This window comes from Triticum aestivum, chromosome 4D, assembly GCF_018294505.1.
Source record: "Triticum aestivum cultivar Chinese Spring chromosome 4D, IWGSC CS RefSeq v2.1, whole genome shotgun sequence".
Taxonomy (NCBI): domain Eukaryota; kingdom Viridiplantae; phylum Streptophyta; class Magnoliopsida; order Poales; family Poaceae; genus Triticum; species Triticum aestivum.
This window is the reverse complement of record NC_057805.1, coordinates 130,163,268-130,235,356: the sequence shown is the minus strand read 5'-3', so window position 1 is coordinate 130,235,356 and position 72,089 is coordinate 130,163,268.

Sequence of the window (72,089 nt, the reverse complement as noted above, 5' to 3'; positions counted from 1 at the left end):
AGTGAGGTTACCAATAATGTTGGAGACGAAAGAGGGGATGCCTTCTGGGGCATCCCCAAGCTTAGTTGCTTGGATCTTACTTGAATATTACCTTGGGGTGCCTTGGGAATCCCCAAGCATAGGGTCTTTAAACTCCTTATTCTCCTCATATCAACATCTCACCCAAAACTTGAAAACTTCAATCACACAAAACTTAATGGAACTTCATGAGATAGGTTAGTATGATAAAGAACAAACCATTTCACTTTGGTACTGTCAAAGACAAGATTCATAATTGTTCACAAACAATGTCTACTGTATCATATCATTTCCACAATTTATGTTGAGCAATATTAGCCATAGAAACTAGGAAACAAGCAAACTATGCATTGAAAACAGAATATGTAAAAAACAGAACAGTCAGTAGTAATCTGTACTCCAACAATACTTCTGCTACTCCAAAAATTCTGAAAAATTAGTAAAACGTAGGTAATTTGTATATATATCACCCGTAAAAAAATCAGATCAAAAGCACGTTCCAGTGAATTTTCAAAATTCCTGGACTGAGTGAAAAAGTTTCTGTTTTTGGACAGAATCAATTCAACTATCATCCACGCTAACCCAAAGGCTTTACTTGGCACTTTATTGAAACAAAAGCAATAAAACATGATTACTATAGTAGCATAATCATGTGACCGCACAAAAATAGTAGGTAAAAGTGTAGGGTTGTCTCCCAACAAGCGCTTTTCTGTAATGCCTTTTAGCTAGGCATGATGAGTTCAATGATGCTCGCATAAAAGATAAGGATTGAAACATAACAAGAGCATCATGAAGCATAAGTTCCTCTCTCATAATAATTTTCTGTAGCATCATGAATAGATTCAACAATATAACCATCACATATAGCATTCTTTTCATGATCCAAAAGCATAGAAAATTTACTACTCTCCATATAAGCAATTTTATTCTCATTCACAATAGTGGGAGTATCATATGAAACTCGAATACTAAAGATTGTTTCCTCATTAAAAGAGTAATGTTCAGTAAAAGGATATTCAAAATTATGACAATAATTATCACGACTTTTTATAACATAAGTATCATCACAATAATCATCATAAGTAGCAACTTTGTTCTCATCATAGATAGGAGGCATGCAATCATCATAGAAAATTTGATCATTCGATGTAGGGGGGACTAAAAAGATCATATTCATTAAGCATGTCATCCCCAAGCTTAGGACAAACATTAATTGCAGCAAATAAATTATCAAACATGTCATTCATGTCAAACATAGCATCCCCAAGCTTGTGGCTTGGCATATCATAAGCATAATCATTCTCATCATTAATAGTATGAATAGCACCAACGGTATAACAATTGCTATCATCATAATTTCCCAAGTTGGTGCCAAAAATATTTTCAAGATTATAAGAAGTATCATTATCTTCCCAATAATAATCATCACAACAAGCAATAGGCATAACAAAATCATCATCAATAGTGCTCTCAGACATTGTGCCATAAGACATAGAAGCAATATCATCATCAAGTGCATCATCTTCCACAATTATTTTTGATTCATTTTCATGAGGCACAACAATAATAGGAGCAACATTATTTGGGAGATATACCTTTTTACCTCTATTCTTTCTTCTTTTCCTTTTCTTCTTCACCACCTCACGTATGGGTTTAATCAATTTTTTCGAGCTTCTTGTTGAAGAGATTGATTGGATAGGAAGCTCCTCCTCGTTACCTGATTCATCATAATAAACACTAGGAGGGTATTGGGAAATATTTTCCCTTTCATTAGTACTCTCTTCATATCCTTTTTGTTTTCTGGTCTTTAGATAGTTGGGAATATAAGGATTCTCAATGCAATTTACCGCACAAAACATATAAATTTCCTCTAGATCAAAATCAAGAAATCTCTCGAGATTACATTTTGGAATACCCTCAATTATATGTTTCATTTCTTCATACCCCAAAAGAAGACTAAGCTCTTTATGATGCTCAAGGGTAATCAAGTTATCACAATTTTTGGACACGATTTGATCATGAAACAATTTGCATTGGAGATTTAAACGACCACATTCATTGCAAAGTTCACAAGGATGGCGAAAAAAAATTAAATCTTTCAGCACAATCATCTAGCCTCTCTTGCAACTTTTTCGTTTTTAAATATTTATGCTTCTTACAAAATCTATCTTCCCTTTTTGGTGTGCATTTGCACTCCCAATTCACTCCGCAAAAATTGACATTCTTATAGGAGACATCATTATCATGACTAATGCAATCATCATTAACATCATGGATATTCAAAGAATTCAAACTAGCAATATTGCAATCATGCCCATCAACCAACGTTTTTGCGCCATAAATTTTGTTGAATTCCTTTTCTAGCAATTGAGCACAACTATTGGAATCCTTATTCTCAAGATAGACATTATAAAGATAAAGAACAACCCGAGGTAACCCAATCTCCATTTTTTTGTAGTTTTCTTTTATAAAACCAAACTAGTGATAAAGCAAGAAACTAAAAGATTCAATTGCAAGATGTAAAGATATACCTTCATGCACTCACCTCCACGGCAACGGCGCCAGAAAAGAGCTTCATGTCTACTAAGCAACTTTATTCTTGTAGACTCATGTTGGGCCTCCAAGCACAAAGTTTTGTAGGATAGTAGCAATTTTCCCTCAAGTGGATGACCTAAGGTTTATCAATCCGTGCGAGGTATAGGATGAAGATGGTCTCTCTCAAGCAACCCTGCAACCAAATAACAAAGAGTCTCTTTTGTCCCCAACACACCAAATACAATGGTAATTTGTATACGTGCACTAGTTCGGCGAAGAGATGGTGATACAAGTGTAATATGGATAGTAGAAGTTGATTTTTGTAATAAGAACAATAAAAAATAGCAAGGTAGCAATTGATAAAACGGAGCACAAATGGTATTGCAATTCTTGAAAAAGAGGCCTAGGGTTCGTACTTTCACTAGTGCAATCTGTCAACAATGCTAATATAATTGCATCATATAACCATCCCTCAATGTGCGATGAAGAATCATTCCAAAGTTCTTATCTAGCGGAGAACATAAGAAGAAATTGTTTCTAGCTATTCTTTCTGATCGATCTATCCAAGAGTTCATACTAAAATAACACCAAGTTATTCTTTCCGGTCGATTTATCAAGAGTTCGTACTAAAATAACACTAAGTTATTCTTTTCGATCGATCTATCAAGAGTTCGTACTAAAATAACACCAAAGAAAATTTAGATTGATAATACTCAATCTGACACAAAGAACCTAAAAGAGTGCCCCAAGATTTCTACCGGAGAAACAAAAGACGAGAACGTGCATCAACCCCTATGCGTAGATTACCCCAATGTCACCTCGGGAATCCGCTAGTTGAGTGAGTGCCAAAACATATATCAAGTGAATCAAAATAATACCCCATTGTCACCACAGGTATTCATATGCAAGACATAAATCAAGTGCTCTCAAATCCATAAAAGTATTCAATCCGATAAAACAAAATCTCAAAGGGAAAACTCAATTCATCACAACAAGATAGAGAGGGGAAAACACCATATGATCCAACTATATTAACAAAGCCCCTGATACATCAAGAACATGAGAGAGGGAGAGATTAAACACATAGCTACTGGTACAAACCCTCAGCCCCGAGGGTGGACTACTCCCTCCTCATCATGGTGGCCGCCGGGATGATGGAGATGGCCACCGGTGATGATTCCCCCCTCCGCCAGGGTGCCAAAAAGGGGTCTAGATTGGTTTCTCGTGGCTATAAAGGCTTGCAGTGGCGGAACTTCTAGTCTAGGGTCTCCGCAAGGGTTTTTGGAATATTTAGGAATTTATAGGGCGAATAGGGGGTACGGGAGGCCACTGAGGTGGGCACAACCCACCGGGGCACATCTGGGGGCCCAGACACGCCCTGGTGGGTTGTGCCCCCTCGGGGCACCCCCCAAGTGCTGCTCTGGACCATTGGATGTCTTCTGGTCCATAAAAAATCCACAAAAAGTTTCACGGTGTTTGGACTCCGTTTGATATTGATTTCCTGCGATGTAAAAAACAAGCAAAAAACAACAACTGCACTGGGCCAAAGAAGTACTAGAGGGGTGCCCCGAGGGGGGCACAACCCACCTGGGTGCGCCTGGGGGCCCAGGCACGCCCTGGTGGGTTGTGCCCACCTCGGTGGCCTCCCGCACCGCCTCTTTGCTCTATAAATGCCCTAATATTCCAGAAACCCTAGGGGAGTCGACGAAAATTAATTCCAGCAGCCGCAAGTTCCAGAACCACCAGATCCAATATAGACACCATCACGGAGGGGTCATCATCCTCATTGTTGCCTCTTCGATGATGCGTGAGTAGTTCATTGTAGACCTATGGGTCCGTAGTTAGTAGCTAGATGGCTTCCTCTCTCTCTCTCTCTTTTGATTCTCAATACAATGGTCTCTTGGAGATCTATTTGATGTAACTCTTTTTGCGGTATGTTTGTTGGGATCCGATGAACTTTGAGTTTATGATCAGATCTATGTTTTTATCCATGAAAGTTATTTGAGTCTTTTGATCTCTTATATGCATGATTACTTATAGCCTCATATTTCTTCTTCGAATATTTGGTTTAGTTAGGCCAACTAGATCGATTTTTCTTGCCATGGGAAGAGGTGCTTTGTGATGGGTTCGATCTTACGGTGCTTGATCCCAATAATAGAAACGACACGTATCACTACTGGAATCTGGTATTTGCCGTCTGCCAACTCTTTGCCGTCCGCCAGCGGATGGCAAAGAGCCTCTTTGCTGTCCGCTTCCACAAAGCGGACGACAAAGAATGGGTAGAAGGCAAAAGGTCTATTTCCCGTCCGCTTCTTCTTCGCCGTCCGCTGGCTGACGGCAACGAGCTAGAAGGCAGACGACAAAAGGCCAGGTGGGCCCCACAGGGCACGGCGATGAGGATAACAAGATGAGGTCTATTTGTACATAAATAGATCTTGTCTACATCATGTCCTCGTTCTTATTGCATTACTCCGCTTGTCCATGAACTTAATACACGAGATGCATGTTGGACAGCGGTCGATGTGTGGAGTAATAGTAGTAGATGTAGGCAGGAGTCGGTCTACTAATCTTGGACGTGATGCCTATATAATGATCATTGCCTGGATATCGTCATGATTATTTGAAGTTATATCAATTTCCTAACAGTAATTTGTTTACCCACCGTATGCTATTTTTCTCGAGAGAAGCCACTAGTGAAATCTACGGCCCCCGGGTCTCTTCTTTATCATATTTGCCTTCAAGATCTATTTTTATTCGCTTTTATTTTCAGATCTATATTTCCAAAAACCCCAAAATACCTTGTTGCACTTTATTTTAATTCACTTTTATTCGATATCTATTTGTCCAATTTATCATATTTTTATCCCGTCAACTTGGCAATTTCTGGCACCGTTACCCGAAAGGGATTGACAACCCCTTTAACACGTCGGGTTGCAAGTATTTATTCTTTGTGTGCAGGTACTGTTTACAAAGTGTTGTGTGATTCTCCTACTGGTTCGATAACCTTGGTCTCATCACTGAGGGAAATACCTACCGTCGTTGTGCTGCATCATCCCTTCCTCTTTGAGAACTTAGTTTATTAGTTTTCAAGAAAGTTTATGATCTATGCTTTAATGTGTGAATATCTTGTTACTTGATCATGAAAAGCTTTATGATATGAGCCACTGTTATGATATATAATGATGCTACACAAACTTGCGCACTTGATAGTATCCCACATCAAAAATTCTGTTTTTATCATTTACCTACTCGAGAACAACCAAGGTAATATTCTTGTATGTCTTGCATGTGCTTATTCTGTTTTTATTCTGTTTTTGTCCTTGAATATTACCTTGGGACATCACAGAATATTACTCTTGCATAAAAGTAAAAGATAGGCCCTTCAAAGAGGGAAGCAGGCAATTGCAGAGGTGCCAGAGCTCGAAGCTTTTAAAACAGAGATGAAAATAATTTTGAGAGGTATGCTTTCATTGTCAACATAATAGCCAAGCGTTCCCAATATCTTCTATACTAGATACATTATAGGCGGCTCCCAAACAAAAAGGTAAAGATTTTACTCCCCATCCACCAACAATCACATTCCACGGTTGGTCCGAAACAACGGGTACCGTCAAACTATCAACAATCCTGGGGGAGTTTTGTTTAATTTATTTGTGATTTTGTTTTTAATCTTTTGATCATAGGACTGGGCATCCTAATTACTAGCCATTTTCTCGTGAATGATGAGCGGAGTCCACTCATCTTGAGAATAACCCACCTAGCATGGAAGATACTGACAGCCCCTAGTCACTACAAGAGCGATTCGGACATACAAAAAAGATTATTATTTGAAGGTTTAGAGGTTGGAACATGCAAATTTACTTGGAACGACAGGTAAATAGCACATATAGGTAGATATGTTGGACACTCATGGAAGAAACTTGGTTCAAGGAATTTGGATGCACAAGCAGTATTCCCGCTTAGTACAGAAATTTAGGCTAGCAAAAGATTCTAAATAGCAAGCACCACATATTGGAGAATCCATAACAATATAACTTCTATACAAATATACCCAAACATAACTCATTATGTTGCCTTCCTTGTTCAACTTAAACTAATTTGCTCAAGTTCGAAAATAATTAATGGGGCTCACAATCATAGAAGATGTCCAAGATAGTATATTTATATGTGAAATCTCTCTTCCTTCAATATTCTTTCATGAATTGTTCAAGTGACCAATACTATGTTTGCCAACTTTCAATAAATTTACCACCTCTATTTATATGTGAAGTCATTACTCCCCATGGGATAAGCATATGAAACATATATAATTTCAGATTTATGATATTCAATTCATTCAACCATTTACTCATGGGATACATAAGTGAAGCACAATTCGTAGTCAAATAATTATGTAGCTATGTGAAGACTCTCTCTCATTTAAAAATTCAGATCTTAATATTTTATTCAAACAACAAGCAAAAAAAATAAAATGACATTGCAAGGGTAGCACATATCATGTGAAGAAAACCACTTGAATATACCAAGGCACCCCAAGGTAATATTCAAGGACAAAAACAAAATAAAACGGCATTGCAAGGGTAGCACATATCATCTGAAGAAAACCACTTTAATATACCAAGGCACCCCAAGGTAATATTCATGTATGTCTTGCATGTGCTTATCTGTGGTGACAATGGGATATTCACGTGATCTACTTGATGTATGTTTTGGTGATCAACTTGCGGGTTCAGTGACCTTGTGAGCTTATGCATAGGGGTTGGCACACATTTTCGTCCTGACTCTCCGCTAGAAACTTTGGGGCACTCTTTGAAGTTCTTTGTGTTGGTTCGAATAGATGAATCTGAGATTGTGTGATGCATATCAGATAATCAAACCCGCGGATACTTGTGGTGACATTGGAGTATCTAGGTGACATTATGGTTTTAGTTGATGTGTGTCTTAAGGTGTTATTTTAGTATGAACTCTAGGGCTGTTTGTGACACTTATAGGAATAGCCCAATAGATCCATCAGAAAGAATAACTTTGAGGTGGTTTCGTACCCTACAATAATCTCTTCGTTTGTTCTTCGCTATTAGTGACTTTGGACTGACTCTTTGTTGAACGTTGAGGCATTGTTATATGATCCAATTATTTTATCATTCTTGAGAGAACTTGCACTAGTGAAAGTATGAACCCTAGGCCTTGTTTCCTAGCATTGCAATACCGTTTTCTTTCACTTTTGTTACTTGCTACCTTGGTGTTTTATAATTTCAGATTACAAAAACATATATCTACTATCGATATTGCACTTGTATCACCATCTCTTCGCCGAACTAGTGCACCTATACAATTTACCATTGTATTGGGTGTGTTGGGGACACAAGAGACTCTTTGTTATTTGGTTTCAAGGATGTTTGAGAGAGACCATCTTCATCCTACGCGTCCCACGGATTGATAAACCTTAGGTCATCCACTTGAGGGAAATTTTCTCTGTCCTACAAACCTCTGCACTTGGAGGCCCAACAACGTCTACAAGAAGAAGGTTGCGTAGTAGACATCACACTTGGCCTTGTGTACTTTATTTTTGTTGGCTTCATGTGCAATTCTTGCTCGTCTTGTGCTTTGATAACCCACAAGTATAGGGGATTGCAACAGTTTTCGAGGGTAGAGTATTCAACGGTGGCAAAGATTTTAGTAACAAAGTAATATGGAAGTAACGGTAACGGTGGCAAATGTAGCAGTAGCAGTTTTGTACTGACTGTAACAGCAGTAGCAACAAAAGTAACTTAGCAAAGATCAATATATGAAAATCTCGTAGGAAACGGATCAACAATGATAATTGTGTTGGATGATATTCATCATGTAGTAGTCATAACCTAGGGTGACACAGAACTAGCTCCAACTCATCAATATAATGTAGGCATGTATTCCGTATATAGTCATACGTTCTTATGGAAAAGAACTTGCATGACATATTTTGTCCTACCCTCCCATGGCAGTGGGGTCTTAATGGAAACTAAGGGATATTAAGGCCGTCTTTTAATAGAGAACCGGACCAAAGCATTAGCACTTAGTGAATACATGAACTCCTCAAACTACGGTAATCACCGGAAAGAATCCCAATTATTGTCACCTTGGGGTATGTGGATCATAACTCGTAATAGGTGTGTACAACTTGCAAGATAGGATCAAGAACACAAATATATTCATGAAAACATAATAGGTTCAGATCTGAAAGCATGGCACTCGGGCCCTAGTGACAAGCATTAAGCATAGCGAAGTCGTAGGAACATCAATCTTAGAACATAGTGGATACTAGGGATCAAACCCTAACAAAACTAACTCGATTACATGATAAATATCATCCAGCCCATCACCGTCCAGCAAGCCTATGATGGAATTACTCACGCACGATGGTGAGCATAATAAAATTGGTGATGAAGGAAGGTTGGTGATGATGATGGATGGCGACAAATCCCCCTCTCCGGAGTCCCGAACGGACACCAGATCAGCCCTTCCGATGAAGAACAGGAGGTGGTGGCAGCTCCGTGATACGTCCATTTTGCATCATGTTTTCTACTGTCATTTATATTGTTTTATGTATAATAATGCTTTTTGGAGTAATTCTAATGCCTCTTCTCTCATAATATGCAAGGTCCATACAAAGAGGGAGAATACCGGCAGCTGGAAATCTGGACCTGAAAAAGCTACGTCAGGCTACCTATTCTGCACAACTCCAAATGAGATGAAACTTCACAGAGAATTTTTATGGAATATAAAAGAATTATTGGAGCAAATAAGTACCGGAGGGGGCCCACCAGGTGGGCAAAACCCACCTGGGCTCGCCAGGGAGCCTAGGCGCGCCCTGGTGGGTTGTGCCCTCCTCGGCCCACCTCTGATGCCCCTCTTCTGGTATATAAGTCATTTTGACCTAGAAAAAATAAGGAGAGGAATTTTGGGATGAAGCGCCGCCGTCTCGAGGTGGAACTTGGGCAGGAGCACTTTTGCCCTTTGGCGGAGCGATTTCGTGTGGGGAACTTCCCTCCTGGAGGGGGAAATCATCGTCATCATCATCACCAACAACTCTCCCATCTTGGGGAGGGCATTCTCCTTCAACATCTTCAACAGCACCAACTCCTCTCAAACCCTAGTTCATCTCTTGTGTTCAATCTTTGTACCGGGACTATAGATTGTTGCTTGTAGGTGACTAGTAGTGTTGATTACATCTTGTAGTTGATTACTATATGGTTTATTTGGTGGAAGATTATATGTTCAGATCCATTATTCTATTTAATACCCCTCTGATCTTGAGCATGATTATCATTTGTGAGTAGTTACTTTTGTTCTTGAGGTCACGGGAAAAATATTGTTGCAAGTTATCATTGAACTTGATATGTGTTCGAATAGTTTCGAGGAGAGCCGAGAGGACACGTTCAAGGAGTAGTGTAAAGTAGCAGACAGAGGGGCGCTCCCGCTTAGGCATTAGGCTCCTGGCTTTTTTTTCTGACAACTCAAAGCCGCTGCACCGACAGATAAGATGCCGTGGATCTTATGTGGCGCTAAAACTTCATGTCGTATGTAGAGCGCCCAAGCGTTTGGCCAGCTCAGTTCTATTATCCATCGGTCCAATGCACTGGCTCATCTCATGGAGGGAAAAAGCAAATGTAGTTAGTCAAATTCCTATGTTATACTATTCCATTCTCGATGATGAATCGATTTGATAGATCAGATATTGTTATTCCAAATATTGATCCGATTCAGTATCATCAGAATGACAAAAGGCAACCCTTGCATTTCGTTCTTTTGTTCTTTACTCTATTTTTGCTTTGGCACTCACTTCCTTTGGAATAAGGGCATTTTTCTTCTCTACTCGTTCCATTGACCATCAAACAGTTTCTTAATTATGTTATGTCAAATGATGGAAAAAAGGAAGGAGTAATCAAAAAAGACTAGAACTACCCGATCCGTTGAAATACGATACAAAGGAAACAGACTTCAATCCCTCATTCTTATTGTTTGTTCTTCTGATCCCCTTGTTTTTCACTCGCTTAATTAAAATAAATGAAAGCAATATTGTTGTCCTATTACTCTTTTTTCCTTGTGGAGCTTTGGAAAGGAGAGAATTTGAATAAAGTAACTCTCGGAAACTCTTATTGGACGAGAGCGTCTCACACTTCTTTTGTCACTGGCACACACACTCTCGTGGGTCTATCACTGAGAAATCCCTTTTCGCCGGGCGGCAGGAGTCCTCTGGCCTAGTCCTGAAACTCTTCCCGCAGCCTTCCTTGCCCTTATTGCCCGACATACCTCGGAAGGCATACCCTGGAACCAATTCATTCATCTACCCTCTTCGCGCTAAAGCTTTGCCTTACTTTGCTTGCTGGCTCTAAGCCCACCTCCTTTACTACACTACACCCTCTCACCGCCCCTATTCAGCCCGAAAGGCTTCTAACTTCCCCGATTTTGATGGTCTGTATGTTGTGATTCCCTTAGTGGTGTCATGTGAACGTCGACTACATGACACTTCACCATATTTGGGCCTAAGGGAATGCATTGTGGAGTAGTTATTAGATGATGGGTTGCGAGAGTGACAGAAGATTAAATCCTAGTTTATGCGCTATTCCGTAAGGGACTGATTTGGATCCAGAAGTTTAATGCTATGGTTAGATTTACTCTTAATACTTTTCTCGTAGCGGATGCTTGCGAGAGGGTTAATCGTAAGTAGGAGGCTTGTTGAAGTAAGAAGAACACCTAAGCTCCAGTCCACCTACATATCAAGTTATCAAAGTAGCAAACAGAAATCAAACCAACATGATGAAAGTGACTAGATGAAATTCCCGTGTATCCTCAAGAACTATTTGCTTATCATAAGAGACCGTTTTGGCTTGTCCTTTGCCTCAAAAGGATTGGGCTACCTTGATGCACTTTAGTTACCATCACTGTTACTTGCTCGTTACAAATTATCTTGCTATCAAACTACTCGTTACTTATAATTTCAGTGCTTGCACAGAGTACCTTGCTAAAAACAAATTTTCATTTCCTTCTGCTCCTCGTTGGGTTCGACACTCTTACTTATCGAAAGGAATACGATTGATCCCCTATACTTGTGGGTCATCAAGGCTCTTTTCTGGTGCCATTGCCGGGGAGTGAAGCGCTCTTGGCAAGTGGAAATCGGTAAGGAAAACTTAGTACTACGTGCTGAAATTTATTGTCACTTGTTACTATGGAGAACAATCCTTTGAGGGGTTTGTTTGGGGTATCTTCACCTTGACTGGAACCACAATTAGTTGCCCCTCAACCTACTGCACCTACTGAAAATATTCATTATGAAATTTCTTCGGTTATGATAGAACAACTGCTAGCTAATCCTTATGCAGGAGGCGGAACCGAACATCCTGATATGCACTTGATATATGTGGATGAAATTTGTGGATTATTTAAGCTTGCAGGTTTACCCAAAGATGAAGCTACGAAGAAATTTATCCCTTTATCTTTGAAGGGAAAAGCATTGGCATGGTATAGGCTATGCGATGATATTAGATCTTGGAATTGGAATCGATTGAAATTGGAATTTGACCAAAAAATATTCCTATGCATCTAGTTCATCGTGATCAGAATTATATATATAATTTTTGGCCTCGTGAAGGATAAAGTATCGCTCTAGCTTGGGGGTGGCTTAAGGCAATGTTATATTCATGCCCCAATCATGAACTCTCGAGAGAAATTATTATTCAGAATTTTTATGCCCGGCTTTCTCATGATGATCGATCCATGCTTGATACTTCTTGTACTGGTTCCTTTATGAAGAAGACTATTGATTTCCGATGGGATCTTTTAGAAATAATTAAACAAAACTCTAAATATTGGGAACTCGGCGAAGGTAAATAGTCAGGTATTAAGCTTAAGTATGATTGTGTTAAATCTTTTATGAATACCGATGCTTTTCAAAAGTTTAGCACTAAATATGGACTTGACTCTGAGATAGTAGCCTCTTTCTATGAATCATTTGCTACTCATGTTGATCTCCCCAAGGAGAAGTGGTTTAAATATCACCCACCTATTAAAGAAGAAATTAAAGAACCAGTAATTGCTAAAGATGAAACTATTATTTATAATGTCGATCCAGTTGTTCCTACTGCTTATATTGAAAAACCACCTTTCCCTGTTAGGATAAAGGAACATGCTAAAGTTTCAAATGTGGTCAACAAAAGTTATATTAGAACTTCCAAACCTGCTGGACAAATCAAAGTAGAACCTAGTGTTGCTATGGTTAAAGATCTCCTGGTTGAAAATATAGATGGGCATGTTATTTACTTATGTGATGAAGCTGCTAGAATTGCCAAACCCGATGAAAATGATAAACATAGACATGTTATTGGCATGCCTATTGTCTCAGTTAAATTAGGAGATCACTATTATCATGGTTTATGCGGCATAGGTGCTAACGTGGGTGCTATTCATTTTACCTTATATCAAGAAATTATGAATGATATAGCACCCGCTGAAATAGAACATGGATGTTACTATTAAGTTTGCTAATAGACACCATCACACCACTTGGGATTGTTAGAGATGTTGAAGTCTTGTGTGGAAAAATAAAATACCCTACTAATTTTCTTATTCTTGGTTCCCCACAAGATAACTTTTGTCCCATTATCTTTGGTAGACCTTTCTTGAACACTGTCAATGCTAAAATAGATTGTGAGAAACAAACTGTCGGCGTTAGTTTTGGTGATGAGTCTCATGAGTTTAATATTTCTAAGTTTAGTAGAAAACATCATAAGAAAGAATTGTCTAGTAAGGATGAAATAATTGGTCTCACTTCTATTGTCGTACCTCCTACAGATCCACTAGAACAATATTTGCTAGACCATGAAAATGATATGCATCTGCATGAAAGAAATGAAATAGATAAAATTTTCTTTAAACACAATTTGCCTATTGAAACTCTAGGAGGTCCTCCTCCACCTAAGGGTGATCCTGTGTTTGAATTAAAACAATTACCAGGCACTTTGAAATATGCTTATCTTGATGAGAAAAAGATATATCCTGTTGTTATTAGTGCTAAGCTTTCAAAACATGAAGAGGAAAGATTATTGAAGGTTCTGAAGAAGCACCACGCTCCTATTGGATATACTCTTGATGATTTTAAGGGCATTAGTCCCACTCTCTATCAGCATACAATTAATATGGAACCTGATGCTAAACCCATTGTTGATCACCAATGATGTTTATATTCTAAAATGAAAGAAGTGGTAAGAACTGAAATATTGAAGCTTCTGGAAGCAGGTATAATCTATCCTATAGCTGACAGTAGATGGGCAAGTCCTATTCATTGTGTCCCTAAGAAGGGAGGTATTACTGTTGTTCCTAATGATAAAAATGAACTCATTCCACAAAGAATTGTTACTGGTTACAGAATGGTAATTGATTTTAGAAAATTAAATAAAGCAACTGGAAAAGATCATTACCCTCTACCTTTTATTGATCAAATGCTAGAAAGACTATCAAAGCACACACACTTTTGTTTCCTTGATGGATATTCCGGCTTCTCTCAAATACCTGTTTCACAACCTGATCAAGAGAAAACCCCTTTACTTGTCCTTTTGGAACTTATGCTTATTGACGTATGCCTTTTGGTTTATGTAATGTGATATGTCTCCAACGTATCTATCATTTTTGATTGTTCCATGCTATTATATTATCTGTTTGGGATGTTTTATATGCATTAATATGCTATTTTATATTATTTTTGGGACTAACCTATTAACCTAGAGCTAGTGCTAGTTCCTGTTTTTCCCTGTTTTTGAGTTTCGCAGAAAAGGAATACCAAACGGACTCCAAACAGACTAAAACCTTCGCGATGATTTTTCTGGGACCAGAAGACAACCATGAGACTAGGAGATGAAGTCGGAGGAGCCACGAGGCGGCCACAAGGACGGAGGGCGCGCCCAGGGGGGTAGGGAGCTCCCCCCACCCTTGTGGGCCCCTTGTGCACCTCCTGACCTAATTTCTGCACCTATAAATATCCCCAAACCAACAGAGGCATCGACGAAAACACTTTTCCACCACCGCAACCTTCTGTACCCTTGAGATCCCATCTAGGGACCTTTTTTGGCACCCTGCCGGAGGGGGATTCGATCACGGAGGGCTTCTACATCAACTCTATTGCCCTTCCGATGAAGCGTGAGTAGTTTATCTCAGACCTATGGGTCCATAGCTAGTAGCTAGATGGCGTCTTCTCTCTCTTTGATTCTCAATACCATGTTCTCCTCGATGTTCTTGGAGATCTATTCGATGTAATACGTTTTTGCGGTGTGTTTGCCGAGATCCGATGAATTGTGGATTTATGATCAGCTTATCTATGAATATTATTTGAATCTTCTCTGAATTCTTATATGCATGAATTGATATCTTTGTAATTCATTTCGAACTATCAGTTTGGTTTGGCCAACTAGATTAGTTTTTCTTGCAATGGTAGAAGCACTTAGCTCTGGTTCAATCTTGCGGTGTCCTTTCCCAGTGATAGTAGGGGCAGCAAGGCACGTATTGTATTGTTGCCATTGAGGATAAAAAGATGGGGTTTTCATCATATTGCTTGAGTTAATTCCTCTACATCATGTCATCTTGCTTAATGCGTTACTCCGTTGTTTATGAACTTAATACTCTAGATGCATGCTGGATTGCGGTCGATGTGTGGAGTAATAGTAGTAGATGCAGAATCGTTTTGGTCTACTTGACACGGACGTGATGCCTATATTCATGATCATTGCCTTAGATATCGTCATAACTTTGCGCGTTTCTATCAATTGATCGGCAGTAATTTGTTCACCCACTGTAATATTTTCTATCTTGAGAGAAGCCTCTAGTGAAACCTATGCCCCCTAGGTCTATTTTCCATCATATAAGTTTTCGATCTATAATATTAGTTTCCGATTTTCTCTTTTTGCAATCTTTTGCTTTCCGATCTATAAACCAAAAATACCAAAAATATTTACTTTACCGTTTATCTATCTCTATTAGATCTCACTTTTGCAAGTAACCGTGAAGGGATTGACAACCCCTTTATCGCGTTGGGTGCAAGTTGTTTGATTGTTTGTGCAGGTATTCGGTGACTTGTGCGTTGTCTCCTACTGGATTGATACCGTGGTTCTCAAACTGAGGGAAGTACTTATCTCTAGTTTGCTGGATCACCCTTTCCTCTTCAAGGGAAAAACCAACGCAAGCTCAAGAAGTAGCATAATGCACCTGCTACTTTTCAAAGATGTATGACTGCTATATTCTCTGATTTTTGTGAAAAGATTGTTGAGGTTTTCATGGATGATTTTTCCATTTACAGAACTTCTTTTGATGATTGCTTAAGCAACCTTGATCGAGTTTTGCAGAGATGCGAGCAGACTAATCTTGTTTTGAATTGGGAGAAGTGCCACTTTATGGTTAATGAAGGTATTGTCTTGGGACATAAAATTTCCGAACGAGGTATTAAGGTGGATAAAGCTAAAGTTGATGCAATTGAGAAAATGCCATGTCCTAAAGATATCAAAGGTATTCGTAGTTTCGTAGGTCATGATGGTTTCTATAGGAGATTTATTAAAGACTTCTCTAAAATTTCTAGGCCTCTTACAAATGTTTTACAAAAGGGTGCTCCATTTGTTTTTGATGATGACTGTGTAGAAGCCTTTGAAACACTTAAGAAAGCCTTGATTTCCGCACCTATTGTTCAACCACCTGATTGGAACTTGCCTTTTGAAATCATGTGTGATGCTAGTGATTAGGATGTTGCTGCTATTCTAGGAAAAAGAGTTGATAAGAAATTAAATGTTATCCATTATGCTAGTAAAACTCTAGACAGTGCCCAAAGAAATTATGCTACTACTGAGAAAGAATTTTTAGCAGTGGTGTTTGCTTGTGATAACTTTAGATCTTACATTGTTGATTCTAAAGTGACTGTTCACACCGATCATGCTACTATAAAATATCTTATGGAAAATAAAGATCCTAAACCTAGACTCTTTAGGTGGGTTCTTCTGCTACAAGAATTTGACTTACATATCACTGATAGAAAAGGAGCTGAGAACCCCGTGGCTGATAACTTGTCTAGGGTTAGAAAATATTCTTGATGACCCACAACCTATTAATGAAAGTTCCTGATGAACAATTAGCTGCAATAAATGTTTCTCATAACACTCCTTGGTTTGCTGACTATATGCTAATTACATACCACCTAGTTTCACTTACCAACAAAAGAAAAAAATTCTTTGATGATTTAAGACATTACTTTCAGGATGACCCACATCTTTATAAAGAAGGAGTAGATGGTATTATTAGGAGTTGTGTACCTGAGCATGAACAAGGATAAATCCTACGGAAATGTCACTCCGAAGCTTATGGAGGACATCTTGTGGGAGATAGAACTACTCACAACGTACTACAATCTGGTTTTTATTGGCCTACTCTCTTCAAGGATGCGAGTAAGTTTGTTTTTATCTTGTGATGAATGTCAAAGAATTGGAAATATTGGTAAGCGTCAAGAAACGCCTATGAATTATTCACTTGCTGTTGAACCATTTGATGTTTGGGGATTTGATCATGGGACCTTTTCCTTCTTCTAATGGGTATACTCATATTTTGGTTGCTGTTGATTATGTCACTAAGTGGGTAGAAGCTATTCCAACAACTAGTGTTGACCACAACACCTCTATTAATATGTTTAAGGAAGTAATTTCCCCAAGGTTTGGAGTCCCTATATATTTAATGACTGATGGTGGTTCACATTTTATTCATGGTGCTTTTCGTTAAATGGTTGCTAAGTGTGATGTTAACCATAGAATTGCATCACCCTATCATCCTCAATCTAGTGGTCAAGTTGAACTTAGTAATAGAGAAATAAAGTTAATTTTACAAAAAAACTGTTAATAGGTCCTGAAAGAATTGGTCTAAGAAATTAGATGATGCACTTTGGGCTTATAGAACAGCGTATAAAAATCCTATGGGTATGTCTTCTTATAAAATGGTTTATGGAAAGGCTTGTCATTTGCCTCTTGAGTTAGAACATAAAGCTTATTGGGCAATTAAAGAACTCAACTATGATTTCAAACTTGCCGATGAAAAGAGGTTATTTGATATTAGCTCACTAGATGAATGGAGAACCCAAGCTTATGAAAATGCCAAGTTATTTAAAGAAAAAGTTAAAATATGGCATGATAAGAGATTCCAAAAGTGTCAGTTTAAAGTTGGAGAATATGTTCGTTTGTACAACTCTCGTTTTCGATTCTTTGCAGGAAAACCCCTCTCCAAATGGGAAGGACCCTATGTTATCGAGGAGGTTTATCGGTCTAGAGCTATCAAAATAAATAATGCCGAGGGTACTAACCCGAAGGTTGTCAATGGGCAAAGAATAAAACATTATATCTCAGGTACGGCCATTAATTTTGAAAGCAATATTATCCAAACTATGACACCGGAAGAACACATAAAAGAAACCTTCTAGAACACTCTAGAATTGTGAAAAGGGGGAGGTACGTGATACGGTAAGTAAACGGAGTCCGAAAAATCTGCAAAAATATTTTATGTCCGTTTTGGAATATCACAAAAATTAGGAAAATAAGAAACTAGCAGGAATAGAACCCTGGTGGGCACAAGACACCAGGGCGTGCCAGGCCCCCCGGGCGCGCCTAGGTGGGTTGTGCCCACCTCGGTTACCTTCCGTAATCTGTTTTTCTTCCGTTTGCCTGTTTCCCAAGATAAAAAAATCTTCATATATCCCCCGAACCTATTGACCACTGTATTGCAGAGAAATCTCCTTGTCGGTGTACAAAAGTAGGGGCCTTTCTGTACCCCTCTACTTGTGCATGGGCAGTTGTAGCCACACCTGCGGCCATGCTTGGTAGGGCAGAGGAGGCAAAGAACAAGGCTGTCGAGGCAGCACTCAAGCCAGAAGTATGAGGAGCAAAGGGGCAAGGTGGGCTTACCCCGGGAAGAGCCTTGCCGGGGCGGCCTACGTGGCCCCGGCAAGAGCCTTGCCGGGGCGACTTGCCCAAACACCAGCAAGGCCGCCACCCTTGAGCCTGAGAATTCCGATACCATCGACAACGTCCGGACCAAGGCTTGGGAGCACCTGCGTGGTGGCATGTAGATCTTTGTGATGACCAAGGGCCTGCAAATCTAGATAAGAACCAAAAGACAAAGACCCCCGGCAAAGATCCTGGTCAGGGACAAGACGAAGACCCCCGGCAAGATCCTTGCCGGGGATGAACGAAGACCCCGGGCAAGATCCTTGTTGGGGACAGAGACGAGACCCAGGCAAGACCCTTGCCGGGGCCCCGGCAAGACCTTTGCCGGGGACATCTGCAGGGCCGCAGCCAGGCACACACCTACCAAGGTTTCGCTGCCCCGCGCCCGTTCAGTCGTGGCGGCCAGTCCACCAACTAGGCGAGTGCCTGCGTGGCGGCATGCAGCTTCTAGGCCAACTAGCCAGGCAAGTGCGTGGTGGCATGAAGATCTTCGTGAAGACCCTGTCACCGCATGAGCTCAGCAGCCAGCCAGCCAGCCAGCATGGCGCTGCTTGCCTCGTTAGCTTGGACGCGCGTTGGGGCGAGGCGAGGCGGCGACGAACGGGATGAGCTTCTTTGCCGTCCCCGATAAAGCAACAGGGCACGTCGGCAGCGCATTAAATGTGTTTGTCCTACGGTGCCAGGCGATAGACTTGTACATTCTACATACTTTCCACCTCCTGTGTGCCACTGTGGCAACCCCTTTGACATATAAAAGGAGGCCCGAGGCGTACTGAGGGAGGATTCGGACTTTTTGGACTAGGCATGCACTGCAGCTAGTTCAAGAGCTCAAGAACACCAAATATACACCAAAGCAGGACTAGGGTATTACACATTGCTTGCGGCCCGAACCTGGATAAAATTCCCCCCACGTTGATCTTCTAAACTCGCTCTTTGCACAGCCCCGTGCCCCGCCAACCGTAGTAGGGATTCCCTATGATCCCATAGGTGTCGTACCCCGACATCTTTGGCGCACTAGGTAGGGGGTGCAAGCTGTGAAAAATTTGGTTTAGAAGTTAGCGCATCGACTTCATCATCGCGATGACCCCCAAGAAGAAGGCGATCACAGCGATCAGGTCATCCGGAGAAGGCCCGTCCGCACCAGTGCGGGCAGGCGACGGGGTGGCCACGGATGGTGCCGGAGGCGCGGCCTGCGAGCATCCACGACACTCTAGCAATCGTAGCCAGGCGAGCGGCGTCGTTCGGGTCCAGGACGACGAGCCGCACGCCGCTGGGTCCGGGGTCGTGCTGGCCACAGGCTGCGCGGCAACCTCTATGGCGCCCCAACTGGTGCCCGCGCCGCGGCCTTCCCAGGCCGCGCGCGATGAGCAACGCCGGTGCCCCCGGGCGCCACCGCGTGAAGAGCCCTTTGCGTCACTCTCAGGACGCATTGGGCCGACGTGCGCACCTGGACGCTGGCGGAAGCGGCGCGCGACCGCGAGGCCGTGATAGAGCTCCTTCTAACATGGTTAGAAGTCGGAGCGCGTCACGGTCCACACAGGTTTCGCGACCACCCACACCAGCAGAAGCGTTGGCACGCGTGCAACTACTCCTCGACTTCCCTCCGGCAGCGATGAAGCTCGACGAGTGGAGGGCCACCATTCGAAGCCTCATCAACTTCGCCAGCAAAGACGAGCCGCCCCCAGCGGGACCCTCATACCGGCGTTCTGTCGAGCCGGTGCATGCCGGCGGTGGGAGGACTGGGGATGCTGCGTCCATGGTGCACTCTCCTCCTCCACGGCCGCGACAACAACTGTCGGAGTAAATGGCCATGGGTAGCCTAACCGACTCCCCCTGGTTCTTCGAAAAATTATCAGGCCATTCAAGCCTTCAAGCATACAAAGCATAGGGCCGCCTTCCCCCCGGCCGGCTATCCCCAGGGCCGACTCCCCAAAGGCGACCCAGTCTCAGAAAACTTCCCCCAAGAAAGATACGAGATAGCCAACTCCAGGAAGCCGGCCCCAAGAGGACCGACTCCCAAAAGCCGGCCATGAAGAAAGCCGTCTCCCAAAAGCCGGCCAAGACTACACCCACTAAGACTGTACCCACATAATGGTGATAGGATGGGGCGTGGCCGCTGCGCAGCCCACTACCCCCGAATCCGGGAACAGGCATGGCCACAGGGCGCCGTACGGCCCAGCCATCCACCGTCCGGTGCGGCACTGTAGCCATGTTGGCCCCGACGTCACCCACGACAGGTGCCAGAACGGCCCGCGGGCGGCGGGCCCCTTTGCCAGGGAGACATCTGGAGACGGCCCGGCCTCCTCTAGTCGGCCAGGGATGTGGCCGGCTCCCAACAGCCGGCTACCTCCCTCCCTCGAAGCATGCGCCCTATTAAGGAGACAAGACGAGGTAAGGCTACAGTGAGAGCTCGCCAAGGCGGCGACACTGTAGCCATGCTTACCTCGACAAAGCCCTCGTCATCAGAGGCGAAGCAACAGTAACCAGCCGTCGACAAAGCCCCCATGCGGTGGGGCCGGCGTGCCGGCCAAGAAGCCGGCAGCCGGCGGGACCCACCAGTCGGCGGGCCCCAATGACCGGCGGAGAAGCCGGCAAGCATAGACACTGATGGCTGGGACCCACACCCAGCCGGATTACCATTGTACCCCTGGGGGGTAGGCCTATATAAACCCCCCCGGGACACCCATGCCAAGGGTTGGTCTCATAGAATTACACAAACCACATAGAGAGAAAAGGAGAGCTAGCCTTGCCCTTCTTCTCCCTCTAACCCGACAGCTCAAGGAGCACTTGTAGCTACTTGTCTTGATCTAGTGATCATGCGGAGACCCGGCAGAGCAGGACTAGGGGTGTTATCTCCACGGAGAGCCCCGAACCTGGGTAAGATTCGCCGGCGTGCATGTCTTCGCCTCATCCCGTTTCCAGGCACCGGCGACGTCTTACTGGCTCCCACAATGATAAGCCACCCGTTGGCATATGTCGCACCTACCACCCGACATTTGGCGCCCACCATGGGGCCAGGTGCACCGTCGTCCAGAGACCTGTTCTGGACGGGAACCCTTTTCCTCCCCCGCGAGCGCAGCCAGCCCGCTGCACCCGATGGCGCTTGCCCCGACGCGCTGCAAGGCGTTGACGACGTCTGCGCAGCAAGCTGCCTCGCCGATCTTCTTGGCGAGGCTCGCATCTCCGACGAGCCCGCGTCCGACGCAGGCACGGACTACCCCGAGAGTCGCCTCGTCAGCCTCCTCGACCAACTTGACGTCTCCAGCGAGCTTGCTGTAGACTTGGAGTCGGTCGGCTCCACCGACCCGATGCTTATCGACTCCGATACGGCATCGCTCGACGCCTACCCCTCCGACGTGGTAGTCTTCGACAACCCTCTCCCTCGAGCTGACAGCGGCAGCAGCACTGTCACTGAGGTGCTGGTCATCAGCCACGTTGCCAACTCGGGCGAGAACGCCCACGACGCCCTGCGAGCGGCGATGCATGACTTGTCCGTCCCCATCCCGGCCGACGCCGACGCCGAGACCCTGGAGGCACGCCGCCTCGCCCTCATCGCAGAAGGCCAGAAGATAGCCTCCATGAGACGCCTGACCGAGGGTCACCAGCACGAAGTCGACCGCGCCGCCTTTGGCACGCCGCCTCATGGCGGGCCGAGCCGAGCCGGCCTCGTCAAGAAGCGCGACGCGGCCATCGCCAGCATGCTTGGGGCAGACCGCCCCATCTACGCCACCCCGCTCGAGAATCTGCGAGCCGCTCAGGCGGCCGCTGAAGAGCTAAATGGGCTGGGAGCTGATGAGCTCCCCTACATGACAAGGCGAATCCAGCAGCTGATCGACACGGCCGCAGAACGGCACGAAGCCGGCGCCCGCGCTGAGAGTCCTCCCCCGCGCCGAGAGCACGCCGCGACATCCCGGTCGCCGCCTGCGAGCGGCGCCCGCGCAAGGAAAGACAAGGAGCCGGCTGCTAGCCGCAGCCGGACTCAGACCACCATCGAGCGCGACGCGGATGGCCGCCCTCGAGCAGTGGAGCGCCAAGGAAATCCGCCTCCTCCCCCGCCTCGAGGGGAGAGATCTCCCACCCCGCCACCTGTCACGCATCCGACTCTTGGTGGCCGACTAGGCCACCGCGAAGGAGCCGGCGAGAACGACGCCCGCCAGCGGATCGACCGCCTAGCTCGATCCCTGGCGCTAGAAGAAGAGGATGATGTCGGCCCGCCATGCTTTGGCCCCCGCATCCGCGACGAGCCCTTCCCCAAAGGGTTCTCGCTCCCCAAAGACACGCCCAAGTACAACGGCTCTGTGAAGCTGGAATATTGGCTCATCGACTACTCTACTGCTGTCAGCATAGCGAACGGCAACAGGCGCGTAGTCGTGAAGTACGTCCCTCTCATGCTGCAAGGCACGGCACGCACCTGGCTCAACAGCCTCAAGCCCTACAGCGTCAATAGCTGGCCGGACTTCACGGAAGTCTTCGTCCGCAACTTTACCAGCACGTACAAGCGGCCTCCCAAGGCCCGCCAGCTCTCCCTATGCGTCCAAGGGCCCAACGAGTCGACCCGCGACTACCTCACACGGTGGGCCGAGCTCCGCAACTCCTGCGAGGGGGTGCACGAGGTTCAGGCCATCGAATACTTCATCGCCGGGTGCCGAGAGGGCACCCTCCTCAAGCACCGACTCCTCTGCGACGAGCCGGCTACCCTCGACGAGGTGCTGATCATTGCGGACAAGTACTCCACGGCCGAATCCTCGATGAAGACCGAGCTCCGAGTGGACGCCTCTGGGAAGGTGCTCGCTCCGGCTCCCAAGACGCCGGCTGGCGACCCCAATCGGCGCCCCTACCAGAATGACCACAAGCGCAAGGCCCCTATGCCGCCTTCCACCAGTCGGCAGGTGGCCACAGTCGAAGATGAGCAGCCCGAAGAACGGTCCGCTCCCAAGAAGAAGGGCGGTAGGCCGGCTTGGCAGCCGGCCTTCTCCTACGAGCAGACTCTCGATGCCCCATGCAAGTTCCACAGCGGCGCGAAGCCGTCCAACCACACGACCCGAAAGTGCCACTGGCTCGCACGGATCTCCAAGGGCGAGGGGCTAGTGCCGCCTCCGCCTCCCTGCGGTCGGAGCCATTCAGGATGAGTTCCCTGAAGAGCACGCCGCCTACGTCGTCTTCACGAGCCAGGTTGAAGACAAGCGCAGCCGGCGCCGACAGCACCAAGAGGTCAACGCAGTCGCCTCCAGCAACCCCGAGTTCATGCATTGGTCCGAGAAGCCTATCAACTGGAGCCGGGCCGACCACCCAGAGGTGATGTCGTCCCCTGGCTCCTACGCATTAGTATTGGATGCCACCCTCGCAACGGAGAGGCGAGCTGCCCGATTCTCCCGCGTTCTGATTGATGGCAGAAGCAGTATCAACATACTGTACCGCGATACCATGGAGAAGCTGAACCTCAAGGCAAAGCAGCTCATGCCAAGCCAGACCGTGTTCCATGGCATCGTACCCGGCCTGTCCTGTTCCCCGATCGGCAAGATCAAGATGGATGTTCTCTTCGGAGACAAGGATCACTTTCGCCGAGAAGCAATCTGGTTCGAGGTAGTAGATCTGGAGAGCCCTTACCACGCCTTGCTTGGCCGACCTGCTCTGGCCAAGTTCATTGGTGTGCCCCACTACGCCTACCTAAAGATGAAGATGCCGAGGTCGAAGGGGATCATCACTGTAGTCGGCGACTACAAGAAGTCCATCGAGTGCGCCGCAGCCAGCAGTCGGCTGGCTGAGTCCTTCATAGTGGCAGAAGAGAAGAAGATGCTGGAGCGAGTTGTGGCCATGGCCGGCAAGCAGCAGACCTTGTCCCCCAACCCCAACGATTATGATGCGCAGGGCTCCTTCCAGCCGACCAAGGAGACGAAGAAGATACCTCTGGACCCGGAGAACCCGAAAAGGTTTGAAGTCATTGGTGCAAACCTGGACAGTAAATAGGAAGGCGAGCTCGTTGACTTCCTCCGTGAGAATCGAGATATCTTTGCATGGTCCCCAAAGGACATGCCGGGTGTTCCGAAGGATTTCGCCGAGCACAAATTCCACGTCCAAGCCGGCGCGAAGCCGGTCAAGCAGCCCCTCCGCAGACTGTCAGAAGAGAAGCGAAGAATCGTAGGAGAAGAGATAGCCCGGCTCCTCGCCGCCGGCTTTATTATGGAAGTATTTTTTCCAGAGTGGCTTGCCAACTCAGTCTTGGTGTTGAAGAAGAACAACAAATGGCGTATGTGTATAGACTACACCAGCCTCAACAAGGCTTGCCCCAAAGATCCGTTTGCTTTGCCACGGATTGATGAAGTGATAGACTCCACGACCGGATGCGAGCTGTTGAGGTTTTTGGATGCCTACTTAGGATACCACCAGATTAAGTTGGACCCAGCAGACCGCCTGAAGACTGCCTTCATCACACCATTCAGAGCTTTCTATTACCTGACTATGGCATTCGGCTTAAGGAATGCCGGTGCCACTTTTCAGCGTTGCATGCAGAAATGCCTCCTCAAGCAACTCGGCAGAAATGCCCACGTCTACGTAGACGATATTGTGGTGAAGACAGAGAAGCACGGCACCCTGCAGGAGGACCTCAAAGAAACATTTGCCAACTTGCGCCGATTCCAGATCAAGCTCAACCCCGAGAAATGCGTGTTCGGAGTACCAGCCGGCCAACTTCTAGGTTTTCTGGTCTCCGAACGCGGCATTGTGTGCAACCCTGTGAAGATCAAGGCCATTGAGAGAATGGAGATTCCCACCAAGTTGCGGGACGTGCAGAAGTTCACTGGGTGCCTGGCCTCCTTAAACTGCTTTATCAGCCGGCTAGGAGAGAAGGCTCTCCCCCTGTACCGACTCATGAAGAAATCCACTCATTTCGAGTGGAATGACCAAGCAGACCAAGCCTTCCATGAGTTGAAGAAGATGCTGACTACTCCACCTGTCCTGGCGGCGCCGACTGAGAAGGAGCCCATGCTCCTTTACATTGCCGCGACTAGCCGAGTGGTCAGTACAGTTGTCATGGTCCAGCGCCCGGAAGAAGGCCGAGCCCAGCTAGTCCAGAGGCCGGTATATTATCTAAGCGAAGTACTATCCATCTCGAAGCAAAACTACCCGCACTACCAGAAGATGTGCTATGGAGTGTACTTCGCCGCCAAGAAGCTGAAGCCCTACTTTCAAGAGCATCCCATCACGGTCGTGTGCACCGCCCCGCTTGCTGAGATCATAGGCAGCCGGGATGCATCCGGCCGGGTGGCTAAATGGGCCATTGCGCTGGCACCTTACACAATCTTCTACCAGCCCCGCACCGCCATCAAGTCCCAAGCATTGGCCGACTTCCTCGTCGACTGGGCCGAGACCCAGTACCTACCGCCGGCTCCCGACTCTACCCATTGGCGGATGCACTTCGACGGGTCCAAGATGCGCACCGGCTTGGGAGCCGGCATCGTCCTCACCTCTCCCAAAGGCGACAAACTCAGATACACGCTGCAAATCCACTTCGCCGCCTCCAACAATGTGGCCGAGTACGAGGCACTCATACACGGGCTCCGGCTAGCCAAAGAGCTCGGCATACGCCGGATCCTGTGTTATGGCGACTCAGACTTGGTGGTCCAGCAGTCATCTGGCGACTGGGACGCCAAGGATGCAAACATGGCGACCTATCGATTCCTCCTCCAGCAGATCAGTGAGTACTTCGAAGGGTGTGAGTTCCTTCACGTGCCACGGGCCGACAACGACCAAGCAGATGCCCTGACGCGGATCGGCTCCACCCGACAGGCTATACCGACCGCTGTCTCTCTCCAGTGCCTCCTCAAACCGTCCGTCAAGCCGTCTCCGGAGTCGGACTCTATCTTCGTACCGCCCGCCATCGATGCAGCCAGATCCGACTGGAGGAACCCAGCAGGCGGCTCGGGGACTTCGACAACCGGCCCGGGGACTGCCGTAGTCGCACCCGGCTCGGGGACTTCAGAACCCGGGCCAGGGACTGCAGCAGTCGGCCCGGGGACTGCAGCGACACAAGAAGTGGTGGCCGACTCCAACTCCCCACCACCCGATCCGCCCACCCGAGTCACAGTGGCCGTACTGACAGTAGAAGAAGTCACAGCTCCATCATGGGCCCAGCCCATCCTCAACTTCCTAGTCAATAGAGAGCTGCCGGCTGATGAGATCTCGGCAAGACTAGTGCAACGTCGAGCCGGAGCATATGCAATCATAAACAGAGAACTTGTCAAGCGCAGCCTCACTGGAGTCTTCCCGCTGCGTCGAGCCAGAGAAAGGTGTGGCAATCCTCAAGGATATCCATCAAGGCGAATGCGGCCACCACGCAGCCTCAAGATCACTTGTGGCCAAAGCTTTCCGCCACGGTTTCTTTTGGCCGACTACTTTGGAAGATGCCAAAGTGAGTCAAAAGCTGCAAAGGATGCCAAGTCTTCTGTTCCAAGCAACACCTGCCGGCTTCTGCACTCAAGACCATCCCCCTCACCTGGCCCTTTGCCGTCTGGGGGCTGGACATGGTGGGCCCATTCAAGACAGGCCGCGGCGGCTTGACACATCAGCTTGTCGCCGTGGACAAATTTACCAAATGGATCGAAGCAAAGCCGATCAAGAAGTTGAACGGGCCGACTGCCATGACGTTCATTGCCGACATCACTACTTGGTACGGCGTGCCGGACAGCATCATCACCGACAATGGCACAAACTTTGCCAAAGGAGCACTGGCACTTTTCTGCGCGACGCGGGGTATCCGACTGGACTTAGCGTCCGTTGCCCACCCACAGTCAAACGGCCAGGTCGAGCGAGCAAATGGACTCATCCTCTCCGGCATCAAGCCCCGACTGGTCGTACCACTGGAGCAATCGGCCGGCTGCTGGCTCGATGAGCTGCCGGCTGTCCTCTAGAGTCTGCGTACTACCCCTAACAAGTCAACCGGCTTCACTCCATTCTTCCTTGTATATGGTGCCGAGGCTGTCATCCCAACCGACATCGAGTTCGACTCGCCTCGGGTCACCATGTACAAGGAGGCGGAGGCCAAGGAAGCGCGAGAAGACGGCGTTGACCTGCTGGAAGAAGGCCGGCTGTTAGCACTCAGCCGGTCCGCCATCTACCAGCAGGGTTTGCGCCGTTACCACAACCGCAAGGTCAAGCCAAGATCTTTCCAAGAGGGCGACCTTGTGCTTCGGCTGATCCAGCGAACAGCCTGCCAGCACAAGCTCTCGGCCCCTTGGGATGGCCCTTTCGTCATCAGCAAGGCACTAGGCAACGACTCCTACTACCTGATCGACGCACAAAAACCAAGAGCACGCAAGAGGGATGATTCCGGCAAGGAGTCGGAGCGACCATGGAACGCGAACCTCCTGAGAAGATTTTACAGTTGAAAGCAGTATGTATCATGCTACCTTTTTATATTAAGTACGAAACAACGGCTTCCCCCGAGGAGCACTTGGGGACTGCCCTCCTTTATCTATGAATGACGAGTGTCATATTCATGAATGTATTATTAAATTTGATTTTATGTCTGGCACTGGGTTCGACTAGTCGGCCCGGGGACTGGCCGCCTTAAGTTATATTAAAGTTCTACCTGAAGTCAGACAAGTAGTGTGCCGGAACCCGAGCCCTCTCTTGTTGAAAGTGGCAGCTTGAAGAACCGACTGTCCGACTAGCAAGAGCCAAAGGCAGAAAGGATGCCCACATGAAAAACGACTAAGGACTAACGAACTTGTATAACAAAAAGATGGCCTCCAACCACGCTTGCCGGTTGTCAAAACAGCCGGCTGGCTGGCCTCCCAATCACTTCGCTATAATCCAACAAAGCTAGAGTACTTGCCCTCCCAACTGGCCAAGCACTCCTCCAGCCACAGATTGCAGAGCAACTGTCCGACTGGGGAGGCGGCAACCAAGGGAGGGAGGCAAAGGAAACAGCAGAAGGATGAAAAGCAAAGAACAAGGGAAAGCCAAATGCATGCATAATTATATTTACACATAAGGCCCCCAACAGGCCGGTAATTAATATAGTTCGAATACACCCCCAGTGGGTGGAATTGTGCAAACCTAACAAAATACTGTTCCAAGAGTGGTAAAACAGGAAAATAGCGGCAGCAGACTAGACTAAGGGCGCAGTGTGGGAGCCGGGTTGGTCGGTGGAGACGGGGCCACCGGCTGGAGGAGTGGCCGGCTGGCGGGTCTCGGCTTGATCATCGCCGGCTGCAGGCGGCGCACCCGCGCGTGCCTTGTTGCTGGAGGCACGGTCAAGCTGAGGCTGACCGGCCGCTCCACCATCTGGCCCGGCGTCTTCACCCTCCTCCTCCTCCTCCTCACCCTCGTCGCTGGAGTCGATCTCCTCCGCCGAGTCCTCGCCGTCTGCCGGGTTCAGCCCGAACCACTCCTCCGGCTGGGCAACACCGTTGTCGTCCACATCAGGAGCGAAGGCGCTGGTGTCGGTGTAGTCGGCAATCGCCGAAGCCCGCTCGATGATAGCCGGCCGCGCCGGCTCTAGCTCCGTGTCGGCCTCCTGCCGCCAGGTGGCCAGCTGGTCCAGACTCAGCTCGGGATACCAGGCCTTGGCGATCTCCAGCGCCCGCCTGGCGCCGGACCGAGCCGCCGAAGCCTTCCAGGCCTCGAAGCGGCCGACCGCCACCTCCAGCTAGTCGGCAGTCCGACTGGGGGTGCGAGGAATCACTTCACCAGGCCAGAGAGTGTCCAACACCTGCGCCCCAACACGCTGAAGCCGGCGAAGCAGGCGATTTGCCGGCTGGAGGCGGGCCTGGATCGCCAAGAGCTGCTCCTCCAGCGACCGGCGAGCGTTTGGTGTGATTTTGGTGCCAGCCTGCCTTTGTGCCTCGCAGTGGGCCTCGACGACTTGGTTGGCGGCGGTAGAGTAGCCAGGGAAGTACTCTGCGCAAGGAAGAAAGAGAAAGAAGAGAAAAACACCAAGTCAGAAAATGAGCTAAAACGGCAAGCGGCAAGCAAGGACGAAGAGGAAGGCGGCCTACCGTCAACCAAGTCTTCGATCTGGCGATAGCCGTTGATCAGCGTCTGCTTCGCTTCGGCCCAGCTGGCCGCCTCTGTCTCATACTCGGCTTGGAGGGCGGCCTCGCTGTCCCGCACCGCCTTCAGGGCCGCCTTGTGGCTCTCCTCCTGGTCGGCCAACCTCTTGGCCAGGCGGTCACGCTCCTGTGCCAAGGCGGCAAACTCGGCCTCCTTAGCGCGGAGGGCGGCCTGAGTCCCGCCCAGCTGCTCCCTTAGACTGGCGTTGGCCGCTGCAGGGATGGCAGAAAAGAAAGAAACAATAAGGAAGAAGTCGTCAAGGAAGATCTGACCCGACTGCTCAGCAGTCGGCCCGAATCTCGGGGACTACACCCAGTGGGTGCGCTGACGCGCCCCCACGTGAGATAAAAGACGAAGCACTTACCCCCGCTCTCAGATAGGTCAGCAGTCTTCTGGGTCAGCTCCCGAGCCTGAGAGTTGAAGGCAGCCGTGCGGAGGTTGTGGTAGTCCTGCAATTCAGGCAGAGCAGCGAATGAGAACAAGAAAAGCAAAACAAGGCCCGCTAGGAAGTTCCAAGCCGCCTGCTCAGCAGCCGACTCGGAACTCGGAGACTACACCCAGTGGGTGCGCTGACGCGCCCCCACGGAAGAAACCAAGATCAAAAAAGCAAAGACAAGAAGACTAACCCGAATGGCCGCTCGCGTCGCAAGGAACTCGTCATTATATTTCCTCAGCGCCGCAGCGTGGGCTTGAAGCCGGTTCCGGACGTCCTGCGCGGCCACGTTCACCACAGCCGTCCCTCCACCCGGCGTCCACCCCGAGCTGGCGATGGCCGCCTCCATGTCCTGCGACGACGAGCTGGAGCCCGCGGCCTTCTGCGGCTCCGATGCAGCCTTCCCCGCGCCCTGGCGCGACGGCGTCTGGACCACCAGATCAGTCCTCGCGGCTGGCTCGCCCCCAGCCGATTGCGCAGGCGGCAAGTTAGGCCGGCCGCCTTGGGTCGCCCCAGCCGGCGGGGCCGGTGCTGCCTCCCTCTCCGGGACGACGACATCGTCCTCCCTCTCCAATCCCGGCTAGTCACCGCCGGCTTCTTCTGGCGGGGCTCTGGGGCCTCAGGCGCCGCGACGCGCAGAGGAGTGACTAGCAAGGCCCCCTCCGCCATCGCCGCGGCCGCAGCCTCCGCTTGGGCCTTGGCCGCTGCATCGGCGCGCGCCTTCGCCGCCTCCTCCTCCTGCGCCGCCTTGGCGGCGGCCGCCCTCAACTCCTCCACCTCCCGCTCCTCCCGCGCCTCCCGCGCATTCCGCTCCGTCGCCGCCTGAAGCTCTGCACGGGGTCCACGTGGCGAGTGGTGCTCCCGGATCCTCCCGGCGATCCAACGACGGAAGCGGCAGCAACCCGCTCGAGCGACAGTGGAGCCCTGATTTTTTGAGAAAGGACAAGGATTTAGGAACTACCAAAGAAAAGAAGAAAGAATACACGAAGGAGTATACACTTACGCCGACACCGTCTGCGGCTGCTTCACCGCCTTGCGGAAGCGGGCCGCCTTCTCGGCCGCCTCATCCCGCCTGGTCGCCGCTGCCCCGCCCTTGGGCTTCTTCGGCCGACTGCCGAACAAGGCCGACGCGGCACGACGCTTCTGCCCGCCGCCCCGAGCAGTCGGCGCGGTGGAGGAACCCGCGCCGTGGCCAGACGCCGGCTGGCGGCGTGGGACTACTTCCGCCTCGTCGTCATCCGGCCAGTCGTCGAAGCTGACTCCAAGCCCGGAGCCGCCTGCCTCATCAGCTTGGACGCACGTCGGGGTGAGGCGAGGCGGCGACGAACGGGACGAGCTTCTTTGCCGTCCCTAATAAAGCAAGAGGGCACATCGGCAGTGCATAAAATGTGTTTGGCCTACGATGCCAGGCAATAGACTTGTACACTGTACATACTTTCCACCTCCTGTGTGCCACTGTGGCAACCCCTTTGACATATAAAAGGAGGCTCGAGGCGTACTGAGGGAGGATTCTGACTTTTTGGCCTAGGTATGCACTGCAGCTAGTTCAAGAGCTCAAGAACACCAAATATACACCAAAGCAGGACTATGGTATTACGCATCGCTTGCGGCCCGAACCTGGATAAAATCCCCCCCCCCCCCCCCCGCGTTGATCTGCTAAACCCGCTCTTTGCGCAGCCCTGCGCCCCGCCAACCGTAGTAGGGATTCCCTATGATCCCATAGGTGTCGTACCCCAACCCTCATGTGTTCTTTTCTCGCTGTTTTCCTGACAGATATGAAAATATGTTATCCCAAGACTCGGAGAGTGAGAGCTCTGTTGCTGATTATATTGCAAACCCCAAGGTTTATGGGGATGTGGAGCACTATAGCTGGACCTCGGAGGAAGAAGAAGACTATGATCCTAAAGGGGAAGAAGAGACAAGCCCTGGTGAATTTGAAGTTCCATTGCCTCAACCTGGGGACATGCACGTGGAACTTAAGAAGTCAAGTCTCCCCAACAAAGCAAAGAAACCTAAGGTCCAGTTTATCCCCTTTAGTCTCTTGCAGGAAAACAAGCAAGAATTATGCACAAGGATAGTAGAGCTCGAGCATGAGATCGGTGACTTAAAGGAGGAAAATTCCATCCTTAAGCATAAGCTAAGGAAGAAAGACAAATCCTCTACTTCGTCACCACCACCTCCTTCTTCATCACCAAAGGAAAATTGAGTATCGAGTATGGGCACTCCCCTTGGCTTGTGCCAAGCTTGGGGGAGGTACCCAGTATCGTATCACCTCATCTATCTTTTGCCTTTACTTATCTTAGTTCGATCCATAGTTATCTTTTGCTTTAGTTGAATAAAAGTTTAGTTCGGTTTTTTCTTTTCGAGTGTTTACTTAGTGATCTATCCTTGTAACCGTGTGCAAGATATATAATAAAGTTTAGTTTGAGTTTTGTCTTCTTTACTTTCATGTTTAATAAAAAGAAAGGAAATAAATGAAAAAGATCATACGCTAATCTTATGGTAAGTAATGACATCACATAAGGAAGAGTATAAGTAGAAAATTTTATTGGAGATTTACAAACATAACATTGGTCAATGATGCAATTCATGAAAGAATTAATAAGGGAAGAGAAGATTCACATGCAAATACACTATATTGGACATCTTTTGTGATTGTGAGCCCCCATCAAAATATTATATGCCAAAATTGTTGACGTTGGACAAGGAAGACAACGTAATGATTTATGTTTGTTCATATTCACAAAGAATTTATATTTTCATAGATACTTTAACATGTGGTGCTTGCGCCCTATCTTTTCTAGCCAAAAATTCCGCACTAAGTAGAGATACTACTTGTGCATCCAAAAACCCTTAACCCAAATCTTGTTTTGAGAGTACACCATACCTACCTATGGATTGAGTAAGATCCTTCAAGTAAGTTGCCATCGATGCAATAAGGCAATAAAAATTGCTTCTAAAAGTGTTGGATCATTTAGTGTAAGATTAAATTGAGCATTGTACGAACTTGTGATGGCAAAGAATAAAAGCGACAGACTGCATAATAAAGGTTGCTATCATAAGGAGAAATATAATGTGACATTCTTTTGCACTAAGAGATTGAGCGTACAAACAAAAGCACATGGAAACCTCTACTTCCCTCTACGAAGGGCCTATATTTTACTCTTATGTATTTACTTTTATGAAAGATTCAAAGTTTTTCTCTCTATTCCTTTTCATTTTCTCTTTTGGCAAGCATCATGTGGTGAGAAAAGATCTAGGCACATATATCCAGTGGGATATGGGTAGCATGAGTTATTATTGTTGACATCACCCTTGAGGTGAATATGTTAGGAGGCGAAACTATAAGCCCATATCTTCCTATGTGTCCGGTTGAAACTTTTTGCTCATGTGTATGCGGTGAGTGTTAGCAATCATAGAAGACTATATGATGGTTGAGTATGTGGACTTGCCAAAAAGGCTCCGATACGTGACCCTTCCTGAAAAGATGATGAAGTGTAGTTGCAAAGTTGACTGAGAACATAGTTTGTTGGTTTTCAATAGAATTTATGCTTTATACTTCGATGTTGTGATGAATTGTTACTTGTTCATGAGAAGTCTATGATAAAAGTTATATGATAGAAGTCCTATGATAAAGTTTTATGTTGAAGTTTGTTGCTATTATAATAATATACATGATGCTTCTATGTCTGTATTTTGTTTTTTTCGACACCTCTCTCTCTAAGCATGTGGACATGTTTTTCGATTTCGGTTTTCGCTTGAGGACAAGCTAGGTCTAAGCTTGGGGGAGTTGATACGTCCATTTTGCATCATGTTTTCCTATTGTTATTTATATTGTTTTTATGTATAATAATGCTTTTTGGAGTAATTCTAATGCCTTTTCTCTCATAATATGCAAGGTTCACACAAAGAGGGAGAATACCGGCAGCTGGAATCTGGACCTGAAAAAGCTACGTCAGGCTACCTATTCTGCACAACTCCAAATGAGCTGAAACTTCACGAAGAATTTTTATGGAATATATAAGAATTATTGGAGCAAATAATTAACAGAGGGGTCCCACCAGGTGGGCACAACCCACCTGGGCACGCCAGGGAGCCCAGGCGTGCCCTGGTGGGTTGTGCCCTCCTCGGCCCACCTCTGGTGCCCCTCTTTTGGTATATAAGTCATTTTGACCTAGAAAAAAAAATAAGGAGAGGACTTTCGGGATGAAGCGCCGCCGTCTCGAGGCGGAACTTGGGCAGGAGCACTTTTTCCCATCTTGGGGAGGGCATTCTCCATCAACATCTTCAACAACACCAACTCCTCTCAAACCCTAGTTCATCTCTTGTGTTCAATCTTTGTATCGGAACTATAGATTGGTGCTTGTGGGTGACTAGTAGTGTTGATTACATCTTGTAGTTGATTACTATATGGTTTATTTGGTGGAAGATTATATGTTCAGGTCCATTATGCTATTTAATACCCCTCTGATCTTAAGCATGATTATCATTTGTGAGTAATTACTTTTGTTTTTGAGGTCACGGGAGAAATCTTGTTGCAAGTAATCATGTGAACTTGGTATGTTTTCGATATTTTGATGGTATGTATGTTGTTATTCCCTTAGTGGTGTCATGTGAATGTCGACTACATGACACTTCACCATATTTGGGCCTAAGGGAATGCATTGTGGAGTAGTTAGTAGATGTGGGTTGCGAGAGTGACAGAAGCTTAAACCCTAGTTTATGCGCTATTCCGTAAGGGATTGATTTGGATCCAGAAGTTTAATGCTATTGTTAGATTTACTCTTAATACTTTTCTCATAGTTGCGGATGCTTGCGAGGGTGTTAATAATAAGTAGGAGGCTTTTTCAAGTAAGAACATCACCTAAGCACTGGTCCACCCAGATAAATTTTTTATCAAAGTAGCGAACACAAATCAAACCAACATGATGAAAGTGACTAGATGAAATTCCCATGTACCCTCAAGAACGCTTTGCTTATCATAAGGGCAATCTTGCCCATGGGCACGCCCGCCCATGGGCACCCACCGGAATAGGTAGGGTATGGGTCACCAACTTCACCCATGGGTCTTACCCATGGGTAACCCGATTAGTCATGGGTAGGGTATGGGTCACCAACTTCACCCATGGGTCTTACCCATGGGTAACCCGATTAGTCATGGGTAGGGTATGGATACAAGTTTGCGCCCGTGGGTCACCCGATAGGTTGCCCATTAGTATTAATAATAAAATAAATATTTTTTCTACACTTGTTCTTTATATGTTGAAATGCACTTCATACAAGTATAAGCTTAATTCGGAAGTCTCAACGGTTAGTAGCAATCTAGATACTACTGATAGCAGTGATGCTAGTAGGTCGAACACATCGATCTCTGGACTCTCGCACTCGTGACTTCTCTTATCTAGTAGGCCAATAGGAAAAGAAATCAGACGTTTCATTCGGCCTGTTATTAGTCCAACTCTAATACGCTACACAGAGCCCACTACACGCCTCCACGATCTGGCCGAAGTGCCGAACTGGCATGTTCGCTTGATGGGCTGGAATCTTGTTCCACATGTGTGCAAGGCTGCTGTCCTGGTGCCTTGCGTGCATATTGCTGCTAAATTTCCAGCGTTCTAGTACCACCTCGCTACTCGAGGACATAGGAGGCCGAGCACTGCTTATAAAATGAGACAGTGAGCATATCCCAGTATGCGCTGATCCATGCTACACGTATGACAATTCTTTTACGAATTTTGTATGCTCAGTAGGAGGTGCACTGGCATGACAAAAACATAATTCAAATAGAAACATGTTAATAATCTATGGGTGCCCAATAGGGCCGGGTGACCCACTGGGTTTGGGCATGGGTCTGATCCTCTGCCCATGGGTAGGGTCGTGGGTTTGCTCATGTACCCATTTGCTATTTGGGCGTGGGTTTGGTAGAGCTTGACCCGGCCAAACCCGACCCGACTGCCAGGTTGATAAGAGACCGTTTTGGCCTGTCCTTTGCCTCAAAAGGATTCGGCTACCTTGCTGCACTTTAGTTACCATCACCATTACTTGCTCATTACAAATTATCTTGCAATCAAACTACTCGTTACTTACAATTTCAGTGCTTGCAGAGAATACCCTGCTGAACTACTTGTCATTTCCTTCTGCTCCTCGTTGGGTTTGACACTCTTACTTATCAAAGGACTATGATTGATCCCCTATACCTGTGGGTCATCACTCTGTATCGTAAAACGCGATGAATCGTTCTCCCTGATTTTTCTCCCCGAATAGGGTTATATAGAGTTGGAGTTGAGGTCGGAGGAGGTCCAGGGGCCTCACAAGCCCGCTAGGCGTGCTCCACGGGGGGTGGGGGAGGGTGCCCCCAGGCTTGTGGCCTCTGGGTGGACCCCCTCTGGATAATTCTTGCACCAGTATTTTTTATATATTCCAAAAATATTCTCCGTAAATTTTCAGGTCAATCCGAGAACTTTTATTTCTGCACAAAAACAACACCATGGTGATGTCGCTTGAAGCTACATCGGTATTTCCCCAAAGAGGAAGGGATGATGCAGCACAGCGGAGGTAGGTATTTCGCTCAGATAGGAAACCAAGGTTATCGAACTAGTAGGAGAACCAAGCAACACAACATAAACAGCCCCTGCACACAAATAACAACACCTCGCAACCCGACGTGTTAAAGGGGTTGTCAATCCCTTTCGGGGTACGGCGCCAGAAATTGCGTGTTGACGGGAGAAAGTTGTAATAAATGGAAATAATAGATCGCAAATAAAATAAAGTGCAGCAAAGTATTTTTTGTTTTTTTGGGTTAATAGATCTGAATAAAAATGTAAAGGAAAAGTAGATCGCGAGCAAATATATGAGAAAGAAGACCCGGGGGCCGTAGGTTTCACTAGTGGCTTATCTCGAGAAAAATAGCAAACGGTGGGTAAACAAATTACTGTTGGGCAATTGATAGAACTTCCAATAATTATGATGATATCCAGGCAATGATCATTACATAGGCATCACGTCCAAGATTAATGGACCGACTCTTGCCTGCATCTACTACTATTACTCCACACATCGACCGCTATCCAGCATGCATCTAGTGTATTAAGTTCATGGAAAACGGAGTAAAGCAATAAGAACGATGACATGATGTAGACAAGATCCGTTTATCTATGGCGGTAGATATAGATCCCATCTTTTTATCCTTAGTAGCAACGACACATACGTGTCGGTTCCCTTTCTGTCACTAGGATCAACCACCGTAAGATCGAACCCACTACCGGGCACCTCTTCCCATTGCAAGATAAATAGATCAAGTTGGCCAAACAAAACCCAAATATCGGAGAAGAAATACGAGGCTATAAGCGATCATGCATATAAGAGATCAAAGAAACTCAAATAACTTTCATGGATATAAAAAGATATAACTGATCATAAACTCAAAGTTCAGCAGATCCCAACAAACACACCGCAAATGAGTTACATCATATGGATCTCCAAGAGACCATTGTATTATGAATTCAGCGAGAGAGAGGAAGCTATCTAGCTACTAACTACGGACCCGAAGGTCTACAAAGAACTACTCATGCATCATCGAAGAGGCACCAATGGAAGTGGTGCACCCCTCCTTGATGGTGTCTAGATTGGATCTGGTGGTTCTGGACTCTGCGGCGGCTGGATGAATATTTCGTCGACGTGCCTAAGGTTTCTGGATTTTTGGGGTATTTAGAGAGCAAAGAGGCGGTCCGGGGGGCACCCGAGGTGGGCACAACCCACCTGGGCGCGCTTGGGACTCCTAGCGCGCCCTGGTGGGTTTTCCCCTCCTCGGGACTCCCCCCAGGTGCAACCAGGGCCCAACTTATTCCTTCTGGCCCATAAAAAATCATCGTGAAGTTTCGTGGCATTTGGACTCCGTCTGATATTGATTTTCTGCGATGTTAAAAACATGGAAAAAAACAGCAACTGGCACTTGGCACTATGTCAATAGGTTAGTACCAAAAAATGATTTAAAATGACTATTAAAAGATTATAAAACATCCAAGATTGATAATAAAACAGCGTGGAACAGTCCAAAATTGTAGATACGTTGGAGATGTATCAGCATCCCCAAGCATAACTCCTACTCGTCCTCGAGTAGGTAAGTGATAAAAACAGAATTTTTGATGTGGAGTGTTGTTTATCAAGTCTTATCATATTTTCTTTATAGCATGGACATTTGGACTTTGATGTGATTCAAAGCAATAGTCTAGATTTGACATAATAATTTAGATACTCAAGCATATCAAAAAGCAACCATGTCTTTCAAAATATCAACGCTAAAATAAGTTATCCCTAGCCCATCAAGCTCAAACATTGATCCATTCATGAAACACACTCGAATATTTTAACTACACCCAATACTTAAGCATGGTCATATTGCCTCCTAGTTGGTGCTTTTATAAGAGAAGATGCATACTCAAATTCAAAAATAAAAATTGAATAAAGTAAAAGAAAGGCCCTTCGCAGAGGGAAGTAGGGATTTGTAGAGGTGCATGAGCTCAAAGCGAAAAAAATAGAGAGAAAAACATTTTGGGGGGTGTATCCATCCCACCAACAAAAACGACGTAGAGCTACGAACACTTTCCATGCTAGATATGCCATAGGCGGTTCCCAAACAGAAAATAAAGTTTATTCCTTTTTCCACCATTCTTTCACTTTCCATGGCTAGCTGTATCCACGGGTGCCTTCCATACCAACACTGTCCAAGGAATTTATTATTTGACAACATAAAGTAAATTCATTTTTGCATTTCGGGACTGGGCATCCCTAAAACCTTTGCCTTACTCTCGTGCAATGACAAGTGAATAAACACTCATCTTGAGAATAACACATCCAGCATGGAAAATATTAGCCACCCGTTACCGTTCCGCGAGCAAAATGAAACACACAAAAGAGAAGTTTATTTTGAAAATTAGAGATGGCACATGCAAATTTGCTTAGAACGGCAAAAGAATACCACATATAGGTAGATATAGTGGACTCATGTGGCAAAACTGGTTTAAAGGATTTTGGATGCACAAGTAGAGATCATAATTAGTGTAAAATGAAGGCTAGCAAAAAGATTGAGAAGCGACCAACCAAGAAACGAATAATATCGTAAGCAAGCATTAAGCATAATTAACACCGAATAATGCACCACAAGTAGGATATAATTTTCATTGCACGATTATTGACTTTCGTGCATGCATAGGGAATCACAAACCTTAACACCAATATTCTTACTAGAGCACAATTACTCATCAACATAACTCACATATCACATCATCATATCTCAAAACTATTACTAAGAATCAAGTTTATTTTGTCCAATGATCTTTATGACATTTTTTCTTTTACTTTATCCTTCTTGGATATCTATCACTTTGCGACTAATTTTCATGTGTTGCTTTTCATAAGCTCAAACAAATATAAGTGAAGATCATGATCATGACAAATTTTCTTTCTCTCAAAATAATTAAGTGAAGAAAGAGAGAATTTCTTCAAAATTTTACTAACTCTCAAATAAATCTAAGTGAAGCAAAAGAGCATTTCTTCAAAAATACTAAGCACACCGTGCTAAAAAAGATATAAGTGAAGCACTAGAGCAAGTCCTAGCTCATAAAAGATTTAAGTGAAGCATAGAGAGCAATTCCAACAAGTCATGATATAATTTTGACTCTCTCAAATAGGTGTGTCTAGCAAGGATTGATGACTTAAAACACAAAATAAAACAAGCAAAGACACATATCATACAAGACGCTCCAAGCAAAACACATATCATGTGACGAATAAAAATATAGCCTCGAGTGAAATACCGATAGTTGTTGGAAGAAAGCGGGGACGCCACTCGGGGGCATCCCCAAGCTTAGTTGGTTTCTCATTTTTGGATAATAGCTTGGGATGCCGGGGCAACCCCAAGCTTAGGCTCTTACATCCTTCCTTAAACAATCGTAAGATAACCCAAAAGTTGAAAACTTCAATCACACAAAACTCAACAAAACCTTCGTGAGATCCGTTAGTATAAGAAAGCAAACTACTACTATAAGTGCTGTATAAAAAAAATTCATATTTTGTTTTTGTATTATATCTACTGTATTCCAACTTTTCTATGGCAAAAACTCATCAAATAAAACCATAGAGCCATCAAAATATGTACACAACACAAAGAAAACAGAATCTGTCAAAACAGAACAGTCTGTAGTAATCTGGCTTTTGCGAATACTTATGTAAGTCAAAAAATTCTACCAAAATAGGACGACCTGCTTAATTTGTATATTAATATTCTGAAAAAAGAATCAGGGCAAAATCTCTTTCTTATAAAAAATGAGAATTGTTTTCGTGAGCGCAAAGTTTCTGTCCTTTTCAGCAAGATTAAACAACTATCACCCAAGAAGATCCTATAGGCTTTACTTGGCAAAAACACTAATTAAAACATAAAAAAACAATAATAAAAGTAGCATAATTTTGTAAACACTCAAGAACAGAAAGAAAAAAACAAAAATAAATTTTATTCATTGGGTTGCCTCCCAACAAGCGCTATAGTTTTACGCCCTTAGCTAGGGATAAATTTTCAACGATGCTCACACAAAAGATAATAATCGAAACACAAAGGGAGCATCATGAAACATGTGAAAAACACATTTAAGTCTAACATACTTCCTATGCATAGGAATTTTATAGGAAAACAAATTATCAAGACAAGAAACATCAAGCATATGCAAAGGAGAGGAATAAAACATTGACAATCTCAACACAACGAGAAGAAATTTAATAACATGAAATTTTCTACAATCATATTTTCCTATCTCATAATAATTATATGTAGGATCATAATCAAATTCAATAATATAACTATCATATAAATTTTTTCTCTTTATGATCCACATGCATGCAAAGTTGACACTCTTCCAAAATAGTGGGATCATCAAATAAAGTCATGACCTCTCCAAACCCACTTTCATCAAAAATTACATAAGATTGAACACTCTCCAAATATGTGGGATTATTTTTAGCTAAAGTTCACACTCTTCCAAACCAACTTTCAATATTATCGCAAACATTCATGATGAGGCTTAAATAAATTTTCAAGATCATAAGAAACATTATCACCCCAATCATGATCATTGCAATAAGTAGCGGACATAACAAAACAAGCATCCCCAAGCTTGGGGATTTCAATATTATTAGCACAATTGACATTAATAGAATTTATAGTAAAATTATTGCAATCATGCTTTTCATTCAAGCAGCTAGCATGAATCACTTCATAAATTTCTTCATCACAATTTTCAGATTCACGAATCTCAAGCAAAACATCATAAAGATAATCTAGTGCTCAACTCACTAGCAATTGGTTCATCATAATTGGATCTCTTGAAAAGATTAGCAAGTGGATGAGGATCCATATCAATTGTTTTTAGCAAGCAAAGATGCAAGCAAATAGAAGACACATGGCAAAACTAGCAAACATGAGATCTGATGAGAAAACGGCGAAAAAAAGAGGGTGAATAAATCGGCAATTTTTTGTGAAGTGGGGGAGAGGAAAACGAGAGGCAAATGGCAAATAATGTAAATTGCGAGGAGATAAGATTTGTGATTAGGAACCTGGTATATGTTGAAGATCCTCCCCGGCAACGGCGCAAGAAATTCTTTTTGATGTCGCTTGAAGCAATGTCGGTATTTCCCCAAAGAGGAAGGGATGATGCAGCACAGCGGCGGTAGGTATTTCCCTCACATATGAAACCAAGGATATCGAACCAGTAGGAGAACCAAGAAACACAACGTAAACAGCCCCTACACACAAATAACAACACCTCGCAACCCGACGTGTTAAAGGGGTTGTTAATCCCTCTCAGGGTACGGCGCCAGAAATTGCGTGTGGATGGGAGAAAGTTGTAATAGATTGAAATAATAGATCACCAATAAAATAATAGATCTGAATAAAAATGCAAAGGAAAAGTAGATCGCGAGAAAATATATGAGAAAGAAGACCCGGGGGCCGTAGGTTTCACTAGTGGCTTCTCTCGAGAAAAATAGCAATCGGTGGGTAAACAAATTACTGTTGGGCAATTGATAGAACTTCAAATAATTATGACGATATCCAGGCAATGATCATTACATAGGCATCACGTCCAAGATTAGTAGACCGACTCCTGCCTGCATCTACTACTATTACTCCACACATCGACCGCTATCCAGCATGCATCTAGTGTATTAAGTTCATGGAAAAACGGAGTAATGCGATAAGAACGATGACATGATGTAGACAAGATCCGTTTATCTATGGCGGTAGATATAGATCCCATCTTTTTATCCTTATTAGCAATGATACATACGTGTCAGTTCCCTTTCTGTCACTGGGATCAAGCACCATAAGATCAAACCCACTATCGGGCACCTCTTCCCATTGCAAGACCCAAATATCGGAGAAGAAATACGAGGCTATAAGAGATCACACATATAAGTAATCAAAGAAACTCAAATAACTTTCATGGATATAAAAAAGATATAACTGATCATAAACTCGAAGTTCCTCAGATCCCAACAAACACACCACAAAAGAGTTACATCATATGGATCTTCAAGAGACCATTGTATTGAGAATTCAGCGAGAGAGAGGAAGCCATATAGCTACTAACTATGGACCCAAAGGTCCACAAAGAACTACTCACGCATCATCGGAGAGGCACCAATGGAAGTGGTGAACCCCTCCGTGATGGTGTCTAGATTGGATCTGGTGGTTCTGGACTCTGCGGCGGCTGGATGAATATTTCGTCGACGTGCCTAGGGTTTCTGGATTTTTTGGGGTATTTATAGAGAAAAGAGGCGGTCTGGGGGGCACCCGAGGTGGGCACAACCCACCAGGGCGTGCCTGGGCCTCCTGGCGCGCCCTAGTGGGTTGTCCCCTCCTCAGGAATCCCCCCAGGTGGAACCAGGGCCCAACTTCTTCCTTCTGGCCCATAAAAAATGACCGTGAAGTTTCGTGGCATTTGGACTCTGTCTGATATTGATTTCCTGCGACGTAAAAAACATGGAAAAAATAGCAACTGGCACTTGTCACTATGTCAATAGGTTAGTACCAAAAAATGATATAAAATGACCATAAAATGATTATAAAACATCCAAGATTGATAATAAAACAGCATGGAACAATCAAAAATTATAGATACGTTGGAGATGTATCACATGGCAATTCTGGTGAAAAAAGCTTCAGTCCGGGTTAGCTCCATTCAAATCATGCAAGTTAGAGTCCAAAACAAGGGCAAAAGAGTTTGGAAAAGTAGATATGATGGAGACGTATCATGCTTCAGTTGGAAGATTAGGGGGAAGTTGGCTTTTCTTCTCAGGGAGACTCCTCCGACGGCGAGAGGGTGAGTGATACGTCTCCGTTGTATCTATAAGTTTTGATTGTTTTATGCCATTATTTTACAACTTTCACATATGTTCGGCAAAAATTTATATGATTTTCTAGGACTAACATATCTATCCAGTGCGTAGTGTCAGATCTTGTTTGTTGCATTTTTTTGTTTAACAGAAAATCCATATCAAACGAAGTCCAAACACGATAAAATTTTACGAGATTTTTTTGGAATATATGTGATTTTTGGGAAAAAAAGAATTAACACGAGACAATGCTCGAGGGAGTCACGAGCTCACACGGTGCAACCCCTACCCTAGAGCTTGTGACTCCTCCATAAGTCGGTTGGGGCCCTTCTTTCACCGCAAGATTATTGTGATAGCTGGCGTTGCCGTGCTCTACAACTATGCAATAATGATCTCAAAAGAAGAATAACTATGCCACATAGTTCTGTAACATTTTATGTTTTGGATATTAAGTTTCTTTTGAATATTTTGTGAATAATCCAATTAATCTTTCTTTATAGGTTGCGCTATCAGAGTATGTTTTCACTATAGGAAATTTATTTGAACGTCTCCATGATGCCATAAATCTATGTAGAGTTGTTCAGCTCCCACACTATCCTGAAGCTTATTGCTATTACTATGACATTATGCGTTATTTCACAAAGTGATTGCCTCATCAGGTACACATAAAAAAAATTGCAAAACTGCACCATGGTTATACAGTACATCAAACAAGCTCGGGTTCAGATATCTGATGCAGTTGGAGTCACATTTTAAGCAGAAGATACTCTTAATGGCGACAAGGAACTAATTGTTCTCTTGCTATGGATTATGCTCATTCATATGCAGGTTAATCTGAAAATGCCATTCAGTCCCCCATTACTCCTGTCAAAGTTTTATACTGTTATAATATTGCACCTTTCGTTTGTATTGACAATTAGAAGTAGTGGGGTTTGATATTCAGTTCGGTTTTTCCACTCACATCACAGAAATAATGTTGACATTGTTATTATATTACAGTGGGGATATTACTTTCCAGCACTATGTTACAGTTACTTGCCTAAATTAGAAGGGTTGCGGTACCAAATTTATTTTCAGTAAGAAAGTGTACGTGCATGTGTTATCCAACAAGATTATGTCAAGATTTTGAGGCTGCAGTAAACTTGCTCTCCAACAAGATCAAGCCTCACGTGGTTGTACAGAGAGGTGAGGTTGCAGCGAATTTGTTCATGACGAGACTTGCTGATTATTGCACATCTAAAGATAAGAGAGCAAAGATTTTTCTAGAAAAGAAGGATTACCCCGGCCTCTGCATTTGGGTGATGCATGTAGACATTTTTTAATTATTCATAAAGACCTTACAAAATAGTATATCAAGTAGTTTGAAGCCACCATCTTAGCAACACCTGTCACTACTCCTATCCACTTGATGAAGGGGTGTTGATAGTCTGAGCCTAATACCAAATAGACATCGCACCAAAACCTAACATCTAAAGCCGGAGGCCCCAATCAAGCCACTTACTGGTTTGGGGTACAAACCGATCCGACGCACTCTCATGTGTCGTTGCCGCTATCTTCCACCAATCCATCTTCGGAGCAGAAATTAATGCACCGACCTTGCCAGGCCTCTCTGCCATCGACGCCACTATGACGCCAGACAGCGTCCTACTCCGGCGTGAGTCCATCTTTGCTCATCATACGCTGAGTCTCCACTGTACCACGCCGCCGAGATCCGCCGCCATCAATGTGTAAGATGAAGCACCGCTCCACCAAAGAACCCACTGATACGTCTCCGTCGTATCAACTTTTCCTAACGCTTATCCTCTTCTTTTGAACTCTAATTTTCATGATTTGAATGAAACTAACCCGCACTAACACTGTTTTCAGCAGAACTACCATGGTGTTGTTTTTGTGCAGAAATAAAAGTTCTCAGATTGGAACGAAACTTTTTAGAGAATTTTTATACAATAAAAGAAAAATACTGGAGCCAAGAACCACCGGAGGGGGGGTCCCTGGGGGAGCACAACCCACCAGGGCGCCCCCCTCCTGGCGCATCCAGGTGGGTTGTGCCCACCTCGTGGCCCCGCAGACCATATCTCCGATGCTATAAAATCACATTTTTCCAAAAAAAAAATCAGGGAGGAAGAATTATCACATTTCACGATACGGAGCCGCCGCCACCTCCTGTTCTTCTTCGGGAGGCCAGATCTGTAGTCCGTTTGGGGCTCCGGAGAGGGGGGGGGTCTTCGATCTTCGTCATCACCAGCCCCCCTTCATCGCCAATTCCATGATGCTCCCCACCGGGAGTGAGTAATTCCTTCGTAGGCTCGCTGGTCTGTGAGGAGTTGGATGAGATTCATCATGTAATCGAGTTAGTTTTGTTAGGGCTTGATCCCTAGTATCCATTATATTCTGAGATTGATGTTGATATGACTTTGCCATGCTTAATGCTTGTCACTTTGGGCCCGGGTGCCATGATTTCAGATCTGGACCGTTCATGTCATCACCATTGTTTATATATGTTCTAGATCCGATCTTGCCAGTCATATTCACCTATTATGTGTTGTGATTCGTAAACCCCGGAGTGACAGTATTCGGGATACTTTCCGGTGATGACCGTATTTTGAGGAGTTCATGTATTCATTATGTGCTAATGCCTTGTTCCGGTTCTCTATTGAAAGGAGGCCTTAATATCCCTTAGTTTCCATATGGACCCCGCTGCCACAGGAGGGTAGGACAAAAGATGTCATGCAAGTTCTTTCCATAAGCACGTATGACTATTTACGGAATACATGCCTACATTATATTTATGAACTGGAGCTAGTTTTGTATCGCCCTAGGTTATGACTGTTGTATGATGAATATCGTCCAACGAATCCACCGATCCAACGCCTACGGTTTTCCTACATATTGATCTTACTAAGTTACTACTGTTACTGTTACACTTGCTACAAAATCATTGCTACCACCGTTACTGTTACTATTGTTGTTGCTACTACTATCAAAACTATCATACTACTGTGCTACTGATCACTTTGTTGTAGATAATTAATCTCCAGGTGTGGTTGAATTGACAACTCAGATGCTAATACTTGCAAATATTCTTTGGCTCCCCTTGCGTCGAATCAATAAATTTGGGTTGAATACTCTACCCTCGAAAATTGTTGCGATCCCCTATACTCGTGGGTTATCAAGACCTTTTTCTGGCGCCGTTGCCGGGGAGCATAGCTATATTTGTTGAGTCACTTGGGATTATTATCTATTTATCACTATGAAGAATCCGAAGGATACAAAGACTAAGATCGTTCCCTCTAGGACGAGGGGAGGTAAGGAACTGCCATCACACTCTGCACCTTCTGTTTTGAGTAGACTTGCAACACCACCACATAGTATTAATCCTGATATGTCGCAAGTTATTGATGATGCTACTTCTATGAATGCTACTCATGATGATGCTAGTACCTTGCTTGATGATGGTGTGCCACTAGGTGATTTTCTTGATGATCAAATTGCTAGAGCTAAAGAGAATGAAATTACTGAAATTGATGGGATCATTGAAACTGAAAATCTTGAAACACCTATTAGACCTAGCCCTCCTATATATGAAGTGCCTAAGATACCTGAAGGTTATGTTATGGATGAGGAGACAGCGAGAGACTTTCTTGCTTAAAATGATAGGGATGATCTTAAGAAATTATTATGCAAACTGAAGGAAAAATCTTTGAATGCTAGAATGAAATGTGATCCTAAGTTTTCTACTTCACCTATCTTTGTTGATGATAAGGATTATGAATTCTCTGTCGACCCAGAGTTGAATATGATCCTTTCCATGGTTATGAAACTGAAACTGTTGTGGCACACCTTACCAAATTAAATGATATAGCCACCCTATTTGCGCATGGTGAGAAGATTCACTTTTATTATATCCTCAAATTATTTCCATTCTCATTAAAGGGTGATACTAAGATATGGTACAATACTCTTGCTCCTAGTTGTGTGCGTAGTCCCGAGGATACAATTTACTACTTCTCTGGAAAAATATTTTCCTGCTCATAAGAAACAAGCTGCCTTATAGGAAATATTTAACTTTGTGCAAATTGAAGAAGAGAGTCTCCCACAAGCTTGGCGGAGGCTTCTCCAACTGCTTAATGCTTTGCCTAATCATCCTCTTAAGAAAAATGAAATACTTGATATCTTCTATAATGGTGTAATCGATGCTTCTAGGGACTTCCTAGATAGTTGTGTTGTTTGTGTTTTCAGGGAACGAACCGTTGAACAGGCTGATGAATTATAAACATATTGAAAAATTATGATGATTGGACTCTTCCTGAATCACCTCCTAAACCCACTCCAAAGAAGAGGGGTGTCTTATATCTCAGTCCTGGAGATATGCAAGAGGCAAAGAAATGTATGAAGGAAAAAGGTATTAAAGCTGAAGATGTTAAAAATTTACCTCCAATTGAAGAGATACATGGACTTGATACATCACCACCCAAGATTGTAGAGGTAAACTCCTTCATGAAATTTGATGAAAGGGACAATCCTTATAATATGCATCCTAGTCAATGCCTTTATGAGTTTGATAACTACATTAGAAAACAAGGTCACTTCAATGAAAATGTCATGAAACAATTGAAATACAACTATGGTATGATTGCTCGCTTGAGTGACTTGTTATTTAGAATATATAATGGTGTTAGAGGTGTAGGAAAACATGCATGTATGGTTCATACTCAGTTGGAATAAGTTGCTAAATCTTAAAGAGAATTGCTTGATGAAATGAACAATGATATCAATGATCATGATGTTAGAGTAATGACTAGAGGAGGTAAAATGACTCAGGAACCACTTTATCCTGAGGGACACCCTGAAAGAATTGAATAAGACTCTCAGAGAATTAATACTGATCCACCTAGTCCTTCTAAAAATAAAAATAAAAAGAAATATTATAGGACTTTAAATACCTCTAGTGAACCTGAAGTAGAAAAACCTCCTGAAGATAATAATGATGTTTCTATCTCAGATGCTGAAACTCAATCTGGTAATGAACATTCACTAGTGATCATGGAAAAATGATGATGGTGTTCATGAAGACACTCAACCAAGCAATGATAAAGAACCAGATAATGATGTTGAGATAGAACCTGCTGTTGATCTTGATAACCCACACCCTAAAAATAAAAGATATGATAAAAGAGACTTTGTGGCTAGAAAACATGATAAAGAAAGAGAAGCATGGGTGAAAAACCCCATGCCCTTTCCACCTAAATCAACTAAAAAGAAAGATGATGAAGAATTTGAAAGCTTTGCTGAAATGCTTAGGCCAGTCTTTTTGTGCACTCACTTGACTGATATTTTAAAGATGGCCCCTTATGCAAAGTATATGAAAGACATCATCACTAATAAGATAAAAATACCGGAAGCTGAAATCTCCACCATGCTTGCTAATTATTCTTTTAAGGATGGAGTACCTAAAAAACATGGTGATCCGGGAATACCAACTATACCTTGCTCCATCAAAAGAAACTATGTTAAAACTGCTTTGTGTGACTTAGGAGCTGGTGTTAGTGTTATGCCTTTCTCTTTATACAAAAGACTTGACTTGAATAAACTCACACCTATTGAAATATCTTTGCAAATGGTTGATAAATCAGCTGCTATACCTATCGGTATTTGTGAGGATGTGCCCGTTGTTGTTGCCAATGTTACCATCTTAACTGACTTTGTTATACTTGAGATGCCCCAGGACGACAACATGTCGATTATCCTTGGTAGACCCTTTTAAATAATATAGGGGGTTGTTACTAATTGCAATAAAAGCAAGGTCACTTTTCATATCAATGGTAATGAGCATACGGTGCACTTTCCAAAGAAAAAATTCCAAGTGAATGGTATTAATGTTATTGAAAAATCTCTGACACTCACTATTGGAAGTTTTCAATTACCTCTACCTACTGCCCAAAAGAAATATGATATACTTGTTGTTGGGGACATACATATCCCCGTTGAGGTAACTTAGTGTTTTACGAAAGTTCTTCGGTTTCATGCTAATCGAAGGTGGTTATTAATAAGACTTGATCAACTTTATTAATGGATCATTGTTGATAGGTATGAAGTTGATGAATTTAGTAGGCACTACCTGATGCGGCTTAAACTACGTCAGTATTTCCCCAAAGAGGAAGGGATGATGCAGCATAGCTACGGTAGGTATTTCCCTCAGTGATGAGACCAAGGTTATCAAACCAGTAGGAGAACCACGCAACACCACGTGAATGGCCCTGCACACAAAGAACAAATACTTGCAACCCGACGTAAGAGAGGGTTGTCAATCCCACACGGGTAAAAAGATAGGTAAAATTGTAGTAGATTGGCTAAATAGATCTCGCGGAAACGCGGGATAAAATAAATAACAGTAAATTGCAGCAAGGTATATTTGTGTTTTTGGATTAATAGATCTGAAAATAAAAGCAAATAAAAATAGATCTCGAAGGCAAATATAATAAAGAAGAGACCCGGGGGCCGTAGATTTCACTAGTGGCTTCTCTCGAGAAAAATAGCATACGGTGGGTAAACAAATTACTATTGGGCTATTGATAGAACTTCAAATAATCATGACGATATCCAAGAAATGATCATTATATAGGCATCACGTCCAACATTAGTAGACCGACTCCTACCTGCATCTACTACTATTACTCCACACATTGAGCGCTATCCAGCATGCATCTAGTGTATTAAGTTCATGGAGAAATGGAGTAATGCAATAGGAACGATGACATGATGTAGACAAGATCTATTTATGTAGAAATAGACCCCATCTTGTTATCCTTAATAGCAACGATACATATGTGTCGGTTCCCCTTCTGTCACTGGGATCAAGCACTTTAAGATCGAACCCATCACAAAGCACCTCTTCCCATGGAAAGAAAAATCGAGCTAGTTGGCCTAACTAAACCAAAGATTTGCAGAAGAAATACGGGGCTATAAGTAATCATGCATATAAGACATTAAAAGACTCAAATAATTTTCATGTATAAAAACATAGATCTGATCATAAACTCAAAGTTCATCGGATCCCAACAAACACACCGCAAAAAGAGTTACATCAAACAGATCTCCAAGAGACCATTGTATTGAGAATCAAAAGTGAGAGAAGAAGCCATCTAGCTACTAACTACGGACCCATAGGTCTACAATGAACTACTCATGCATCATCGGAGAGGCACCAATGAGGATGATGAACCCCTCCATGACGGTATCTAGATTGGATCTGGTGGTTCTGGAACTTGTGGCGTCTAAAATTGATTTTGGTCGAATCCCCTAGGGTTTCTAGAATATTGGGGTATTAATAGAGCAAAGAGGTGGTGCGGGAGGCCACCGAGGTGGGCACAACCAACCAGGGCGTGCCTGGGCCCCCAGGCGCGCCCAGGTGGGTTGTGCCCCCCTCGGGGCACCCCTCTGGTACTTCTTCGGCCCATCTTGTGTCTTCTGGTCCAGAAAAATTCTCCAAAAATTTTCGCTGCGTTTAGACTCCATTTGGTATTGTTTTTCTACGAAGTAGAAAGCAAGCAAAAACAGCAACTGGCACTGGGCACTATGTCAATAGGTTAGTCCAAAAAAATGATATAAAGTTGCTATAAAATGATTGTAAAACATCCAAGGATGATAATATAACAGCATGGAACAATAAAAAATTATAGATACGTTGGAGATGTATCAGCATCACCAAGCTTAATTCCTGCTCTTCCTCGAGTAGGTAAATGATAAAAACAGAATTTTTGATGTGGAATGCTGCCTAATATGTTCATCACATATTATTTTCTTTGTAGCATGGACATTTGGACTTTTATATGATTCAAAGCAATAGTCTAGTTTTGACATGAAGATTTCAATACTCAAGCATATCAACAAGCAACCAAGTCTTTCAAAATATCAATACTAAAGCAAGTTATCCCTAGGCTATTATGCTCAATCATTGATCCATTCATGAAACACACTCGCATATTAGCTACACCCAATACTCAAGTACGATCATAGTGCCCCTTAGTTGGTGCTTTATAAGAGAAGACGGAGACTCAAAATAAAAATTGCATAAAGTAAATAGAAAGGCCCTTCGCGGAGGGAAGTAGGGATTTGTAGAGGTGCGAGTGCTCAAAGCGAAAAAGATAGAGATAAAAACATTTTGGGCGGCATGCTTTTCCTGTCAATGAAAACGATCGAGTAGTTCCCAATACTTTCCATCCTAGATATATCATAGGCGGTTCCCAAATAGAAAATAAAGATTATTCCTTTTTCCACCATACTTTCACTTTCCATGGCTAGCTGTATCGACGGGTGCCTTCCATACCAACAGTTTCCAAGGAATTTATTATTTGACAACATAAAGTAAATTCATTTTTCATTTCGGGACTAGGCATCCCTAATACCTTTGTCATACTCCCATGCAATGACAAGTGAATAAACACTCACCTTGAGAATAACACATCAAGCATGGAAAAATATCAGCCGCCCCCTAGCGGTTCATGAGCGGTACGAGCACACAAAAGAGAAATTTATTTTGAAAATTAGAGATGGCACATACAAATTAGCTTAGAACGGCAGAAGAATACCGCATATTGGTAGGTATAGTGGACTCATATGGCAAAACTGGTTTTAAGGATTTTGGATGCACAAGTAGTGATCATACTTAGTGCAAATGAAAGCTAGCAAAAGATTGAGAAGCATCCAATCAAGAAACGAAGTATCTCATAAGCGAGCATTAAGCATAACTAACACCGAATAATGCACCATAAGTAGGATGTAATTTCATTGCATAACTATTGACTTTCGTGCTTGCATAGGGAATCACAAACCTTAACACCAATATTCTTACTAAAGCATAATTACTCATCAACATGACTCACATATTATATCATCATATCGCAAAACTATTACAAGGAATCAAGTTTATTTTGTCCAATGATCTTCATGAATTATATCCCTCTTGAATATCTACCACTTTGGTACTACTTTCATATGTTGCTTTTGATAGCTCAAACAAATCTAGGTGAAGAACATGAGCATAAAAAAATTCTTCTCTCAAAATAATTTATGTGAAGCAAGAGAGAACTTCTTAAAAAATTTACTAACTCTCAAATAAACCTAAGTGAAGCATAAGAGAATTTCTTAAAAATACTAAAGCACACCGTTCTCAAAAACATATAAGTGAAGCACTAGAGCAATTCCATAGCTCAAAAAGATTTAAGTGAAGCATAGAGAGCAACTCTAACAAGTCATAGCATAATTTTGGCTCTCTCAAATAGGTGTGTCTAGCAAGGATTAATGACACAAAATAAAAATCAAAACAAGCAAAGACTCATATCATACAAGACGCTCCAAGCAAAACTCATGATATGTGATGAATAGAAATATAGCTCCAAGTAAAATACCGATGGTCGTTAGAAGGAAGAGGGGATGCCACTTGGGCATCCCCAAGCTTAGTTGATTGCTTCTCTTTTAGATGATAACTTGGGATGCCATGGGCATCCCCAAGCTTAGGCTCTTCTTACTCCTTATTCCTTCATCCATCGTGATCTCACCCAAAACTTGAAAACTTCAATCACACAAAACTCAACAAAACCTTCATGAGATCCGTTAGTATAACAAAGCAAATCAGTAGTATAAGTACTGTTGCAAACCCATTCATATTTTAATTTTGCATTATATCTACTGTATTCCCACTTTGCTATAGCTTATACCCTCCAATACAAACCATAGATTCATCAAAATAAGCACACAACACAAAGAAAACAGAATCTGTCAAAAAACAGAACAGTTTATAGCAATCTGAATACTTCTGTAACTCCAAAAATTCTGAAAAATTAGGAAAACGTGGGAAATTTGTATATCAATCTTGTGTAAAAAATTCAAAATTTTATCACGCTTACGTTAGAAATAAGAATTGTTTTTCTGGACGCAAAAGTTTCTGTTTTTCAACAAGATCAAAGCAACTATCACCCAACATGATCCCAAAAGCTTTGCTTGGCACAAACACTAATTAAAACATAAAAACACAATCATAACAGTAGCATAATTGTGCAAACACTCAAGAATAGAAAGAAGAAGACAAAAATAATTTTTTTCATTGGGTTGCCTCCCAACAAGCGCTATCGTTTTATGCCCCTAGCTAGGCATAACGCAAAGATCTAAGTATTGTCGTCTTTAGTTTTTGCAACTTTTGTAAGGGTCTTTTCAAACCCGGGAGGCTCTTTACGCTTCACAAGATTTTCAGGAAAAGAGACCATCTTGAGATCCAAAATATCCAAACGCTTATTGCAAAGAGTAATCAAGGTATTCAATCGATTGAGGTTCCCATTGATATGTTTCAGAGGTTCATTATATTATTGTAACTCAACCAAATATTTATGCAAAACACCCAACTTATGGAAAAATTTGAGCTCCTTCTTGAGTAAAAGAAATCCCCTTTTTGGTAGGCGGAATTCCCAAAATCCCTTCTAGGATCTCCTAAGCAGTATTACCATCAAGCTCAATAAAATTTCCTTTGGCAGAAAAATCCAAAAGTTGTCTATGATGCAAGGCTAAACCTATATAAAAACCCTGAAGTAAATTTTTTGCATCCCCTTTTAGATTGCAAATGCGATAGGATTCCATCAGGCTATACCGAGCATCTTTGAAATTTTCTCCTTGTCTCTGTTTGAAGTATAAAACTTCAAAATCCGGTGACAAAGGAGTAGTCATGCTAGCCATAGCAACAAGATCACAAGCAAAAAGACAGATCTGACGAGAAAATTCACGAACGGAAAAGAGGGTGAATAAAACGGCAATTTTTTTATGAAGTGCGCGAGATGAAAATGAGTGGTAAATGGCAAATAATTTAAATTGCAAGGATATGAGATTTGTGATTAGGAACCTGGTAGATGTTGATGATGTCTCCTCGGCAACGGTGCCAGAAATTCCTTTTGATGCGGCTTGAACTACGTCGGTATTTCCCCGAAGAAGAAGGGATGATGCAGCATAGCTACGGTAGGTATTTCCCTCAGTGATGAGACCAAGGTTACCGAATCACTGGAAAACCACGCAACACCACATGAAGGGCTCCTGCACACAAAGAACTAATACTTGCAACCCAACGTAAGAGAGGGGTTGTCAATCCCTCGCGGGTAAAAAGATAGGTAAAATTGTAGTAGATTGGATAAATAGATCTCGCGGAAAATCGAGATAAAATAAATAACAATAAATTGCAGCAAGGTATTTTTGTGTTTTTGGATTAATAGATCTGAAAATAAAAGCAAATAAAAATAGATCTCCAAGGTAAATATAATAAAGAAGAGACCCGGGGGCCATAGATTTCACTAGTGGCTTCTCTCGAGAAAAATAGCATACGATGGGTAAACAAATTACTGTTGGGCAATTGATAGAACTTCAAATAATCATGACGATATCCAGGCAATTATTGTTATATAGGCACCATGTCAAAGATTAGTAGCCGACTCCTGCCTGCATCTACTACTATTACTCCACACATCGACCGCTATCCAGCATGCATCTAGTGTATTAAATTCATGGAGAAACAGAGTAATGCAATAGGAACGATGACATGATGTAGACAAGATCTATTTATGTAGAAATAGACCCCATCTTGTTATCCTTAATAGCAACGACACATACGTGTCAGTTCCCCTTCTGTCACTAGGATCAAGCACCGTAAGATCGAACCCATCACAAAGCACCTCTTCCCATGGCAAGAAAAATCAATCTTGTTGGCCTCACTAAACTAAAGATTCAAAGAAGAAATATGAGGCTATAAGTAATCATGCATATAAGAGATCAAAAAGACTCAAATAACTTTCATGGATAAAAACATAGATCTGATCATAAACTCAAAGTTCGTTGGATCCCAACAAACACACCGCAAAAAGAGTTACATCAAATAGATCTCCAAGAGACCATTGTATTGAGAATCAAAAGAGAGAGAGAGAGAGAGAGAGGAAGCCATCTAGCTACTAACTACGGACTCGTAGGTCTACGATGAACAACTCACGCATCATCGGAGAGGCACCAATGAGGATGATGAACCCCTCCGTGATGCTGTCTAGATTGGACCTGGTGGTTCTGGAACTTGCGGCGGCTGAAATTGATTTTCGTCGACTCCCCTTGGGTTTCTAGAATATTGGGGTATTTATAGAGCAAAGAGGTGGTGCGGGAGGCCACCGAGGTGGGCACAACCCACCAGGGCGCGCGTGGGCCCCCAGGCGCACCCAGGTGGGTTGTGCCCCCCTCGGGGCACCCCTCTGGTACTTCTTCGGCCCATCTTGTGTCTTCTGGTCCAGAAAAAATCTCCAAAAAGTTTCGCTGCGTTTGGACTCCGTTTGGTGTTGATTTTCTGTGAAGTAAAAAACAAGCAGAAAAAACAGCAACTGGCACTGGGCACTATGTCAATTGGTTAGTCCCCCAAAATGATATAAAGTTGCTATAAAATGATTGTAAAACATCCATGAATGATAATATAACAGCATGGAATAATCAAAAATTATAGATACGTTGGAGATATATCACTACCTTCTGTCCTTATCTTTTGTTTTCTGTTTTTCTTATCTACATAAAATAAGAAGGCATGTTTATCCTGTTTTCTGGATTTTCCGTGCAATAAAAAATGACCCAAAAATAAAAGTTCTCAGAATGTCCTGAAAATTTAATATGATTTTTTTCTGAATATTTTGGAATTTTTAGTGCAAATAACATTAGAGGGGGGGTGCACCACGTGGCACAACACACCTGGGCGCGCCAACAGCCCCAGGCACGCCCTGGTGGGTTGTTGTCCCCACGTGGGCCCCCTCACTTATCTCTTTAGTCCATGTCATCACCTACCTCCAGAAAAAAATCACCATTGCTCTCTCTCTCTCTCTCTCTCTCTCTCTCTCTCGTGTTCTTACTCTCAAACCCGCGGATTTCGATCTCTTTGCTCAAAAAGCTTCGTTTCCGAAACTGTTTTGGGGGATTGCTACTTCGTATGTGACTCCTCCATTGCTCCATTTAGTTTTTGCTTTGGTGGATTATATTTTGAATAATTAGCTACTCTTGGTGCTTTTGTAGATGAGCTTCCTTGTTGAATTCTTAGAGTTCTAAGTAGTTTGAATGCTTGATATGGCCTCTATATGTCCCTATGAGTAGTTGCTATCAATCTTGTGAAGTTTTGTTGACAAAACTTTTGTGCACTAATTTTTTTTAGAATTTTGTTCATAGGAATAAGATGAATTTATTTAGGAGTTCTTTGAGGAGGAGGTCTTCAGAGGCATCATCTAGTAGTGGCTCAGTGCGCCGGTCTTATGTTGAACCAAGCGCAGGTTCGATATGGGAAGCAGCTACCAAATCCTGCCTATGGCCATGCAACGATTTTATGGTGAGTGCAGGTATTAAAGAAGAATTTGAGCAATATGTTCACAACGCCGAGCTCGGTCCCTTCATTGAAGATAAGTGCAACCAACATCTCAGCCTCACAGAATCGTTTACTAAAGAATTTAAATTTCATCCTCGTGAGTCTAGAGTTTTGTTTAAACTGTATGACCGTCCATTTACCTTGCCTCTAGAGACATTTTCTAATATCTGCAAAATTCCATTTTGGGGTTCGCTAGACGAATCACCAAGGTCTGAGTATGAGACAATCCTTACTAGCCTTTGTTATGGAGAGGATAGAGGAGTGACACAAGGTAGAATAACAAGTATTCACTTCCCATCAATCCAATACTTTGCACTGTTTAATGGCAAATGTATCGTAGGCAAAGAAGACTGTAGCACATTGTGTGCTCCTGACTTGAGCCTCATACACACTACCCTCACCGGTATCCAATGTTATAACCTTGGAGCGATTGTTGCACGCATGTTGCAACACAACGCTGGTAGTGGTTATTTTTATGGTGGGATTTATGCCTCACGTTTAGCAACGGAGCTGCATGTTTCACTTTGGCCTAATGACCCTATCTTACCTACTTAGTACTTAGACTTTGAGGCCGCGAAGCACCATAAGTTCCTTAAGGGCGAGATCACTGATTATACCTATAACCTGCTGCTCAATAAAGCTTCAGTTGTGCACACCTTTTTGCCTGCGCCTGCTCTCTTTGATTATCACAGGAAAGGAACGTATTATGTTCTTCAGAGCAAGGCCTGCGCATGCAACTGATACGTCTCCGTCGTATCTACTTTTCCAAACACTTTTGCCCTTGTTTTGGACTCTAACTTGCATGATTTGAGTGGAACTAACCCGGAATGACGCTGTTTTCAGCAGAATTGCCATGGTGTTCTTTTTGTGCAGAAACAAAAGTTCTCGGAATGACCTGAAACTCCACGGAACATCTTTTTGGAAAATATTAAAAATACTGGAAGAAAAATCCACGTCAGGGGGCCCACACCCTGTCAACGAGGGTGGGGGCGCGCCCCTGCCTCGTGGGCCCCCTGACGCTCCACCGACCTCAACTCCAACTCCATATATTCACTTTCGGGGAGAAAAAAATAAGAGAGAAGGATTCATCGCGTTTTCCGATACGGAGCCGCCGCCAAGCCCTAAAACCTCTCGGGAGGGCTGATCTGGAGTCCGTTCGGGGCTCCGGAGAGGGGGATTCGTCGTCGTCGTCATCATCAACCATCCTCCATCACCAATTTCATGATGCTCACCGCCGTGCGTGAGTAATTCCATCGTAGGCTTGCTGGACAGTGATAGGTTGGATGAGATCTATCATGTAATCGAGTTAGTTTTGTTAGGGTTTGATCCCTACTATCCACTATGTTCTGAGATTGATGTTGCTATGACTTTGCTATGCTTAATGCTTGTCACTAGGGCCCGAGTGCCATGATTTCAGATCTGAACCTATTATGTTTTCATGAATATATGTGAGTTCTTGATCCTATCTTGCAAGTCTATAGTCACCTACTATGTGTTATGACCCGGCAACCCCGAAGTGACAATAATCGGGACCACTCCCGGTGATGACCATAGTTTGAGGAGTTCATGTATTCACTATGTGTTAATGCTTTGGTTCGGTACTCTATTAAAAGGAGGCCTTAATATCCCTTAGTTTCCATTAGTACCCCGCTACCACGGGAGGGTAGGAAAAAAGATGGCATGCAAGTTCTTTTCCATAAGCATGTATGACTATATTCGGAATACATGCCTACATTACATTGATGAATTGGAGCTAGTTCTGTGTCACCCTATGTTATGACTGTTACATGATGAACCGCATCCGGCATAATTCTCCATCAACGATCCAATGCCTACGAGCTTTTCACATATTGTTCCTCGCTTATTTACTTTTCCATTGCTACTGTTACAATCACTATAAAACCCAAAAATATTACTTTACTATCATTACCGCTACTTCCATATTACTTTTCTACTAAATACTTTGCTGCAGATACTAAGTTATCCAGGTGTGGTTGAATTGACAACTCAACTGCTAATACTTGAGAATATTCTTTGGCTCCCCTTGTGCCGAATCAATAAATTTGGGTGGAATACTCTACCCTCGAAAACTGTTGCAATCCCCTATACTTGTGGGTTACCAAGACTATTTTCTGGCGCCATTGCCGGGGAGCATAGCTCTATTCTTTGAGTCACTTGGGATTTATATCTGCTGGTCACTATGAAGAACTTGAAAGACGCTAAGACAACAATTTATCCCTCAACTACGAGGGGAGGTAAGGAACTGCCATCTAGCTCTGCACTTGATTCACCTTCTATTTTGAGTAAGCTTGGGACACCTAAACCTGCTTCTGTTATTCGTTCTGATATGTCGCATGTTATTGATGATGCCACTTCTGCTATGCATGATACTTATGATGAAACTACTTCTATGCTTGATACTACTGTGCCACTTGGTGAATTTCTTGATGAATAACTTGCTAGGGCTAGAGAGAATGAAATTATTGAAACTAATAATATTGAAGATAGTGATGATGAAGACTCTCCCCCTAATAAATATGAATTGCCTGTTGTGCCTGAGGGTTATGTTTTGCATGAAGAATCTGCTAGAGCTATTTTAGCTTGCAATGATAGAAGTGATCTTAAGAAATTATTAGCTAAATGGAAGTAGCGATCTCTTAATCTAGAATGAAACATGACCCTGCTTTTGCTACTTCACCTATCTGTGTTACTGATAAGGATTATGAATTCTCTGTTGATCCTGATATAATTACTTTGGTTGAATCTGATCCTTTTTATGGCCATGAATCTGAAACTGTTGTGGCACATCTTACTAAATTAAATGATATAGCCACCCTGTTCACTAATGATGAGAAATCTTGCTACCTTTATATCCTAAAAATATTTCCATTCTCATTAAAGGGTGATGCTAAGATATGGTTTAATTCTCTTAATCCTGGTTGTGTGCGTAGTCCCCAGGATATGATTTATTACTTCTCTGCTAAATATTTCCTTGCTCATAAGAAACAAGCTGCTTTAAGGGAAATATATAATTTTGTGCAAATTGAAGAAGAGAGTCTCCCACAAGCTTGGGGGAGGCTTCTCCAATTACTTAATGCTTTGCCTGATCATCCTCTTAAGAAAAATGAAGTACTTGATATCTTTTATAATGGACTAACTGATGCTTCCAGAGATTACTTGGATAGTTGTGCTGGTTCTGTTTTCAGGGAAAGAACACCGGATGAAGCTAAAATTCTATTGAATAATATGTTGACAAATGAAAATAATTGGACACTTCCCGAGCCAGCTCCCGAGCCTATTCCTAAACCAACTCCGAAGAAGAGGGGTGTTCTATTTCTCAGTCCTGAAGATATGCAAGAGGCAAAGAAATCTATGAAAGAAAAAGGTATAAAAGCTGAAGATGTTAAGAATTTTACCTCCTATTAAAGAAATACATGGTCTTAATTTACCGCCTGTTGAAGAAACATATGATCTTAATCTATTACCTATTGAAGAAACTCATGGTCTTGATAATCCGACACAGTAGTAAAGGTAAATTCTCTCTATAGATTTGATAAAGCTGAAATCCCTCCTACTAAAATTGCTAGCCAATGCTTGGATGAGTTTGACAACTTTATGGTTAAGCAAGAAGACTTCAATGCTTATTTTGGTAGACAATTAAAACAAAATGCTTATATGATTGAACACTTGGGTGATTATATGTCTAGAGTTAAAGGTGAACTTAAACTCATTAGTAAACATGCTTCTATGGTTACCACTCAAGTAGAACAAGTACTTAATGCTCAAAATGATTTGCTCAATGAATTGAATAGTAAGAATAATGATTATGTTGTTAGAGTGGCTACTAGAACTGGTAAAATGACTCAGGAACCTTTGTATCCTGAAGGCCACCCTAAGAGAATTGAACAAGATTCTCTGAGAAATAATATTGATGCACCTAGTCCTTCTAAAAAGAAGAAAAAGAAAAATGATAGGACTTTGCATGCTTCTAGTGAACCTATTGCTGAACCACCTGAGAATCCAAATGATATATCTATCTCTGATGCTGAAACACAATTTGGTAATGAACATGAACCTAGTGATAATGTTAATGATGATGTTCATGATGATGCTCAACTTAGTAATGAAAATGATGTAGAAATTGAACCTGCTGTTGATCTTGATAACCCACAATCAAAGAATCAACGTTATGATAAGAGAGACTTTGTTGCTAGGAAGCATGGTAAAGAAACAGAACCATGGGTTCAGAAACCCATGCCTTTTCCCCCCAAACCATCCAAGAAAAAGGATGATGAGGATTTTGAGCGCTTTGCTGAAATGATTAGACCTATCTTTTTGCGTATGCGATTAACTGCTATGCTCAAAATGAACCCTTATGCTAAGTATATGAAAGATATTGTTACTAATAAAAGAAAGATACCGGAAGCTGAAATTTCCACCATGCTTGCTAATTATACTTTCAAGGGTGGAATACCAAAGAAACTTGGAGATCCAGGAGTACCAACTATACCATGCTCCATTAAAAGAAACTATGTTAAAACTGCTTTATGTGATCTTGGAGCCGGTGTTAGTGTTATGCCTCTCTCTTTATATCGTAGACTTGATTTGAATAAGTTGACACCTACTGAAATATCTTTGCAAATGGCTGATAAATCAACTGCTATACCTGTCGGTATTTGTGAGGATGTGCCTGTTCTGGTTGCAAACGTTACTATTTTAACGGACTTTGTTATTCTTGATATTCCCGAGGACGATAGTATGTCTATTATTCTTGGAAGACCCTTTTTGAATACTGCAGGGGCTGTTATTGATTATAACAAGGGCAATGTCACTTTTCATGTTAATGGTAATGAGCATACGGTACACATTCCGAGGAAACAACCTCAAGTTCATAGTATCAATTCTATTGGAAAATTTCCATCAATTATTTTTGGAGGTTTTGAATTTCCTCTACCTACTGTCAAGAAGAAATATGATATTCTTATTATTGGGGATGTGCATATCCCCGTTGAGGTAACATAGTGTTATTCGAAATTTCTCCGGTTCCATGTTATTCGAATGAGTTTGTTAACAAGACTTGATCAACCTTGTTAGTGGATTCCTTTTGATGAGCATGAGATGGATGAAACTAGAAGGCACAACCTTCTGTACCCTCTTTCCACTTTCTATTATTTAGTTGAAATAAAGTAAAAATAGTATTTTTCTGTCAATTTTCTGATTTATCCGTGTAATATAAAAATACCCCGAAAATAAAAGTTCTCCAAATGCCCTGAAAATGGAATATGATTTTTTCTGGAATATTTGAGAATATCTGGCACTGAGAACACAGCAGAGGGACCAAGCACCTGGCCACGAGGGTCCAGGGCGCGCCCACCCATACAGGGCGCGCCCCCTGCCTCGTGGGCCCATGGTGGCTCCCCTCCACTTATTCCTACACCCACACACTTATTCTTCCTCCCAAAAAAATCACCATCGAGCTCAAGCACGAGTTCTAGCTCATTTTGCTGCGATTTTCGATCTCCTTGCTCAAAGCACCTCTCACAAAACTGCTTGGGGGGATTGTTCCTTGGTATGTAACTCCTCCATTGGTCCAATTAGTTTTTGTTCTAGTGCTCTATTCATTGCAAATTTGTGCTGCCTAGGTGACCATGTTCTTGAGCTTGCATGTCAAATTTATATGGTTCCAAGTAGTTCTAATGCATGATATAGTCTCTAGGCACTTGTAGGAGTAGTTGCTATCAATTTTGTTGAGCTTGGTTCACTTTTATTTGAAGTTACTAAAAATTTCAGAAATTTTTCAGAGGAAGAAATATGCTTAGGAAAATGTACCAAGGTGGTTCTTCAAGGAAGCAAGGACCCAGGCTTGCAATGCGTGATGCTGACGATGAGCCACCAAGGGGCGCTCCAGTGCGGCCTTGTGACTGGCCTTCAGAAAACTTTATTGATCGAGCGGGAATCAAGGAAGAATTTAACGCATATTTGCATAACGCTGATATTGTGAGCTTCAAGGAAGAAAAGTGCCGCCAGTACCACTATCTCACTAGTTCCTTTGTGAGGAGGTTTGAATTTTCATCTTCACGTAATTCTCCAACTGTCCTGTTTGATCTTTATGAAAAATCTTATACGATGGACTTAGAGGATTTTACTACTGCTTGCAAACTTCCACAATGGGGTAGTGCTAGTGAACCCCGCAAATCTGAATTTAGAAATTTTCTTGCTAGTATAACTGTGGGGGAATCTAGAGACATAGCACAAACTACCATAGGGAGCATTCATTTTACTGCTATACATTATTTTGCTCTCTTCATAGGTAGGTGCATAAATGGTAAAGATGAAGCATGTCATATGTGTGTCCCCGACCTCAGTATTCTTAGGAGTGCTGTGCTAGGAGACAAATCTTATAATCTGGGAGCCATTGTTGCACGTAGGTTGCATCATAATAGATTTAATGGAGATTTCTTCGGTGGAATTTATGCAACCCGCTTAGCTGATTTTCTTGGTGTAACCATACGTAATGATGATATTTAATTGCCTCCTACTTATTTAGACATTAATGCTATGGTTCACCACCAGTTTGTCAAGAGGAATGAATCACGTCTCCGGTATCGCTTAATCTTTGACAGACGTCGTGTTGTTCGTATTACTCTCCCTGCTCCTGCCTTCTTTGATTATCAGGCAAAAGGAAGACATTTTATTACCAGAGAGGAGGCAGATGAGTACGAGAGGAGGGCGGAGGCAGCTCACCGTCACGCTGCAGCTCAGGAAGCAATAACTGCCGCAGCGCAGTACGACCCCAGCTACAACTATGGATATCCGCCAGGCCATCCGTGGCAATAGACCAACTTAGGCCAAAAGCCTAAGCTTGGGGGAGTACGTATTTCCCACCGACATTACATTTATGTTCACACACTCATTGCTAGATGTCGGTGCTCATACTTTTTCACTGTAATATCCATGCTAGTTTATTTTCCTTTTTCTTGCCTTCTTCTTGTGTGTTTGTTAAACCTTAAGAAAAACCAAAAAAAATAGTGTAGCTTTTAGTTAGTTTACTTTTCTTGCTGTAGTAGTAATAATTAAAAAGAAAATCCAAAAATATTTCATGTTCTTCTTTTGCTTGTTGGGAGCTTTCCCGTGTAAATATTTTTATTTCTTTTCTTTGGGGGTCGATAGGAGAAAGACCATAATTAAATTGTTAAAGTGGCTCTTATATGCATTGTTGTTGATTTAACCAAGAGCCCATATTGCCTTGTCTTCTCCTGTTTATTGAACGCTCGCAGATTCTAGCTTAGTCGAATGCACGTGCACTCTTATTATTATTCACATCGTTCGGCCATGCAAGTGAAAGGCAATTACGACGATATATGATGGACTGACTGAGATGAGAAAAGCTGGTATGAACTCGACCTCTCTTGTTTTTGTAAATATGATTAGTTCATCGTTCCTGATTCAGCCTATTGTGAATAAACATGTTTGCAATGACAATAAGAGATCATAGTTGCTCGTGCCATGCTTGATTAGCTATGAGTTATAATGGTTTACCTTGCGTGCCAACATGCTATTAAAATGGTTGTGATGTGGTATAGTAGGGTGGTATCCTCCTTTGAATGATTTAAGTGACTCGACTTGGCACATGTTCACACATGTAGCTGAAACAAATCAACATAGCCTTCACGATGTTTATGTTCATGGTGGATTATATCCTACTCATGCCTGTACTCAATGTTCATTAATTTTAATGCATGTTCATGACTGTTGTTGCTCTCTAGTTGGTCGCTTCCCAATATTTTTCTAGCCTTCACTTGTACTAAGCGGGAATACTGCTTGTGCATCAAATTCCATAAACCCCAAAGTTATTCCATATGAGTCCACTATACCTTCCTATATGTGGTATCTACCTGCCGTTCCAAGTAAATTTGTATGTGCCAAACTCAAAACCTTCAAATGAAATTCTGTTTTGTATGCTCGAATAGCTCATGTATCAACTAGGGTTGTCCGTATCTTCCATGCTAGGCGGGTTATTCTCAAGAGGAGTGGACTCCGCTCCTCACTCACGAGAAAATGGCTGGTCACCGGGATGCCCAGTCCCATGCTTTATGCAAACTAAATTAAAATAATTGCAAACAAAACTCCCCCTGGGACTGTTGCTAGTTGGAGGCACTCATTGTTTTGAGCAAGCCATGGATTGATGCTTGTTGGTGGAGGGGGAGTATAAACTTGCCCTTCTATTTGGGAACCGCCTATAATGTGTGTAGCATGGAAGATATCGCCATCTTTTGGTTGTTATGTTGACAATGAAAGTATGCCGCTCAAAATATTATTTATCTCTATTTTAAAACCGAGCTTTGGCACCTCTACAAATCCCTGCTTCCCTCTGCGAAGTGCCCATCTATTTACTTTTATGTTGAGTCATCACCCTCTTATTAAAAAGCACCAGCTGGAGAGCGCTGCTGTCATTTGCATCCATTAATATTAATTTATATTGGGTATGACTATGACTGGATCTCTTTTACCATGAATTACAATGTCTAGTCAGTCCTTGATCTTTAAAGGTGCTCTGCATTTATGTTTTGCAGTCTCAGAAAGGGCTAGCGAGATACCATCTTGTTATCATATCATGATTGTTTTGAGAAAGTGTTGTCATCCGAGATATATTATTATTGCTCGCTAGTTGATTATGCTATTGATATGAGTAAACATGAGACCTAAGTGTTATTGCGAATGTGGTTAGTCATAATCTTTGCTGAAAACTTGAATGCTGACTTTACATATTTACAACAACAAGAGCAAACAGAGTTTGTAAAAGTTTTTCTTTATCACTTTCAGTTTATCAACTGAATTGCTTGAGGACAAGCAAAGGTTTAAGCTTGGGGGAGTTGATACGTCTCCGTCGTATCTACTTTTCCCAACACTTTTGCCCTTGTTTTGGACTCTAACTTGCATGATTTGAGTGGAACTAACCCGGACTGACGCTGTTTTCAGCAAAATTGCCATGGTGTTATTTTTGTGCCGAAAAAAAAATTCTCAGAATGACCTGAAACTCCAGTATCTTTTTGGAAAATATTAAAAATACTGGAAGAAAAATCCACGTCAGGGGGCCCACACCCTGTCCACGAGGGTGGGGGCGCGCCCCCTGCCTCGTGGGCCCCCTGACGCTCCACCGACCTCAACTCCAACTCCATATATTCACTTTCGGGGAGAAAAAATAAGAGAGAAGGATTCAATGCATTTTACGATACGGAGCCGCCGCCAAGCCCTAAAACCTCTCGGGAGGGCTGATCTGGAGTCCGTTCGGGGCTCCGGAGAGGGGGATTCGTCGCCGTCGTCATCATGAACCATCCTCCATCACCAATTTCATGATGCTCACCGCCGTGCGTGAGTAATTCCATCGTAGGCTTGCTGGACGGTGATGGGTTGGATGAGATCTATCATGTAATCGAGTTAGTTTTGTTAGGGTTTGATCCCTAGTATCCACTATGTTCTGAGATTGATGTTGCTATGACTTTGCTATGCTTAATGCTTGTCACTAGGGCCCGAGTGCCATTATTTCAGATCTGAACCTATTATGTTTTCATGAATATATGTGATTTCTTGATCCTATCTTGCAAGTCTATAGTCACCTACTATGTGTTATGATCCGGCAACCCCGAAGTGACAATAATCGGGACCACTCCCGGTGATGACCATAGTTTGAGGAGTTCATGTATTCACTATGTGTTAATGATTTGGTCCGGTACTCTATTAAAAGGAGGCCTTAATATCCCTTAGTTTCCATTAGGACCCCGCTGCCACGGGAGGGTAGGACAAAAGATGTCATGCAAGTTCTTTTCCATAAGCACGTATGACTATATTCGGAATACATGCCTACATTACATTGATGAATTGGAGCTAGTTCTGTGTCACCCTATGTTATGACTGTTACATGATGAACCGCATCCGACATAATTCTCCATCACCGATCCAATGCCTACGAGCTTTTCACATATTGTTCCTCGCTTATTTACTTTTCCGTTGCTACTATTACAATCACTATAAAACCCAAAAATATTACTTTACTATCATTACCGCTACTTCCATATTACTTTGCTACTAAATACTTTGCTGCAGATACTAAGTTATCCAGGTGTGGTTGAATTGAGAACTCACCGCACAAAATCTCTAGCAAAAGGAAATGTATGTATCTACTCCTTCAAACAACAGAAAAGAAGACACGCATCCTACCCGCATCAAAGGGTCCCGCTAGCATTGAGGAAGGAAGCGGTGAGACCAGTTCAGCCATAACCTTGAATGAATTTATATAAGCCAGGATCTTGTACCGGGTACGGAGACTCTCTAGTGATGCTCCCCTACCCCCCTCTGCCTAGGGTAATAAGCTGGAGTGATAAGCTTAAGCTAATAGCACTCAATCTAGTGTTGTCCTCGGCAGACCAGGAAATGTAATAAACATTGGAGCCTCATCATTGGAAAGATTGACAACTTAATGGTCTGAAAAACTATTCAAAGAGTGACTTTTAAGCCCCACTGGTTCGCTTTATTTTCAACGGACATTTCCTCCGAGTCAAGACACCATTTTGCTTTTAAGAGCTAAATAAATCCCAGATAATTACTAATGCACCGTTGAGTACACAGATTCTTTTCCTGTTCGTACTAGAGTATAGTAAGGAAAACTGCTTGACCGAATCAAAAGCTTAGAAATCTATCGAAATTCTCATTCCAGTCTGAGGGGATATCTGAAGCTACCGATCCGGGATCTCACTCAAATCCAAACTTAGCACTTTTGTATTTGTTGCTTCTCCTTTTAGAAGGTCCGTAGCCGAGTAGAGCAGATCACTTAGGGCTTTGTACTGGTTCAACGACTGGGTTCTTGTTCCTTTCTCTTCTTTGTCTGTCCACTCCCTTTGTTTTCAACAGTCTTTGGAGCTTCTGGTACCACTCGTGTGATCTCATTCTTGCGATCCCCTATACTTGTGGGTTATCAACAACGCACAGGTTGTGGCTGCTCGGCGGGCTGAGGATCCTGCACCAGGAGCCTCCGTGAGCTACCACTCTGACTACTATGCAGGCCGCGGATAGTGATTACCAAGCTTGGCCAAAAGCCTAAGCTTGGGGGAGTATGTGTTTCCACCGACATTATATTCATGCTCACACATTTAGTTCCAGTTGTAGGTGTTCACACTTTTTCATTGTATTATCCATGCTAGATTTATTTTTTCTCGCTTTCTTCTTTTTTGTTTGAAAAACTTTGAGAAAACCCAAAAATATTTCCTGCTTTTCTACGGTTTTTCTTTCTAGTTTAATTTGTTGTAGTATTTAAAAGAAAACCCAAAAAGATTTCTCGATTCTTCTTTTGCTTGTTGGGAGCTTTCCTGTGTAAATAGTTTTTCTTGCTTTTGTTTTTCTTCCTTTTAATTTGCCTTCTTCAAGAAAAACTAAAACCCCAAAAATATTTCAGTGTGTTTCTATGAAATTCTTTTCTTTTTATTGAGTCATACCAAGGAGAAGACCACGATGAAAATGTCGAGTGGCTCTCATATGCATTGTTGTTGATCTAACGAAGAGCCCATATTAACTTGTCTTCTCCTTTTTGAATAAAATGTTTGCAGATTCCAGCTTTGTCGACGGCACACTTGCACTATTATTATTTTCATATTATTCGGTCATGCAAGTGAAAGGCAACAATGACGATATTTGATGAACTGGCTGTGGCACAGAGAAACGGGTATGAACTCAACTTGTTATGTTTTTGTAAATATGTTTAACCTACTATCCATGATTCAGCCTATTATGATCAAACATGTTTGCAATGACAATTAGAGATTATAGTTTCTCATGCCATGCTTAAGTAGCTAGGAATGGATAATGATTTATCTTGGATGTCAACATGCATTAAAACGATTGTGATGTAGTATGATGATATGGTATCCTCCTCCGAATGTTTCGAGTGGCTTGACTTGGCACATGTTCACGTATGTAGTTGAATCAAAACCAGCATAGCCTCTATGATATTTACGTTCATGGTGTTCATATCCTACTCATGCTAGTATTCAATGTTTATTATGCATAATGCATGTTCATGACCGTTTTCTCTCTCTAGTGATACGTCTCCAACGTATCTATAATTTTTATTGTTCCATGCTATTATATTATCTGTTTTGGACGTTGTATATGCATTAATATCTTATTTTATATTATTTTTGGGACTAACCAATTAACCTAGAGCCCAGTGCCATTTCTGTTTTTTCCTTGATTTAGAGTTTCGCAGAAAAGGAATACCAAACGGAGTCCAAACTGAATGAAACGTTCGCGATGATTTTTCTTGGACCAGAAGTCATCTAGAGGACTTGGAGTACACGTCAGGGATGCCACGAGGCACCCACAAGGTCAGAGGGCGCACCCAGGGGGTAGGGCGCGCCCCCCATCCTTGTGGGCCCCTCGTGACTCCACCGAACTATTTGTTCCGCCTATATATTCTCAGATATTCCAAAACCTACTAGGAGATCCACGAAAATACTTTTCCACCGCCATAGCCTTCTGTACCCGTCAGATCCCATCTAGGGGCCTTTTTCGGCGTCCTGCCGGAGGGGGATTCGATCACGGAGGGCGTCTACATCAACACCATTGCCTCTCCGATGAAGCGTGAGTAGTTTACCTTAGACCTACGGGTCCATAGCTAGTAGTTAGATGGCTTCTTCTCTCTCTTTGATTCTCAATACCATGTTCTCCTCGATGTTCTTGGAGATCTATCTGATGTAATACTCTTTTGCGGTGTGTTTGCCGAGATCCGGGTCCATAGCTTATCTATGAATATTATTTGAATGTTCTCTGAATTCTTATATGCATGATTTTATATCTTTGCAAGTCTCTTCGAACTATCGATTTGGTTTGGCCAACTAGATTGGTTTTTCTTGCAATGGGAGAAGTGCTTAGCTTTGGGTTCAATCTTGTGGTGCTCGATCCCAGTGACATAAGGGGAACCGACACGTATTGTATTGTTTCCATCGAGGATAACAAGATGGAGTTTTCATCATATTGCTTGAGTTTATCCTGCTACATCATGTCATCTTACTTAATGCGTTACTCTGTTCTTATGAACTTAATAGTCTAGATGCAGGCAGGAGTCGGCCGATGTGTGGTGTAATAGTAGTAGGTGCAGGTAGGAGTCGGTCTACTTGATACAGACGTGATGCCTATTGTCGGTGGAAATGACACCTATGGGATCGCTGGGATCCCTTCTACAGTTGGCGGGTGCGGGGTTGTGCAAAGAGCGGGTCTAGAAGCCAGCACGAGGATCGTTTACCCAGGTTCGGGCCGCGAGGATGCGTAATACCCTAGTCCTGCTTTGGTGTATATTTGAGTGTTCTTGAGCTCTTGAATTAGCTACGGTGTGTGCATCGTCCAAAAGATCCCAATCCCCCCTTAGTATGCCTCGGGCCTCCTTTTATAGTCAAAGGGGTCGCCAGAGTGGCACACAGGAGGTAGAAAGGTATGTATAGTGTACAAGCTTATTGCCTATCATTACGGGACAAAACGCATTAAATGCGCTCCTGAGGTGTCCCCTTGCTTTATCGGGGACGGTAACAAGGCCCGTCCCGTCCGTCACCACTCCGTCTTGCTTCGACACGCGTCTAGGCCAACAAGGCGCGCAGCGCCATGTAGGCTGGTTGGCTGCTGAGTTGGCGTGGTGGTAGGGTCTTCACGAAGATCTGCATGCCACCATGCAGGTGCTTGACTAGTTGGATTAGTATCCACGTACTGCCACGTGGTTCTTGCTTTAGTTGGTGGGTTGGCCGCTGAGCTGGGGCGGCGATGGGGCGGCAAGGCCTTGCCGCGGTCTCGCGTATATTCCTGGCAAGGGTCTTGCCGGGGCCTTGCGGGTTTCTTCAGCAAGGTGCCTTGCCGGGGCCTCACGGGCATCCTCGGCAAGGAGCCTTGCGGTTGTCTTGTCTTCTGGTCCTTATCTAGGATTTGTAGGCTCTCTATCTTCATAAAGATCTGCATGCCACCATGCAGGCACTTCTCGAGCCTTGGTTCCAACATTGTCGATGGTGTCGGAACTCTCAGGCTCAAGCGTGGCTGCAATGCTGGCGTTGGGCGAGCTGCCCCGGCAAGGCTCTTGCTGGGGCTGTGTAGGCCGCCCCGGCAAGGGTCTTGCCGAGAGAAAGCCCATCCAGTTTCTCTGTCTTCTGTGCCCTTGGTTGGAGCGCTGCTCTGGTAGCCTTGCACTTCTGCTTCCCTCCTCTGCCCTGCTAAGTGTGATCACAGGCGTGGCTCTGACTGCCCATGCACAAGTAAAGGGGTACAAAGGAGAGCCCCTACTTTCGTACACCGACAGGAGCCCCCGGGCCTGGGCCACACATAAGCGCGACGCGTTGTTGGGCTAGGCCCAGAATGTTGCGCAGGCACGCGGGGCTGAGTTTTTACCGCAGTAACTTCTTTGCCTATTGCGCTTCCCCACGACCCGCATTGAATTTGTGACGTGGGGGTCGTGCGTGACGTGGGGGTCATGCGTGGGGCGGTTGCGGCCCTCATGCGTCACATCGTAGTAAATGGTAAAGAGGTGGCCCGCGCCTTCCCCATGGAAGAATAGAGGAAGCCGCAGGGGCGCGGCTCATTTACTAAGTGGACTCGGGTCGTGGCCATTATGGCACCCGTGCCCCACGATCACGGGGCGCCAAACGGCCGTTCCACTTGCCATCCGGGTCCTGGCTCGCCCGCCATGTGTCCTCCATGCGTCGGGAAGGGCAGGCGGTGGACACAGAAAGCGTGGGCTTTAATGCCGGGGCGGGGGGGGGGGGGGGGGGGGCGGGCGCCGCTGATTGGGGCAGCGGGTCGACCCCGTCACCTTGTGCCTCCGGCGGCTGGATTGGTCGATTGGGGCGGTCGCGTTCAGGCTCGTTCGGCCCCGTCCCTCTATACAAGGGGAGAGGGACAGCATCTTCTCGCACCCATCTTCTCTCTATCTGATCCCTTTTCTTCCCTTCGTCATGGCGAGAGGGCGTGGTCGGGGCCGTGCCCCTATGGAGGTGACCAGGTCTTCCTCCTTCCAGAAGGAGGGGCGGTCAAAGAAGAGTCGGACGCCCAAAATGAAGGCCACACTAGAGGCAGAGGTGCTGGCCGGGCCCGCGGTCGGTGAGGTGGTCGAGGCAGAGGCGGGCGTGGACGGGGGACACCCGCGTCGTTATCATCTTCGTCTCCATCTCCTTCGCCGTCTCCTCCTGCTTCACCGAGCGGCCATGTCGGGGACACGGCGCTGGAGTTCATT